This window comes from Monodelphis domestica, chromosome 5, assembly GCF_027887165.1.
Source record: "Monodelphis domestica isolate mMonDom1 chromosome 5, mMonDom1.pri, whole genome shotgun sequence".
Lineage (NCBI taxonomy): Eukaryota > Metazoa > Chordata > Mammalia > Didelphimorphia > Didelphidae > Monodelphis > Monodelphis domestica.
The window spans coordinates 128,408,896-128,480,984 of NC_077231.1; positions in this window are offsets into that span (position 1 = coordinate 128,408,896).

Below are 72,089 nucleotides of genomic sequence, written 5' to 3' on the forward strand. Positions count from 1 at the left end.
GAGGCATGAGACAGGCAGAGTAAAGATTCTGGAATTCTTCAGGAAGGGTTAAACTGTTACTAAGAGATAATTGGGTCTTGTAGTCTCTCTCTGGAGATATCTGGGAGTGTGGCTATTTGTCCTTAGTGGCTGATCCTATCTTGATACTATCCTAATTCCTATCCTGATTCCTATCCTCCCTGATGTCTGGTGTGCTGTTTTCCTTGGAGAAAAACCTGTTGATCCTAAACCACCTGTCTACAGTGATTTATAAGACCAGGTCCAAGTCATTTTGAATCTGGGACCTTCCCTGGTCCCTGCTAGGCTTATCACAGACAAATACCCTAATATCAGCCAAAGGGGGTTTTAGTGCAGCTAAGGAAGAGCAGGGACTGGGGATTTTCTAGGAAGTAAGGAGATGGATTAGTGTAGGTCAATAATTCTAAGAGTCTCTGAGAAAAGACATTAGATCCCTGGAACTTTTAGTTAGAGAGGTTTAGCTTTAGGGTTATCCCATACACTTCTAATCTATTCTCTTTAATTAAACCTATTTTCCCATTTTGCTGAGTGGTTTGTATGTCATCTCAGACCAGGCTCATCCTGGTCAGAGTGTCTATTAGTCATTCAATCCACAGTCAACCTACTGACACTGGCCCAATACAATTCATCTTTTCACATCCCCCAAACCCTCCCTTTTTACAGGATGCCATACTTAAATTTTTCCCTTTAATTCTAATTACTTCAGATAGTGCCTCATATATAGAAAGGTTTTAATAAATTCTTTTTGATTAAGTGACTTATAGTTTGGGCAGGTAATTGAACTCTGAGGAAAAGAGTTCCTGAGATTAGAGTAGAAGTTTCAATGAAATCACTATGTATTCTTTCTGAGACATGAATTAATGCTATTATGTAGACTCCATGGGTGTTTAAAGAAAAACTACTTTTTCACATTAATCTGTATTATAAAGTACCAAAAGATGGAGAAAATATGGATAAATGGCAAACATCTCATTGTTAGGAAAACAGTTGAAGAAGGCCTAATAGCTAGCTATACTCTCAGTTGAGAATAGTGTAGTAAGAAACAATGGTAAGATGTTCATTTTCATTGTTAGAATTGTTTCCAATACCTACAATCCTACTATCCAGTCTTTTTGTCCAGGGAAATACAAGACATTCCATATTAAAAAACTTGGAGATTAAATAACAGGTCTATCTCTAACATAAATACAGAGGGTGATTGAAACACTAAAGATGATGAATTGCTATTACCATTTCCAAAGCGGAGTATGTCAGACATTTTGGTAATGAAGAGAACAAGAATCATGGGGAATTGTGAAAATAAGCATAAAGATGGACTCATCTATTAATTGTGACTGACATTTGGCATGGTTTCCAATGAAATCTTTTTGGTAAATAAAATATGCTTGTAAATTGTTTTTTAATGATTGGTCACTTTATTATTTACATGAAATAGACATGGAGCAATATTCTGTTGAAGAGGTAAATCCATTTTGACACATCCTTTAGGATTGAGGAAGCCTGACAAGAGTGTACTTGCCTGATTGTGGGTACATCTGGCTGGATTAGGGTGGGAGGGTTGAGAGTTGAATGCAATGGTTTCTCCTTTCCTACATAATACTTTAATTCTGAATGGATTAAGGAAATAGAGGCTACCTAGTCAGTCTACTGAGTCTGAGTGTCCCAAGGATTTAGGAATAGGGAAACAAGTTAGTGAATGTGCTTATGGATACCAAAAGTACAGTAGTGACAAAGAGGTACTGATAAAGTGCCAGAATTGCCTGTGATAGTAATTAGGATGATGTTCTAGGGGTAACTGGTGAAATATTAACAAAAGAGGCAGTCAGTATCCACTATTATAGTATTGATTGCAATGTTCTTTGGATCAAACTGCAAGATATGATGCCATGTATTGCAAATGAAATTTGTGTTTTAGAGGTTGGCAGAGCCAAGGTGACAGGAATTACACAGACCCCAAAGATCTCTATCAAATTCTCCCCCCAAAACTGATATAACCTCAAAATAAATTCTGGAGCAGCATAAGCCACAAAATATGGGACAAAATAATTTTTCAGCTCAAACCAACTTAGGTAGCCAGCACAAAAGATCTATTGATTCAGAGTTGAAGTGAAGTGTAAAGCAGCATGCCAGAGAAGGTCTCACCAAGGCAACAGAACTTGGGGGGTAGCTGAATCAGAAAGAGAGTACAAGGGTCCCTTTGCTGGCTTTGGGTGCAAGACTCTTGTCACATTTCCTATTTGCAGAACCAGTTTGCAGTCCTGGGTCAGAGTCTCAGGGGAAGAAGCATTGGCAAACACCAGTGCCTGTGGTCATATAAAAGCAGGGAACCTTGGTTACAGTTTCAAGGCAGAAAAATAAAGTAATTGTATATACTAACAAACCAGAACACAGGCTGAAAGAATATTAAACACACCACCCCTTACATTATACCACCTTGGAGTAACTGAAAGCAAATAGATTCCCAGAGCCAGCTCTAAAGGCAATTACACAAAAATCCTGAAGCTTAGAAAAGTGCCCCCTTCAGCACAGTTTCAGAGCCCAGATGTAACAGGTTTTTTTAAAGTTAAAATAAAAGAAAAAGTCTGAAAAATGAGCAAATAACAAAAAAAAGAAAGAAAAATATATATAAAAGTTATTTTGGTGACAGGGAAGACCTAAAACAGGCTCACTATAGTCAATACTGATGCATTCAAAGCCTACAAGACAAATAGGAACTGGTCTCAGCCCCAAAAATAATTAATGGAGAAAGTAAAAATCAAATAAATAAGAGAGATAGAGTAAAATTGGAAAAATGAATGAGATTGATACAGGAAAATTGTGGGGAAAATAATCAACAGCTAGATGAAGGATTATAACCACAAAAAATACCAAACAAATTAAAAATTTTTAAAAGCATAATGGTTATTGGTTAAACATAATTAGTTAAACAGGTATAAAACTCCACTGACAAGAACTTCTTCTAAAGTAGAATTGGCAAAATGGAACAAAAAAGACATACAAAAAAATGAACTGAAGATAAAGTCTAAAAAGGGAGAATTGGCTATATTGAAAAAGAGGTACAAAAATCACTGAGGAAAAGAATATTTTAAAAATAGATTTGTTCAAACAGAAAAGGAGGTTCAAAACTCAAGAAAATAATTTCTCAAATTAAAAATTAGAATTGAGTAAATAGAAGACATCAATAAACAATAAAATAAAATCAAAAGAATGAAAAAAAATTGGAAGAAAAGGTGAAATATCTGATTGGGAAAAAAAACTGACCTAGTAAGTAAATCCAGGGGACTACCAGAAAACCACAATCAAAACAAAAACATAGTCATCACCTTTCAAGTAATTCACAAGGAAAAATACCTTAATATTCAAGAGACAGAGAGTAAAATAAAAAGGGAAAGAATCCATCAATCATCTTGTGAAAGACATCTCAAAAGAATTACTCCCAGATATTCCATTAGAGCCAAATTAATGAAATTCAAAGTCAATGGGAAAATATTACAAATAGTCAAAAAGAAATTATTTGAATTTTATGGAGCCACTTTCAGAATAACAGAAGATTTAGCAACTTCTACATTAAAGGATTTGAGGCCCTGGAATATAATTTTCCAGAAGGTAAAGAAACTAAGACTTTAAACAAGAATCACTTACCCAGCAAAACTGAGCATAATCCTTCAGGGAAAAAATGAGTATTCAGGGAAATGGAGGACTTTCAAATATTCTTGATGAAAAGGACAGATCTGAATTAAAAATTTTATTTTTATGTACAAGACTCAAGAGAAGCATAAAAAGGTAAACAAAAGACATCAAAAGACATTTAATAACGCTGAACTTTTCATATACCTATATGGGAAGATGATTCATGTAACTACTAAGAATTTCATCATTGCTAGAGCAGTTAAAAGGTTTATACAGAGACAGAGGACAAAGGTGTAAGTTAAATATGATGGAATTATATTTAAAAAATTAAGGAATGAGAAAGAGCAATACATTGGAGGAAGGAGTAAAGGAAAATAGAATGGGGCAAATTATCAAACATAAAAGAGGCATGAAAGCTTTTTCAATGAAGGCTGGGAAAAGATTACTTAACCCTTCCTATCATTATAATTGGTTCTATGAGAGAAGAACACAGTTAAGTGAGTATAGAAAGTTATATTACACTGCAGGAAATTAGATGGGGAAGGGGATAAGAGATAGGGGTAGGTAGAAAAGAGAGCAAATTATGGGAAGTTATGGTCAGAAACTAAATAAGGTGGGATAGGATGGAAAACAACACAGAGTAGTGATTATGGGGTAAAATCTTTTTACAAGTCTCTCTAAAAGAGACCTCATTCCTCAAATACATAGTGAATGAGTAGAATGTATAAGACTACAAGTAATTCCCCAATTGATAAATGGTCCAAAGATATGAATAAGAATTTCTCACATAAGTGATAAAAACTCTCTATACTGATATAAAAATACTCTAAATCATTAATAATTAAAGCAATGCAAATTAAAACAATCTTGAGGTACCAAAACATACTCATCAAATTGACTATTATGATAGAAAAGGAAAAGTATAAAGCTTGGAGGAGATATGGGAAAAAATGACACTAGCACTATTTGGGGAGTTGTGAACCTTTTCAACAATTCTGGAGAGCAATTTGGACCTATACTCAAAGGTCTATAAAATAGTACACAGTCTTTCACCCAACAATAACATTACTAGGTGTGTATGTAAAAAAAAGACAAGACATGTCTATATCTTGGAATCTACTTTTACATGTAATTGGGGAAAAACTTTAAAAAATTTAAATTTGCTTAGTAAACTGATAGGTCAGGAAGTGACATACATTTGAGATTTTAGCAAACAATTTGACAAAAGTTTCTTCTGCAAATCTTATTTTTAAGAAGGGATAACTTTTGGCAACATAGTGAATTAGGTAAATTTTGTAGTGGTTGTGATAGTGGTTGAATTGCTAGACCTAAAGAGTAGTTATTGATCGTTCCTTGTCAAGTTAAAAGGGGGTTCATGGTAAAGTGGCCTAGGATCATGAATGGTATAATATTTTTAGAATTATTTTAAAGATATAGATGACATAGTTATCAATTTTCCAAATAATACAAAGCTGAGACAGTCAGTTTAATATTGTAAAACAGAATGAAGATCCCCCAAACTTAAAACAACAGGTATTATGAAGTGATTGCTTTCTACCTGTCACTGTGCTAAACACTGGGAACACAAATATAAGCAAAAAGAAAGACAGTCCATGCCTCAAGGAGCTTAAATAATTATGGAGATAACACAATCATAAAAAGAAACTGAAAAGAGGAGGGAGGAAGGAAAATGTAGAAAAAGTCATTGGAATCTGGGGAGAAATGAATGAGTGAATATGGTTGGCTTCCTTTTATTTGGAAGTCTTAATGGGCTAGAAAATTAGAGAATCAAATAAGATGACATGGATAAACATAAAGTATTACACTTGAGTTCAAGTAATCAGTTTCATAATCTTACAAGTAACCTGGTATATTGGAGGAAAAAATGATGGATAGAGAATCAAAAGATGTGGTTTTGAATACAGTTTCTCCATCTTCTGTTACTGAGCAAATTATGTGTCTGTTCATTTTTTAAAAATCAATAAGTACTTATTAAGGACCTAATATGTGCCAGGCACTGTTATAAACTTTGGGAATTTTATAAAAGGTGAAAGGGAGGTGTTACCTCCCTACTTTGAGGGAGGTAACAATTAATGGTGGAAAAATTATACCAATAAATATACACAAAACAATTTATATTAGGATAAATAGAAAATAATTAAAAGAGAGTACTGGAATTAAGAAGGGTTAGAATAGGCTTCTTGTAGAAGGTGAGATTTAATTAAAGGAAGTCAGGTAGGCTACTAATCAAAGCAGAGGAGGGAGAGTATTCAGGGTATGGGGGAAAAGAAGTAAAAAATGCTACTCAGATGCTGGATTTCATAATAGACAAAATGAAAAAGTGAAATTAAATTGTCTCTGTGGTCCCATCCAGTTCAGAATTCATGACTTTATGAAATTAAGTATAAGGATCAGCATAATGAGACAACAATCCATCCAAAAATATCTGGATTTTTCTAGTAGACTTAATTCAATATGAATCAACAGTGTGATACAGCAACCAAAATATAAGAGAATCCCCTAACCTAATCTGGGGTTACAACTAGTGTGGAATTTGTTTTAAGATGTGAGAATGAATAATTCTACTGTATTCTACCTGGTCAGACTATATATCTATATAATACATTGATTTCCTCAAACTATCTTTCCATTATCATTATACATTATTCTCCTCTCATACTCTGCATGACAGTTAAACTTGCCTTCTCTTTGCTCTCTACCAATAACCCTACAGTTCTTTTCTCCTTACCACTTCACTAGGTGTCTTCTATATCTGAAAAACACTTTCTTATCAACTATACTTCACAGAATTCTTCACTTCTTTTTTTTTTAATTTTTATTTGGTCATTTCCAAACATTATTCATTGGAAACAAAGATCATATTCTTTTCTTCCCTCCCCCCCTCCCTCCACCTCTCCCACAGCCGACACGCAATTCCACTGGGTATTACATGTGTTCTTGATTCAAACCCATTTCCATGTTGTTGGTATTTGCATTAGAGTGTTCATTTAGAGTCTCTCCTCAGTCATATCCCCTCCACCCTTGTAGTCAAACAGTTGCTTTTCGTCGTGTTTTTACTCCCACAGTTTATCCTCTGCTTGTGGATAGTGTATTTTAGATCCCTGCAGATTGTTCAGGGACATTGCATTGACACTAATGGAGAAGTCCATTATGTTCTCTTGTACCACAGTGTATCTGTCTCTGTGTACAATGTTCTCCTGGTTCTGCTCCTCTCGCTCTGCATCACTTCCTGGAGGTTGTTCCAGTCTCCATGGAATTCCTCCACTTTATTATTTCTTTTAGCACAATAGTATTCCATCACCAACATATACCACAATTTGTTCAGCCATTCTCCAATTGAAGGGCATCCCCTCATTTTCCAATTTTTGGCCACCACAAAGAGTGCTGCTATGAATATTCTTGTACAAGTCTTTTTCCTTATTATCTCTTTGGGGTACAAGCCCAGTAGTGCTATGGCTGGATCAAAGGGCAGACAGTCTTTTATCACCCTTTGGGCATAGTTCCAAATTGCCCTCCAGAATGGTTGATTAATTCACAACTCCACCAGCAATGAATTAGTGTCCCTACTTTGCCACATCCCCTCCAGCATTCACTACTTTCCGTAGCTGCTATGTTAGCCAATCTGCTAGGTGTGAGGTGATACCTCAGAGTTGTTTTGATTTGCATCTCACTGATTATAAGAGATTTAGAACACTTTTTCATGTGCTTATTAATAGTTTTGATTTCTTTGACTGAGAATTGCCTGTTCATGTCCCTTGCCCATTTATCAATTGGAGAATGGCTTGGTTTTTTGTACAATTGATTTAGCTCTTTGTAAATTTGAGTAATTAAACCTTTGTCAGAGGTTTTTATGAAGATTGTTTCCCAATTTGTTGCTACCCTTCTGATTTTAGTTACATTGGTTTTGTTTGTACAAAAACTTTTTAATTTGATGTAGTCAAAATTATTTATTTTACATTTTGTGACTCTTTCTAAGTCTTGCTTGGTTTTAAAACCTTTCCCTTCCCAAAGGTCTAACAGGTATACTATTCTGTGTTCACCTAATTTATTTATAGTTTCCTTCTTTATGATCAAGTCATTCACCCATTCTGAATTTATCTTGGTGTAGGGTGTGAGGTATTGATCCAAACCTAGTCTCTCCCACACTGTCTTCCAATTTTCCCAGCAGTTTTTATTAAATAATGGATTTTTGTCCCAAAAGCTGGGATCTTATGGTTTGTCATAAACTGTCTTGCTGAGATCATTTATGCCAAGTCTATTCCACTGATCCTCCTTTCTTTCTCTTAGCCAGTACCAAATTGTTTTGATAACCACTGCTTTATAGTATAGTTTGAGATCTGGGACTGCAAGTCCTCCTTCCTTTGCATTTTTTTCATGATTTCCCTGGATATCCTTGATCTTTTGTTCTTCCAAATGAACTTAGTTATGTTTTTTTCTAATTCAGTAAAGAAGTTTTTTGGTAGTTCAATGGGTATGGCACTAAATAAGTAAATTAATTTGGTTAGGATTGTCATTTTTATTATGTTAGCTTGTCCTACCCATGAGCAATCAATGTTTTTCCAATTGTCTAGATCTAGTTTTAGCTGTGTGGAAAGTGTTTTCTAGTTGTGTTCATATAGTTCCTGTGTTTGTTTCGGCAGATAGATTCCTAAGTATTTTATATTGTCTAGGGTGATTTTAAATGGAATTTCTCTCTCTATTTCTTGCTGCTGAGATGTGTTGGAAATATATAGAAATGCTGATGACTTATGCGGGTTTATTTTGTATTCTGCAACTTTGCTAAAGTCGTTGATTATTTCGAGTAACTTTTTGGTTGATTCTCTAGGATTCCTTAAGTAAACCATCATATCATCTGCAAAGAGTGATAGCTTGGTCTCCTCATTGCCAATTTTAATACCTTCGATTTCTTTTTCTTCTCTAATTGCTACTGCTAGTGTTTCTAGTACAATATTAAATAATAGAGGTGATAATGGGCATCCTTGTTTTACTTCTGATCTTATTGGAAAGGCTTCTAGTTTGTCCCCATTGCAGATGATGTTTGCTGATGTTTTTAGATATATACTGTTTATTATTTTTAGGAAAGGCCCTTCTATTCCTATAGTTTCTAGTGTTTTCAATAGGAATGGGTGTTGTATTTTATCAAAGGCTTTTTCTGCATCTATTGAGATAATCATGTGATTTTTGTCAATTTGCTTCTTAATATGGTCAATTATGTGGATGGTTTTCCTAATATTGAACCATCCTTGCATTCCTGGTATGAATCCTGCCTGGTCATAGTGGATGACCCTTGTGATGACTTGCTGGAGTCTTTTTGCTAGTATCCTATTTAATATTTTTGCGTCTATATTCATTAGGGAGATTGGCCTATAGTTTTCTTTCTTGGTTTTTGACCTGCCTGGCTTTGGGATCAGTACCATGTTTGTGTCATAGAATGAATTTGGTAGAACTCCTTCTTGGCCTATTCTGTCAAATAGTTTGTTTAATATTGGGATTAGTTGTTCTTTGAATGTTTGATAGAATTCATTTGTGAATCCATCTGGACCTGGGGATTTTTTCTTAGGGAGTTCTTTGATGGCTTGTTCAATTTCTTTTTCTGAAATGGGGTTGTTAAGGTAATGTATTTCTTCCTCTTTTAGTCTAGGCAATTTATATTTTGGTAAGTATTCATCCATATTACCTAGATTGCCATATTTGTTGCCATATAATTGGGCATAGTAGTTTTTAATGATTGCCTTAATTTCCTCTTCATTAGAGGTGAGCTTTCCTTTTTCATTGTGGATACTGTCAATTTGGTTTATTTCTTTCCTTTTTTTAATTAGACTGACTAGTACTTTGTCTATTGTTTTTGTTTTTTCAAAGTACCAGCTTCTAGTCTTATTTATTAAATCAATAGTTCTTTGACTTTCAATTTTATTAATTTCTCCTTTGAGTTTTAGGATCTCTAATTTAGTCTTCATCTGAGGATTTTTAATTTGTTCTCTTTCTAGTTTTTTAATTTGCTTTCCCAATTCATTGACCTCTGCCCTTCTTAATTTGTTTATATATGAACTCAAGGATATAAATTTCCCCCTGAGTACTGCTTTGGCTGCATCCCATAGGTTTTGAAAAGATGTCTCACCATTGTCATTTTCTTCAATGAAGTTATTAATTGTTTCTATGATTTGTTCTTTAACTAACTGGTTTTGGAGAATCATATTATTTAATTTCAATTAATTTTCGATTTACCTCTCCAGGTTCCCTTACTAATTATTATTTTCATTGCATTGTGATCTGAGAAAGTTGAATTCATTATTTCTGCTCTTTTGCACTTGTTTGCAATGATTTTGTGCCCTAGAACATGGTCAATTTTTGTGAATGTACCATGTGCTGCAGAAAAGAAGGTATATTCCTTTTTGTCCCTATTTATTTTTCTCCACATGTCTACTAACGCTAATTTTTCTAAGATTTCATTCACTTCTCTTACCTCTTTCTTATTTATTTTTTGGTTTGATTTATCTAGTTCAGATAGGGGAAGGTTCAGATCTCCCACTAGTATAGTTTTTCTATCTATTTCATCCTTGAGCTCCTCTAGTTTCTCCTTTAAAAATTTGGATGCTCTGCCATTTGGTGCATATATATTGAGTACAGATATTTCCTCATTGTCTATACTGCCTTTTATCAGGATGTAATTACCTTCCCTATCTCTTTTAACTAGAATGATTTTTACTTTGGCTTTGTCGCATATCATGATTGCGACTCCTGCCTTCTTTTTGTCAGTTGATGCCCAATATATTTAGCTCTACCCTCTTACTTTCACCCTATGTATGTCTACCTTTCTCATATGTGTTTCTTGTAGACAGCATATGGTAGGGTTTTGGACTCTAATCCACTCTGTTATTCACTTGCGTTTTATGGGTGAGTTCATTCCATTCACATTCAGAGTTATGATTACTAGTAGTGTGTTTCCCAGCATTTTAATTTCTGCTCCTTTTCCTGCCTTTTCTTCTTTCCCTATTTCCTTCTACACCAATGTTTGCTTTTGAACAGACCCCCTTATTCCCACCCTTATTTTGCTTCCCTTTCTACCCCCTCCCTATTTATCCCACCCTTTATTTTCCTTATAGTCTTTCTAAAATTAATCCCCCACTCCCTCCCTCTCTTGTGCTACTTCCCTCCCCACCAGACCATTTCTTACCCTTCTACTCCCCTATAGGGTGCAAATCTATTCTCTGCCCCCAATGGATTGGATTGTTTTTCCCTCTTTGAGTCACTTTCAAATCACATAAAAGTTGAGTATTTCCTGTCTCTGACCTCTTTACCCTTCCAATGTATTGATGTTCTCCCCCTCCCACCATGAGCTTCTTTATGACATATAAATTTACCCCCATTTGTTTCTTTTCCCATTTCTTTTAATATTCACCTATTTTAAGCTCTAGTTTTATATATATATATATATATATGCATACTTATTCATATGTATTTTTGCATGCATATATCTATATACCTATTTATGTCTTGTCCTTTCATCCTATACAGTTTGTTGCTGTTCCCTCTAAGTATACTTCCTTTTGCTGCCCAGGTAATAACAACAGTTTTTAAGAATTACCAATGACCTCTTTTCTTATAGGGATACATATCATTTTAATTTATTGAGTCTCTTAAAATTTTTGTTTTTCTTTTTTCCCCTCTTTTTTTTTTAATTCCCTTTTGATGATTCTCTTGCTTGGACATCAAATTTTTTGTTCAGGTCTGGTCTTTTCTTTATGAATTCTTGGAATTCTTCTATTTTGTTGAATGACCATACTTTCCCCTATAAGAATATAGTCAGTTTTGCTGGGTAGTTGATTCTTGGTTGTAGACCTAGTTCCCTTGCTTTCCGGAATATCGTATTCCATGCCTTTCTTTTTTTTTAGTGTGGATGCAGCCAGATCCTGAGTTATCCTCACTGTGGTTCATTGGTATCTGAATGACTTCTTCTTGGCAGCTTGTAATATCTTTTCTTTGGTCTGATAGTCCTTGAATTTTACTCTAACATTCCTGGGTGTTGTCAGTTGGGGATTAAGTACAGGAGGTGATCTGTGGATTCTATCAGTCTCCACTTTTCCCTCTTGTTCAAGGATTTTGGGGCAGTTTTCTTTAATAATTTCCTGTAATATAATGTCCAGGCTTTTTCTTTTGTCATGGTCTTCTGGTAGGCCAATAATTCTTATATTGTCTCTCCTTGAACGATTTTCTAAATCCTCTCTTTTGTGGACGAGATGCTTCATATTTTCCTCAATTTTTTCATTCTTTTGGTTTTGTTTTATAGAGTCCTGGTGCCTTGTGAAGTCGCTGGATTCTAATTGTTGTATTCTGGTTCTTAAAGACTGGATTTCATCCTTAGTTTTTTGGTTGTCCTTTTCCTTTTGGTCAGATTTTCTTTGGAGGTCATCTTTCATCTCCTTTGCCTCATTTTCCAGCTGGTTGATTTTGGCTTTCAAGACGCTATTTTCTGTTTCTAGATGACTTATCTTAGTTTTTAAGTTCTTTTCCCAATTATCTTCAGCCTCTCTTAATTGTGTTTTGAATTGCATTTTGAGTTCTTCCAAAGCCTGTATCCAATTTGCTGGGATTTCTGATTTTTCCTTTGCTGTTCCCTCCCCCTCTGTTTCATTCACTCTTTGCTCATTACCTGTGCAGAAGCTGTCTATTGTAATTTCCTTCTTCTTTTTCTGTTGTTTGCTCGAGTTTACCCCTTCTTTGCTCCCCGTATTTGGCTGTGCTCTTGCTCCTCTCATTTTGTTTTGGTTTTGGGGCTGTCAGTCTCCCCTCTTGGAGCTTTGTCAGATCTCTTGGTACAGTCTCTAGGGGAGGAATGTTAGCTTCCCTGTCCTCTGCAGGCTTTTGCTTGGATTGAATTCAAGTGGGTTGCGCTGTATGCGGTATGAAACTGAGGCTCTGAAAACACCTGGAAGGCTGGGCTGCCCAGGCTCTCTCCAGTTCTCTCTAGCTGTTTCTCCACTGTCCACAAGTGACTTTGCCCTCCTCCCTAAACTCTGAGGAGTTCTGATTGAATTGGCTGGATTGATCTGGTTATGCCCCGAGGCAAAAGTGAGGCTGGAGCCCGATGGAGGGACCCAGCTGCAGCCCCCTCGTTCCCTGGCTTCCTCCCTGCTGCCCAAGCTGGATTCTCCGAGCCTGGCGCCCCGCTGCTCACAAGGTAGACCCTCCAAGCCAGCACCTTTGGCCGCTCAAAGGTTCCCGCTGCCTTTGCTGCAGGCTCAGCCCTCTGGGTTGTGGGGGAGCGGTCCTGGGACCTTCGTTCTGCCTTCCCCTTAGCCCTGAGTATTCTCGGATTCCGGCTTTTGGGGGGGGGCGTACCTTTTGATTTGAGTTCAGAAGGAGGGTTCCCCACTTCTGTCCTGTTGTTCAGGTTGGGTTTTGGCTCCCTAGGAGCATTCAGTCTGTATGGGTTAAGGAAGGGTCTTCCACGAGGTCTGAACTTTTGCTGCTTGCTAAGCCTCCATCTTGACTCCGCCCCTCTCTTCCCTTCTTTTAAGAAGAAACTCAAGCATCTACTACAAGAAGCCTTTTCTAATACACTTAGCTACTAGTGTCCCTCTTGTATAAACTATATGTGAACTTGTGTACTTATATGTAGACATCTGTCTATATGCTATATATATATATATATATACATGCATGTACATCTATATCTATATCTACATAATTATTTTTATTTCCACAATTTTAATGTAAGCCCCATGAGATTCATAATCGTTTCATTCTTTGTATTTATATCTCCAGTGTTTAAGATAGTGCTCATGTGGGCTAAACGGTCCCACAAACCTTGCCAAGTATCTGTAATCAATCAAAAGAAGATGGAAACAATAACTAGTTGATTAGTATGGGGCCACCCTTTGGATAAGACTTATTTATAATTATGAGAAAATAATTTATATGTGTAATTTAGATCTTTGTTTGGGGTTCTTGAAAGTTCCCCAGTCATGCAGTACTAGGTTCAAACAATGCTCAATTTCCACAATCACTTCCTTCCTTAGAGTCTGCACAGAAAGAAGAAAATGTGTCCAAAAGTTGTTCTTTGGTGTTTAACACATTGCTAGCATTCTATTTACATTGTCCTTTGCTCCCATGAATGGGCAAACAGCTTGTAACATGGATAAAGCAACACAGATCAAAGTGGATCATTGATAAAGTGGCATCATTTCCTTCGGAACAGAGCAATAACCACCCAAACAAATGACCCCTTCCTTAGTAAACAATGGAGATAAAAAGCATTCCTGAAAACCCCTACCCACTTTACCTTTTTCCTTTACCTTTACTTTACCTTACCTTATTTGCCTCCCTTAATTACTTGTTTGCTTCTTCTTCTACTAAATACTGTATTGTTATATTCTCTTATAATAAAGCTTGATCCCTCACCATGAAGTTAATGTGAACTGTCAATTCTTTTGGCAAGACCCTAATTTTACCTTGATTCCATCAGTACCAGGCATATAGAACAAAGAATAATAACTAATGGTCACATTGATAGCTTTCCTGGTGAGTAAACCCCCTCTACCAATGTAAAGAAGCCCCTTTTCTGAAATTTATAAACTTGAAGTATTGACAAGAACAGGCCAAATAGTTTGACTGTCCAAAATCATGTACCTAATATGTTTCAAAGGAAGAAATTGCAAACAAGTTTCCTTGAATTAATTTTTTCATGAATACCAGAGAAGTTAAACTCAGGGCCCAGGAGCCTAGAGGATTCACTAGTGTAATGGTAACTGAAATAAGAATTCAATACAAGATAATGTTGACCTATGATTTTCAAAGTCAGTAAATAATCAGAAAAGAAATATTTTATTTTTTTTGTTTGATTTCACTGCTCTCTTACCTAGCCCCTTAGAATACTTAATAATTTATTGTTAATTGATCAATTAATTGATCTCTCCATGCCACACTTTAGGAAGAGCATTGATAAAGTGGATAATGTCTAGAAGAAAATTGGTGGCCACCCTTTGAGGTCAAAGTAGACCAAAATTAAATCACTATTTTGGAGTCAATGTGCATTGTGTCTGATTCTAGTTGATCAGACCAACATGGCTTCAAAATGGTCTACCACAGGTTGGTCACAAATGGCTCATATGAATATTTGAGTTGGAGATTTCTCTAAATTTATGTATCTCAAATTTCTTTTGAGATATTGTAATTCTGTTTCTCTCATAGAACACAGCACCTTCTTTGACACTGGCATGCCATGATGGATGACCCTATCACAATTGAGACCAAAAATCTTTTGAAAGACTTTGAAAGTATCTTTGTTTTACTTCTCACCTCTATGTGAGTGCTCACCTTATATGAGTTCTTCATAAAATTGATTCTGTTATTGTGTTTGTATTCAAATAGCATGACCAGCCCATAAACATTTAGTTCTCAAAAGTAAATTTTGAATACCTGACATTTCAGTCAAAGAAAAGACTTTAGTGTCAGGTATTTTATCTTGTCAGGTGAACTTCACAATCTTCCTAAAACAATTCAAATGGAAGCAATTATATTTCCTGGTATAATGTTGGAATATTCTCCAAATTTCACAGGCATACAACAATGACATCAGCACAACAACTCTGTTGGCTTCCAGTTTAATAGACAGCCCCATACTGCTTCTCTGCCACTCCTACCTTTTGAGCCTTCCAAACACTGAACTAGCTATGGCAATGCATGTGTCAACCTCATTATTTATGTGGACACCTCTGGAAAGTGTATTGCCAAGATAAATCAACTTACAGCATTCAGAATTTCTTCATTTGCTCTAATTGAGTGTGCCATGTCTGGATGGTGCAGTGCTGGCTAGTGGAGAACCTCTGTTTTCTTGATGTTATTATGCCAAAATTAGCCCAAGTTGCAAAGGATCTATCCATGCTTTGGTGCATCCCAGTCTCAGAGACTGCACCAAATACATAATCATTTACATTGTATACCAACTTTCCTTCCACCTTAGTCTTGGCTTTTAGCCTTTTCAAATTAAATAATTTACCTTCAGTAAGGTAGCTAACCTTGATGCCATTTTTGTCCTTGTTGAAAGCATTAAGAATACCACTGAAAACATCATGCTAAAAAGCATAAGAGCAAGCACACAACTCTGCTTTACTCCACAGAAGACTGGTAAAATTGTCAGAGTATTGTCCATGCAAGCATGCCATCATGGACTGGCATAAAACACTGATGAACTTCTCTAGCCAAATAAATTCTGCCATAATCATTCAAACAAATATTGTTTACAGACTTCTGCTCTGTTCCTGGCATTTCTCCTAGAGTAGTTGAGAAATAGACATTCTTTTGACCATTCCTTGGCCCTTTCTGAAGCTACATTGACTTTAGGGTAAAGAGCCATTTTCCACTACAAGAAAAGCCTATTAAAGAGGTGTATGGTATAGATTTTGCCAACAATTATTAATAAAGAACCCCCCCCCCTCCATCCCAGACACACTGTTATTTTCAAAGATCCACTTATTTCCTTTTCCTTTATACATATGGACAATGGAGATATCCTTGTTCTGGGGGATTACCTCCCTTTGTCATAGAATTTAGAAAATTTCAGTCAGCTTTTGTATGGGCATTCTGCCTTTTAATTTTCTTTTGGAATGAAGTCATCATCAGGTACTTTGCCACAACAGAGGAGCCTGATGGCATTCAAAACATTTTATTCAGTTGGAAGTATGAATAGAAATGGAATGATTTCAACCTGATATATATATATATATATATATATATATATATATATATATATGGTCAATGGCTTTAATTTTGACTGATGATAGTCTGTTGAGAACATTATGAAAATGCTCTTCCTCTCTTCCTAGGATCATTTCCTTATCACAGATCGTGTGTCTCCATTAGATGTACCATTAGGTCTTTGAAAAATATGCTTCAAGGCATCATAGAAGTATTTTGGGATGTTACTGTTAGTGTAAAACTGAATTTCATTTGCTTTCTTACTGAGAAACAAATCCTGAACCTCTCTAAGCTTTGTTTGTATTTTACTTTTGATGAAGTTAAATGCAGCCTTCTTAGAGACAGATGAACTACATTTCTGGTAAACCTTATAAAATTCTTGTTTTACATTTTGTAGCTTCTGAAATTCCCTATCACTTTCATCAAACCAATCCTGTGTTTACGAGCATTCTGGTTCATACAAGTAAATGAGGTGCTATAAACTAAATCTCTGAAAGCTACCCACTCCTTTTCTGTTCCACTGTTGCCATCTTTGTTTTGACTTATCTTTTTTTTCCAAGTCAGCAACAAACTGTTCAAATAAACTCTAATATGTTGACATTAAGTCTTTTTGGCCACTACTTTTATTGAATACAAATGTTTAGCTTGGAGAGGATAAGTCTATGATTGATCCAGCACTCTATGCCACACATCCTCTTTTACATTTTCATGTCCTACCTGTCTTTTTTCCTCACAATGACATATTCTAATAAATGCCAATGTTTACTGAAAGGATCTAGGAAGTTTTATTGCATTTTGGAAAAGGAAGTCAATACCAGTGATGAGAAGATCACAAGAAGCCTAAATATTCAGTAAAAAGTGATGATTGCTGATGGTGTTTCTGACTCTATTCTTCCCAAAAGCTACTTACCATATCTGAGAGTCTGTGTCTACTCCAGCATTAAATCATCCAGAATTACAAGCTTATCTTCTTCTGACACACTGTTGATAAGGATCTCCAGGTCTTAACGAGATTTCTTTGACTTCATCAGATTTCATCATGGTAGAAGTATATGCACTGATGATTATGGTGTGACACTTTCTGCAAGTGCCAATCATATTTTCATGAGTCTGTCATTCATTCCTTTTGGGAAGCTTGTTGTCTAGATTAGAATTGATCCTGAAAATTATGCAAATTTCATGGCACTCTATATCACAGTGACAGTTCCAGAAAAATTTATATATAGCTCTGGTTTTGAATAGCTGACCTTTATTCACCAGTCCTGTTCACTCAGGACTACTCTTTATAGATTATACCTATCAAGTTCTCTCATAACAATAGTCGTTCATCTTTTAGGTATTCTACATTTCATATTGTACATAAGTATGTACACATTCTATTTAACACTGGTGAATGGAATTGTATTTGCATAAGATTTTGTACATTTTCTTGTGTCTTGACTGCAGAGTAAGATCCCTACCTGCTGATGTAAGCAGGTCAGGGTTAGATTGGGTAAAGCAGACAATTTTTAAGTACTTTTACCAGCTCTTCCTCATGCCAGAAGGAAATGAGTGCAATTCTTTAAAAAAGATGTTCAAAAACTCAGGAGGTTGCTAAATCCCACTGTTACTCTGTTCCAGTGAGAAGATGACCCTATCCCATGGACTGATGTGTAGGAATTTGGTTATAAATTCAAGTCTGCATACAAATTCTACTTTATCACTTGCTTCTTATTAGTGGACTTAGATGTTGTAGTAAAATAATAAAATGAGATAGTAAGATAGTAAAATGCAAAATGGTATGAATAATGTCTTTTGATCATGCATAAATTAGATTTAATTGAGGCAGAAATAATGGGAAGTCATCAGCTTCACACTTTCTTCCAGAGTCATTGGGGAAGGTGGCTTTGAGGCAGCAAAACTTCAGACCTTCATAGAACCCTTCCTCCCCAATCAAAAACACAATGCTTGAGGGGACTGAAAACCAAAACTAACAACAGGACAGAACTAGGAAACCCTTCTGCTGGAATCAAATTAAAAGGTATGCCTCTCACAAAAGCCTGAATTCTATAATTTGTGGGTTTAAGGGGAAGGTCCCAGGACACTCCTCCACCTACATTGCTGATACTCCAGTGGTGGCTGGAATCTCTGGGAGGGTAAGGATGCTAGTCAAGTGGGAGTACCTTGCTGGCACAGATGTGCCAGGCTCAGGGCATTGAACACAGGCAGTGGGGAGTCAGTTGGAGGAGAAGCACAGAGAAGGCAGCCTATTCTCAGGCAAGGCACTCCATCTTGGCCCATCCCACTTCTTGAGGTTTTGACCTCAGGGCACATCCAGCTCTGCAGATAAACTCTGCCCTGGTTTAATCTTATCAATATTTCCGTTAAGAAGCCTTCAGAGGGCAAGGAAACTCAAGCCCCAACACCTTTCCCCCATAGAGAGCTCTGAGAGCCTCTTTGACTAAGCTCCAAGGGTAAAGGCTGCAACCACTATAGGCAACAACCTTGATAACAGGGTGGGAAGTCCAGATCCTTTTCAGTTTCTGCTGCCAGCTGGGGAAGATCTGAAATCAGAGCTCATCAATAACATAAATCTAACCTGACCAATCAGCAGAGCAAAGAAGCCCCTTCAATACAGAATAGCCCAAACCCACATATCCAGCACATAATCAAAGGAGCAAGATTGCAGGCAATTACAGGAGGGAAAGAAGGTAAAAATATGAGTAAACAACAGAAAAAGGAAAAAGAAATTGCAATCAACAGCTTCTATCCAGGCAATGAAAAAGAGCAAATGGAACAGAGGAGGACCAAAGAACACCAAGGAAAAACACAGTTACTCCAGCAAATTGGACATAGGCTTTGGAAGAATGCAAAATGCAATTCAAAAAACAATTAAGAGATGCTAAAGACAACTGGGAAAAGAACTTAAAAGCAAGATAAGTCATCTGGAAACAGAAACATTTGAATTAAAATGAGAAAACAGTTTCATGAAAGCCAAAATTAACCAGCTTGAAAATGAGGCAAAGAAGATGAAAGATCAGAAGGAGGATGACCAAAAAGTCAGGGATGTAATTCAGTCTTTAAAAACTAGAATCCAAGGACTAAAAACAAATTACTTCACAAGACAGAAAGAATCTATTAAACAAAATCAAAAGAATAAAAAAAATTGAGGAAAATATGAAACACCTCAATCACAAAATGACAGACCTTGAAAACAGAGCCAGGATAGATGATTTTAGAATTATTGGACTCCTGGAAGAACATGACAAAAAAAAAAAAAAAAACTTGAATATCATTCTATAGGAAATTAGCCAAGAAAACTGCCCCAATATTCTAGAGCAAGAGGGAAAAGTGGTGATTGAAAGAATCCACAGATCACCTCCTATACTTAATAATCAATTGACAATGCCCAGGGCCAAATTCAAGGACTACCAGACCAAGGAAAAATATTACAAACTGCTAAGAAGAAATCATTCAGATACTATGAAACCAGTTAGATAACACAGGATCTGGCTACATCGAAGGACCAGAAGGCATCAAATATTCTGAAAAGGAAGAGAACTAGGTCTACATCCAAAAATCAACTACCCAGCAAAACTGACTATATTCTTATAGGGGAAAATATGATCATTCAATAAAATAGAAGATTTCTAAGCATTCATAAAAAAAACAGACTTAAACAGAAAATTTGATGCCCAAACACAGAACTCAAGAGATCACCAAAAGGTAATTAAGAAAGGGGAAAAAAACAAACAAAAAACCCCACTTTTTTTAAGGAAACCAATAAGTTCAAATTATTTGTGCTATTATAAGAAAAGATGATAGTGGTAACTCTTAAAAATTGTTATCACCTGGGTGGTTACAACAATTATACTTAGAGGGGACAGTGACAAACTGTGTAGGATGAAATGTCATATATATATATATATATATATATATATATATATAAATATATATATATAACCATTGATAAAAGAGGTTAATACTAAGAGAAATGAAAAAAAGAGTCAAAATGGGGTAAATTTATATTTCATAAAGAAGCATAAGACAGGATCAGGGGAGAACACCAATATACTTGAAGGGTAAAAATGTTGGAGATAGAAAATACTTAATTCTTACGTGCATTGAAATTGACTCTAAGAGGGAAGAACAACTAGATCTATTGGGGCAGAGAATTTATTCATGCCCTATAGAGATGTAGAAGGGTAAAAAATGGACTGGTGGGGAGGGGAGCAATACAAGGGAGGGAAAAGGTAGGGGGGTGGTTTAAAAAGACTGTAAAGAAAATAAGAGGGGAATAAGAAGGGAAGTCAGGGAGAAAGGGAAATAAAATAAAGGTGGGAATTAGGGGAACTGATTAAAAACAGTAACACTGATATAGAAGGAAATAGTGAAAGAAAAAAATGGCAGGATAGGAGGGGAAATCAGTCATTAGAGTCTATTACCAAAATAAAGGACAAGACAACTGGCAATAACTCAGTCATCTTGGATGTCGAACCAAATTCTTAATACTCCACAGCAAGGCCTGTTGGAACAAGTTTTCATATCCATTATGTTTGGGACATATTCACATGCTCAGGGTAGAAAATCCCTGACTCACCTTCAGATTTGAATTCTGTCAGTAACCCTCATCCTGGTTCAGCCCATTGCCCAGAGTTCTTTCATTTTGTAGCTACTTAGAGCTATAAGTAAGAGCTGGATGGAAGATGGATATGAAGGCAGAAGAGCAGCCTTAAAAAAAAGAGCAAGGCAAACCCTCACATCAGAGGTACTAATATTTAAACACCCAGTATACCTCAGAGGAGTATAGTAGGATGGTAAAAGATATAGAGTTGATTACATTTGATAAGGATAAGTTTAAGAAAATAGGATTTATTTCTTGAACTTATTTAGTAGAAAAAAAAAGACTTGGATGACATATGAGAGCTGTCTTCATGTGTCTAAAGTGATATCATGTAGTAGGAAGATATTTTCTTTAAAATATATTTTAATAATAAATTAAGATGCTCCACTTTCTAAAATGGTGAATATAGATAAATCCATATCATATATTAAAAGCTCTTTGGAGTTTTCAAAAATCTTTAAGAGTATAAAGAGATGAATAGAATATACTGTGATTACACAAGAAAAAAGTTCCTAAAGTGACATATAAGAGCCAAGCAAAGAACCTATGGCAGTAGATGACAGCTAAAGAGAGAATGGAATGGAAAGGCAGTAGTAAGAAAAATCATGATAAAGTCAAGGAGTTTGTAGAGGAGCTGAAAAAGACCAAAGTATTGTCAATAATGTGAAAAAGGAGCTATGCTAAATAACTTAATTTATTAAGGTTAAATTGCCAGAGAGATATATCATTCATCACTGGTATTGGCATCTATAAGATATTGTCCTCCTTTAAGTATGAGGGGGCGGGCAATAAGTATCTGAGATTGATGTTACTACATCTTTTTATCTCATTTCCTTTGCCATTCATAGAATAATGAATTTAGATCTAGAAGGGAACTTAAAAGTCAACAAATCCAAAACTTTTGTTTTGAAATGGAAGAAATTGAGGCACAGAAAACTTAGGATACATGGGAAATGTCACAAACCAGTATTTGACTTTGTTTGAGCTCAGCTTTTCTTGATATCAAATTCAGAACTAGATCTGTCGTGCTCCTTTGTACTCAATTTATGGCTCCTGCCTTGTCTGTTTATAGAGAATATACTAGACCATGTTTCTAAGTATGTTTTCCTCAGTATTACTCATTCCTATCCTCCGTATTAAACCTAGGGAAAGAAAGTAATTCTATGTTGAATGGTATCTATGTTACATTTGTAAGGCATGGGGGCTAATGAATTCAAGTATTCATTAAGTTTTAAATTTGTGTTTAAATTCTAAGGTTTTGTTTTAAATCTTTGAATTGGAACTGCTGAAAAGAAAAGGAAAAAAAAGTTCTTTAGTATAATGTTTTATTCTCCTTTATCAGCCTCTTGGCTAAGGAGAGTGTATAGATGTCCATCAATTGGGGAATTACTGAACAAATTGTGATATATAATTGCAATGAAATACTATTGTGTCATAGCAAATGATTAAAAAGATGATCATTGAAAAAAACATGGAAAGACATATGAATTAAGTGAAGTGACCCAAGGATCCAAGACAAGTTCAAGTGACTTATAATGAAAAATACTATCCACTGCCATTGAAGGAAATCATAGAATGTGAGTGCAGTCTAAAGCATTTTTCACTTTATCTGCTATATTAGTTTGTTTTTTCTTGTATAAGTTGATATGTATCTTTCACAACAGGACAAACATGTAAATACATAATGTATGATATCACATGTATAAGCTGTATCATATTACCTACCGTCTCAGGGAGGGAAGGAGAGGAAGAAGGGAGAGAACACAGATTACTAATGTCAGAAAATGATTATAAGAATTTGTGTTCTCCTATAAAATATAATATAAAATAAACAGAGGTCAGAGGCATGGAAAAATTCAGGATGATTGGGGCATTTTCAGTGTTTAGGTGGTCTCTATACTAAAGTAGTTTTAGAAAAAATGGTATAAAGAGAAAGAATCACAAACAAGGGATTTAGAAAGAGTGGCAGAGGTAGATTCATTTTCTTCTGAACTGCTTTGCACATTCCTAGTAGCATTCAGTTTCCTTGAGAATTAAAATTGTTTCAAAGAAACACCTTTATTGCTTTTTCTTGCAATTAGGAAAAAGAAAGGCAGTGGAGTTTAAATGATGCTTGACAGGCTGTGTGTACCAAGCACCAGCCATCTGTGCTATAGCAGCACTGTTTGTATTTTTAATGTTTACACATACAGCAAAGATAATTAAAAATAACTATAATTAAAATGATTACAACAAATTACTTTTCGCTCAAATGTAATATGCCTGTAACTTATAAGTTACTTGCTGAAGTAATCTGTTGGTGAGTCAAGCAAGGCAATATTTCCATTTTTAATTTATTTCTGAGAGTTTGTAAATTTCTATGGAAGAGTAAAATATTTTAAAATTTTAACTATTAGACTTTATGCAAATATTATATAGGAAGTATTTGTGAAATTAAAAAAAAGTTCATATCATGAAGTTAACATCTGTTTTTTCCTCTTAAGGAGAGATTAAATGTAGTTTATTTCAAAGAGTTAACATTGAAATGTCATATCAGAAGGCCAGAAAGAAGAGAAACTCCTTTTTTCCTACTTTTTCCCATATCCCATTCCAGAACCTAAGGTTTGTAATCTAGGTGTCATATTTGACTTCTTCCTATTTCTCCATAGCCAAATACAGTTTTTGGCCAAGATCTGCCATTTTCAATCTTTGTAATTTCTCTTAGAATTCTATCTTCTCTCTGTTATACAGGTATAGTCCCTAATCACCTTCCACCTCCCATTTCCAATCCATCCTCTATTCAGTTGCCAACATTATTTTCCTACCATATGAACCTCCTTTTCTTTCCATTCAATAAATTCCATTAGTTCTCAATATCCCCAGGATAAAAAACAAAATCTTCTGGCATTCAAAGCTCTACATTTTTTAGCTCCCTCCCTAGTCAAATACTGTTTCCATATCTTTTTCTTATCTTCTTATATCTAACATCCTCCATCCTCCATGCACATACTCTATCATCTAGAAACAAAGGTCTCCTTGCTATTACAGAAACAAAGACACTCTATGTCTTGTTGCCAGGTATTTTCTATGGAAGACTCTAACTAATGAAATATTCCTCCTACTCATTTCTCCTGGCTTCTCTGGCTTATTAGAAGTCACAAATTAAATCCTGCCTTCTGTAGAAAGCCTATCTTCATCTCTCTAATTTCAAGTAACTTCCCCTGTAAATTATTTTCTGTTCATCCTTTAGATAGCTTGTTTGTATATATTTGTTTGTTGTCTCTCTCATTAATTATGAGCTCCTCAAATACAGGAACAATATTTACCTCTTTGTATAGCCAGAAGTTATCACAGGGTCTGGATTGTAGGAGAGATTTAATAAATGCTTATTGACTCACCGACAACTTTTTTTTTAAGTAAATTTTGCTATTTTTATTCTCTCCTGGATCAGGTATAGAAGTGAAAAGAATCTTACTTTTCAAATTACTAGTCTTCTTCCCCACCCTTTCCTTTTCTTTTCAGCCTCTACTACATGAAAAACATTTCCTTAAACTTAAATATTACCATCAAGAAGTACATCTCTATTTCACATTCTCTTTGTGTATTTTTCCTCACTGGTTCTTTTTTAAAAATTAATTAAGAATATTTCCCCATGGTCATATGATTCAAGTTCTTTCCCTCCCCTCCTTCATGCTCCAGTTCCATTGGGTTACACATGTATCATTGTTCAAAACCCATTTCCATATTATTAATATTTGCAATAGAGTGATCATTTAAAGTCAACATCCTCAGTCATATATCCATCAAACCATGTGATTAATCATATGTGTTCTTCTGCATTTCTACTCCCACAGTTCTTTCTCTGGATGTGGATAGCATTCTTTCTCATAAGTCCCTTGGGATTATCCTGGATCATTGCATTGCAACAAGTGAAAAAGTTTATTACATTTGATTTTAACACAATATATCAGTCTCTGTGTACAATGTTCTCCTGGTTCTGCCCCTTTCACTCTGCATCAATTCCTGGTGGTCATTCCAGTTTACATAAAATTCCTCCAGATTATTCATTTCAGCACAATAGTGTTCCATCACTATCGTATACCACAATTTGTTCAGCCATTCCCCAATTGAATGGCATTCCCTTCATTTTACAATTTTTACCACTACAAAGAACACAGCTATAAATATTTCTGTACACATATTTTCCTTATTATATCTTTGGGATACAAACCCAGCAGTGGTATGGCTGGATCAAAGGGCAAACATTCTTTTAAAGCCCTTTGGACTGCTGGGAAAAGACAGTGTGGGAGAGACTAGGAATAGATTAACACCTCACACCCTACACCAAGATAAATTCAAAATGGGTGAGTGACTAAAACATAAAGAAGGAAACCATAAGTAAATTGGGTAAACACAGAATAGCATACATGTCAGACCTTTGGGAGGGGAAAGGCTTTAAAACCAAGCAAGATATAGAATCACAAAATGTAAAATAAATAATTTTGACTACATCAAACTAAAAAGCTTTTGTACAAACAAAACCAATATAACTAAAATCAGAAGGGAAACAACAAATTGGGGAAAAATCTTCATAGAAACCTCTGACAAAGGTTTAATTACTCATATTTGTAATGAGCTAAAACAATTGTACAAAAAATCAAGCCATTCTCCAATTGATAAATGGGCAAGGGAAATGGATAGGCAGTTCTCAGATAAAGAAATCAAAACTATTAACAAGCACATGAAGAAGTGTTCTAAATCTCTTATAATCAGAGAGATGCAAATAAAAACAACTCTGAGGTATCACCTCACACCTAGCAGATTGGCTAACATAACAGCAAAGGAAAGTAATGAATGCTGGAGGGGATGTGGCAAAGTAGGGACATTAATTCATTGCTGGTGGAGTTGTGAACTGATCCAACCATTCTGGAGGGCAATTTGGAACTATGCTCAAAGGGCGACAAAAGAATATCTACCCTTTGACCCAGCCATAGCACTGCTGGGTCTGTACCCCAAAGAGATAATGGACACAAAGACTTGTACAAAAATATTTATAGCTGCGCTCTTTGTGGTGGCCAAAAATTGGAAAACGAGGGGATGCCCATCAATTGGGGAATGGCTGAACAAACTGTGGTATATGTTGGTGATGGAATACTATTGTGCTAAAAGGAATAATAAAGTGGAGGAGTTCCATGGAGACTGGAACAACCTCCAGGAAGTGATGCAGAGCGAGAGGAGCAGAACCAGGAGAACATTGTACACAGAGACTAATACACTGTGGTATAATCGAACGTAATGGACTTCTCCATTAGTGGCGGTGTAATGTCCCTGAACAACTTACAGGGATCCAGGAGAAAAAAACACCATTCATAAGCAAAGGATAAACTATGGGAGTGGAAACACCGAGAAAAAGCAACTGCCTGAATACAGAGGTTGAGAGGACATGACAGAGGATAGACTCTAAATGAACACTCTATAATGCAAATACTATCAACAAAGCAATGGGTTCAAATCAAGAAAACATCTAATGCCCAGTGGACTTACGTGTCGGCTATGGGGGGTGGGGGGGGGAGGAAAAGAAAATGATCTATGTCTTTAACGAATAATGCTTGGAAATGATCAAATAAAATATATTAAAAAAAAAAAAAGCCCTTTGGACATAGTTCCAAATTGCCTTCCAGAATGGTTGGATCAATTCACAGCTCCAACAGCAGTGTATTAGTGTCCCTTCTTTGCCATATCCCTGCCAGCATTCATTCCTTTCCTTTGCTGTCATGTTGACCAATCTGCTAGGTATGAAGTGATACCTCAGAAATATAGAGAAATGCTGATGATTTGTGTGGGTTTATTTTGTATCCTTTAATTTCTTGATTATTTCCATTAGCTTTTTATTTTATTCTCCAGAAATCTTTAACTAGACCAAAATATCATCTGCAAAGAATGATAGTTTAGACTCTTCATTGCATAATTTAATCCCTTCAATTTCTTTTTCTTCTCTAATTGCTACTGCTAGTGTTTCTAGTACAGTGTTAAATAATAGAGGTGATACTGGAAATTCTTTTTTCACTCCTATTCTTATTGGGAAAGCATCTAACTTATCCCAATTGTAGATAAAGATTGCTAATGGTTTTAAATATATAGTGTTTAATAATTTCAGTAAAGGCCCCTCTTTTCCTATATTTTCTAGTGTTTTGAATAGGAATGATTGTTGTATTTTGTCAAAAACTTTTTCTGTATCTATTGAGATCATCAAGTGATTTCGGTTGGTTTGGTTATTGATATGGTCAATTATGAGACTGGTTTTCCTATATTAAATCATCCTTGCATTCCTGGTATGAACCCCACCTGATCATAGTGAATAACTCTCATAATAATTTGCTGTAGTCTTTGTGCTAGTACTCTATTTAAGGGTTTTGACTCTATGTTCATTAAGGAGAAACTAGTGGAACTCAAGGATGAAATAGACAGAAAAAGTATATTAGTGGGAGACCTGAAACTCCCTCTATCAGAACTAGATAAATCAAAACAAAAAAAAAAACAAGAAAGAGGTAAGGGAAATGAATGAAATCCTAGAAAAATTGGAGTTAGTAAACATGTGGAGAAAAATAAATAGGGACAAAAAGGAATACACTTTCTTTTCATCAGAACATGGTATATTCATAAAAATTGACCTTGTATTAGGGCATAAAAACATTGCAAACAAGTACAGAAGAGCAGAAATAATAAGTGCAGCCATCTAAGAACACAATGAAATGACAATAATAATTAGTAAAGGTATACATGGAGAGGTAAATAAAAATTAGCTGGAAATTAAACAATACAATTCTCCAAAATCAATTAGTTAAGGCACATATCATAGAAACAATAATTTCATTGAGGAAAATGACAATGATGAGACATCTTTCAAAACCTATGGGGTGCAGCCAAAGTAATACTTAGAGGAAAATTTATATAATTGAGTTCATATATTAAAAAACTAGAGAGGACAGAGGTCAATGAAATGGTCATGCAAATTAAAAAACTGAAAAGTGAACAAATTAAAAATCCTCAGATGAAGACTAAATTAGATATACTAAAAATCAAAGGACAAATTAATAAAATTGAAAGTCAAAGAACTATTGATTTAATAAATAAGACCAGAAGCTGGTACTTTGAAAAAAAACAAATAAAATAGACAAAGTACTGGTCAATCTAATTAAAATAAAAGGAAAGAAGAAAACCAAATTGACAGTAACCAAAATGAAAAGTTAGACCTCACCTTAATTAAGAGGAAATTAAGCAATCATTAAAAACTACTATACCCAATTAAATGGCAACCAATATGGCAAAGTGGGTGATATGGATGAATATTTACAAATTTCCTAGACTAACAGAGGAAGAAATAGATTACCTAAACAAGTCCATATCAGAAAAAGAAATTGAACAAGCCATCAAAGAACTCCCTAAGAAAAAATCTCAAGGTCTAGATGGATTCTCAAATGAATTCTATCAAACATTCAAAGAACAACTAATCCCAATATTACACAAACTAATTGACAGGATGAGCAAAGGAGTTCTACCAAATTCATTTTACGACACAAACATGGTACTGATTCCAAAGCTAAGCAGGTCAAAAACAGAGAAAGAAAACTATAGACCATTCTACCTAATGAATATAGATGCAAAAAACTTAAATAGGATACTAGCAAAAATACTCCAGCAAGTGATCACAAGGGTTATTCACTATGACCAGGTAGGATTCATACCAGAAATGAAAGGATGGTTCAATATTAGGAAAACCATCCACATAATTGACCATATTAACAAGCAAACTGACAAAAATCACATGATTATCTCAATAGATGCAGAAAAAGCCTTTGACAAAATACAACACCCATTCCTATTGAAAACACTGGAAAGCATAGGAATAGGAGGACCTTTCCTAAAAATAATAAAAAAATATGTAACTAAAACCATCAGAAAACATCATCTGCAATGGGGATAAACTAGAATTCTTTCCAATAAAATCAGAAGTAAACAAGGATGCCCGTTATCACCTCTATTATTTAACATTGTACTAGAAACAATAGCAGTAGCAATTAGAGAAGAAAAAGAAATTGAAGGTATTAAAATTGGCAATGAGGAGACTAAGCTATCATCATTCTTTGAAGATGATATGATGGTCTACTTAAAGAGTCCTAGAGAATCAACCAAAAAGCTGGTCAAAATAATCAACAACTTCAGCAAAGTCGCAGGATACAAAATAAACCCACACAATTCATCTGCATTTCTATATATCTACAACACATCTCAGCAGCAAGAATTAGAAAGAGAAATTCCTCTTAATATCACCATAGACAATATAAAATACATAGGAATCTATCTGCTGAGACAAACACAGGAACTATATGAACACAAATACAAAACACTCTCCACACAATTAAAACAAGATCTAAAAAAATTGAAAAACATTGATTGCTCATGGGTAGGATGAGTTAACATAATAAAAATGACAATCCTATCCAAATTAATTTACTTATCTAGTGTCATACCCATTGAACTACCAAAAACCTTTTTTACTGAATTAGAAAAAAAATGACAAGGTTCATTTGGAAGAACAAAAGATCAAGGATATCCAGGGAAATTATGGGAAAAAATGTGAAAGAAGGAAGCCTTGCAGTCCCAGATCTCAAAATATACTATAAAGCTGTGGTCATCAAAACAATTTGTTACTGGCTAAGAGACAGATAGGAGGACCTGTGAAATAGACTTAGGGTAAGTGACCTCAGCAAGACAATCTATGATAAGCCCAACTATCCCTGCTTTGGGGACCAAAACCCACTATTTGATAAAAACTGCTGAGAAAATTGGAAAACACTATGGGAGAGATTAGGTTTGGATCAACATCTCACACCCTACACGAAGATAAACACAGAATGGGTGAATGACCTAAATATAAAGAAGGAAACTATAAGCAAAGTAGGTGAACACAGAATAGTATACATGTCAGATCTTTGGGAAAGGAAAGAGTTTAAAACCAAGCAAGAGCTAGAAAAAAATCACAAAATGTAATATCAATAATTTTGATTACATCAAATTAAAAGTTTTTGTACAAACAAAACTAATGCAACCAAAATTAGAAGGGAAACAACAAATTTAGATACAATCTTCATAACAAAAACTTCTGACAAAGGTCTAATTACTCAAATTTATAAAGAGTTAAACCAATTTTACAAAAAATCTAGCCATTCTCCAACTGATAAATGGGCAAGGGGCATGAATAGGCAATTTTCAGTTAAAGAAATCAAAACTATTAATAAGCACATGAAAAATGTTCTAAATTTCTTATAATCAGAGAAATGTAAATCAAAACAACTCCTCAAATCTAGCAGATTGGCTAACATGACAGCAAAGGTAAATAATGAATGCTGGAGGAGATGTGGCAAAGTCGGGACATCAATGCATTGGTGGTGGAGTTATGAATTAATCCAACTATTCTGGAGGGCAATATGGAACTAAGGGCGCTAAAAGCCTGTCTGCCCTTTGATCCAGCCATAGCACTGCTGTTTTTGTACCCCAAAGAGATAATAAAGAAAAATACTTATACAAGAATATTCATAGCTACCCTCTTTGTGGTGGCAAAAAACTGTAAAATAAGGGGATGCCCTTCAATTTGGGAATGGCTGAAAATATTGTGGTACATGTTGGTGATGGAATACTATTATTCTCAAAGGTATAATAAAGTGGAGGAATTTCATGGGAACTGGAATGACTTCTAGGAATGGATGCAGAGTGAAGGGAGCAGAACCAGGAGAACATTGTACACAAAGACTCATACACTGTGGTACAATCAAATGTAATGTTTCCCCATTAGTGGCAATGCAGTGATCCTAAACATCCTGGAGGGATGTATGAGAAAGATCACTATCCACATTCAGAGGAAAAACTGTGTGAGTAGAAACACAGAAGAAAAAACAACTGCTTCAATACATGGGTCTAGGGGATATGATTAGGGATGTAGACCCTAAATGATCATCCTAGTGCAAACACCAACAACATGGAAATAGGTTTTCATCAAGGACACATGTAACACCCAATGAAATTCCGTGTTGGCTGTGGGAAGGTTGGGGGTAGGGGAGGTAGGGAAATAATATAATTCTTGTAACCAAGGAATAATGTTCTAAATTGACTAAATAAATTAACTTAAATAAAAAAAAAATAAAAAGAGAAACAATACTTTCAGAATAATGACCTTCATTACTCAAACAAAAAAAAAATATAATAGAAACTGATAAAACTCTTGTGATACTGACTATGTCTCTATATTGTTTGTATTATATTTTTCTGGCTTTATGAAATATTTTCTCCTTGATCTGGGAGCTCTGTATTTTGGCTATCTAATTTTGAGATCTCTTTCAGAAGTGATTGGTGTATTCTTTAAATTTCTACTTTACACTCTGGATCGAATATATTGAAGTGGAATGTTCCATTATAATTTCATGAAATCTTATGTCTTCATTCATTTTTTTGATTATAAATTTCAGGTAATATAATAAATATGTAGTCTGTGTCTTGTTTTTTTCAATGAGATATTTTAAATTTTTATTTTTTAAATCATTTTAACTATTTTATTGTTTCTTGATTTTTCATAGTCTTTATATTTTACTCTCTCAATTCTAATTTTTAAGAAATTATTTTTTTCTATGAGTTTCTATACCCCCTTTTTTATGTGGCCTATTCTACTTTTTAAGTAGTTATTTTCTTCTGTGAATTTATATTTACAAATTGGAAAATATAACTAAAGATTAGAAAGTCCAATATTAGACGAGTTGTGGGAACATAGGCATCAAAGTGTACTGTTTGAAGCTATGAATTTATGGACTTATTTTGGAAAATAATTTAGAATCACTGAAAACAAGGGGCTACAATTTTCACACTCTTTGACTCAGTCATTCAACTACTAGCCATATATACTGCAAGGAGACATCTCCTATATGAAGAAAATCTTTATACACATGAGATATTTAAAGACAATTTTGATAGGAAAAAATGAAAACAAATGTCTATTGATTAAGAATGGAAAAATATTTCTTTCCATGGATGTATGGGACTGTGTTGAAGAAATTATGAAAGTAATGAATAGAAGGAAAGATGGAAAAACTCTATACGTATTGATCCAGAATAAGCAGTGAAAAACTAATATAAACACATTACAAAAATGTAAGCAGAAAAAAATTGCCACACAAAAACAAAATTTAATATAAAGTCAAGCATGAATAAAAAAGCAAAATGACAAGATATCCTCACCCCACCTTTTTGATGATGTGAGTTGTCCATTAATGTTAAACATTGATTATTTTTTAAGACTTTTCCACTTCATTGAATAGCTGTATTTGGCATTTTTGTGTGTCTTTCAAATATGTTATAAGGGATGTGTCTCTAGAAAGGGGATGGAAAAATATCTTGGTGTAAATTGCAGTGATTTTTAGTGGGGTAGTTACATGTGTCATTGTTCAAAACTTATTTCCAAATTATTAATATTTGCAATAGAGTGATCATTTAAAGTAAAGGTCCCCAATAATATATCCATCAAATCATGTGATTAATCCCACATTTTTCTTCTGCATTTCTGTTCCCATAGTTCTTTTGCTGGATATGGATAGCATTCTTTCTCATAAGTTCCTTGTGATTGTCCTGAATCATTGCATTGCTACTAGTAGAATAGTTCATTACATTTGATTGTGCCACAATCAGTCTGTATGTACAGTATTCTACTGACTCTGCTCCTTTAACTCTGCTTCATTCCTGCAGGTCTTTCCAGTTCTCATGGAATTCCTCCAATTCATCATTCCTTTCAGCACAATAGTATTCCATCACCATCAGATACCACAATTTATTCAACCATTCCCCAGTTGATAAACACCTCATTTTCTAGTTTTTTGCCACTACAAAAAGTGTAGCTATAAATACTTTTGTACACATATTTTTCCTCATTATTTCTTTGGGGTACAAACCCAGCAGTGGTATGGCTGGGTCCAAGGATAGGCATTCTTTTAAAGCTCTTTGAGCATAGTTCCAAATTGCCTTTCAGAATGGTATGGTCAATTCACAACTCCACCAGCAATACATTAGAATCCCAATTTTGCCACATCTCTTCCAACATTTATCATTTCCTTTACTGTCATATTAGCTAATCTGCTAGGTGTGAGATGGTACCTCAGAATTGTTTTGATTTAATTGCAATGATTTGTAATGATATGAAGATAAGCTTATTCTAAAAACAGAAAAAGAAACAGAACATAGTATTCCTATAGAAAGGCTGTTGATATCAACCTCTAGGCAAGTGTTGTTGAAGGTCTTCAAATTTGTATGCTCAAACAGCAACTTCAAGTTGCCTGTGAGCTCTGGCATTATCCCAGAGAGAGGAGAGAGGAAGTGTTCACTTTGGGCGCCTGGGCAGAGGAATGCAAAACTGCCCTTGGGCACTGGGAAGATGGGGACCAGAGCAGTTCCCCCATGCTGACTGGGCATGTGTGCCAATACTGCACCAACACTGCTGTTTTCTATAAAGGTAGGCAGTTGACTTTGTTATTTGTATAGATCACAGGAAAGGTAATATAGTCAATGCTCTAGCCAGATAAGAACAGAAGAATAGCAAATTGGTTCATTTCAAATTAGAAGTCCTTTGTATCTTTTGTCACATAACTACAGAATTTTTCTCCTAGAATGCCTTAGCAATTGAGGTTTTACTTGTTATCAAGCATCTTTCTTGATATGGGCTGTTATATCCTTCTCTGTTATACTTTTATGACTTGAGTTGCACACATAATGGAGTTTTCATGGATTTCCTTTAAAGTATGTGAAGGGTTTTTTTTAATTACCTTAGTTTCTCACAAATGATTATCACTAGGGTACTGACAACTTTGTCATGGGTCTCAGCAAAATGTCTCTCTGGTATACTCACTGGGCAAGTAATCTTCCTTTAGAGGTCATTGTTCATCTCTGTTCCAAAAATAGCACAGTCATAAGGTTGCTCTTCCATATAATAAAATTAAATTAAAAATTAAAAAATGTTCTTATTTTGTCTTTGTATTCTCAATGCTTAATATAGTGTAGAGTAACCACTTTATAAATAATAATTGAATTATTAGCAAATTATTATAATTAGATAGAAATATACTTCACAGCTTGTTATTTTTCATTATTGTGATTAGTTTGTCTCTGTAATTTCCTGAGTTTATTGAAGAATCAAGAGATACAATAAGCAAAACACTCCAATCTTTCTGTCAGTCATATAGGGTGCAATGAAGTAACACTTATTGTCCATAATGCATCTTCAGCCTTGAATTGTCCTTTAATTCCAAAGCATTATGTGTATTTTTGGGGGAGACAAATCTAAATTCCTTGTTATGGACTAATCCCGTTTTTAATCACATATTTATTAAATATAATTGTACAAAAGGTAGATGATATGATCAAATACATATATGTAGATGAATAAAAGTGGTCTGTATTATGCTAGTAATCATGATCAATATCATAAAGACCAGATTTTTGTGTTCTTTGTTTCCCTGGTGCTTAAAGCAATGTCCAGAACTTAGTTAATACTTAATAAATGTTTATTAACTGAATGAAAAAGAAGGAAGAAAGAAGGAATTTTTTTAAAAGAAAGAAGGAAGGCAGGGAAGAAGGAAGTAAAAATTCTCCTCATTAACCCTGGATTGATTTCAGTGGTGGGCAGGGAAGGGTTGTAGCCAAGATAGTAGAAAAGGTAACCAGCTCCACATGATCTCTAGAATGGTTTAGTATAAAAAGCACTTCTTATATCATACCACACTGAAAAAAATGAAGCTCATATGTCATCACAGCTAGATCTGAAGGCAGCTACACAAAGAACCTGAAGATTAGAATAGCACTTCCTTCATCACAGTAATAGAGCCCAACTTTAGCAGTTTTTTTTTTTATTTAAAAGAAAAGAAAAAGGCTGGAAAATGAGCAAAGACAACAAAAGAAACTCAACAAAGAAAGTTATTTTGGTGATAGGAAAGAACAAAACACAAACTCAGCACAAGATAACCAAGTCAATATTTCTACATTCAAAGCCTCCAAGAAAAATAGGAATTAGTATTAAGATGAAAAATAATTAATGGAGGTACTCAAAAAGAATTTTAAAAATTCAAAGAAGAGAGGGAGAAGCAAAATTAGGGAAAGAAATGAGACTGATACATGAAAATCATAAAAAGGAATCAATAACTTGGTAAAGGAGGTGTAAAAAAGACTTAAGTTAGTACCTTAAAAAACAGAATACAATCAAATTGTGGCACTCAGTGGTTTCAGAACTGGTTGAATTTGGTATTTATGCATTTTGATGAGAAAAAATTGGCATCATATTTGATGTTTGGCATTCCATGTACTTGCTAGAACTTGGCATCATAATCATGAGAAGCATATGCCTATTTCAGCTGAAACAAAGGATCACATGTTAATTCGAGAGCATAAAGAAGAGATCAATACTGAGGAGCTACAGGAATTTTAAAGGGAGAAGCAAGAACTGGTGTCAAGACAAATTTTCCTTAGGTGAAGAGGGTTAAAGGAGGATGTCTCCTTTTCATTAATCAAGGAAATGTGTATGAAATGGGTGGAAACAAAAAACATTGTTGAACAATATCACTCTGAAAAAGCTTTAAGAAGAATTGTAAATTTGTTTAGTGACCAGACTGTTTCCCCCTTTAGAGGAATTTTGAAATGTAGACAAAAACAAATATCTTTGAATGGGTTTCTTCAGAAATTTAAACCTGGTGGATCTCAAGCAGGGTTCAGTGCTGATAAGGGATAGATAGGATAAAGCGAAAGTTTTCCGGAAGAGCAGTTGCCCTTAGATATTATAGAAGGGGTATTCTCTTCCAGCTAATAACATTCCTCCTCCTTGCCATCTCCTTAGGCCATGAAATACTCACAATACAGGTAAAGCTAAATTAAAATTATTTTATTAAATCTATTATCTTTATTTATATCTATATATTACTAATGTTTACTTAGTAAAATACCACTTAATTTATGTTTATAAAGCTATATAAAATCTGGGATTTTGGTGTGTCATGAATGGGTTAAATTAATTTACATTATTCCTTATGGGAAAAATTCATTTGGTACATGACCTTTTTGGTATTTGATCTGTTTTCTGGAATGAATTAATGATTAGTACCAAGATACTGATTCTTAAGGGTTGGTATGAGCTGGCTCTAGGGTGCCTTGGATGTGGTTCTATTATCTGCCCTACTGTGTACATAATTTTATTCTAGGCTCTTGGATATATGCAAAGAAGCATATTTTGCTTGATGCTTCCAGCAAAAATTCCTGTTATGGAATTCTGGATATATCACATAAGTGCTTTAATCTATAGGATTTCAATGCAATTCTTATGTGACACAATCATGCCATTTATTGGTCATTTTTAAAGTAACAGCTTTGAATCAAAATGTTAATGTCAGTATAAAGAGCAACTTTGGTATAATGGGAAAAATACTGCATTTTGGAGTCATTAGAGCCTGATTTCAAATGACCCCTCCATCACTTAGAAGTCAAGATACCTTGTAAAGACCAATTAATCCCTTTCACCCTCAGTTTCTTTATCTGGAAAATGGAGGTAATAAAGTCTATATTACACATTATGAAAGGGTTGTTTTGAGCATCAAATGAGTTAATATATGTAAAGTGCTTTGTAAATGTTAAAGCACCATATAAATGTCAGTTATTAACAAAGATTTTTAATACTAGAAACCTGGAGGGGACCTTAGAGAATTAATCTAATTTTCTCATTTTACAGATGAGAAATCTGAGGTCTATAGAAATTATGGCTTTCTCAATATCACATAATCCATGCTTCTGGGTTACCTCTTTGACATTTGGAAGACTGGGAGAGGGAGAAAATTTGTGATTCCTTCATAATATGGCATACATATATATATATATATATATATATATATATATACATATGTGTGTATATCTGTGGAGAGACAGGGAGAGAGAGAGAAGGTGAGGATAAGTTCTCTTCAGGTCAATTAAGTTAAAAAATTGTATACTAGATGCTTTTAAAAATGGCTTTAGGAGAGTTTAAGGGAAATGATCTTACTATCTAGCATATGATAAATTTGTGAAAAGAGAGAATTTTTTTCTTAAAATATCTTTTCATTGGGCATTTTATCAAGTTATATTTTCTAGTATTAAACTCTAGAATGGAAGATAGTGGATTTCTAGAGCATTGCTCAAAATACCTTGACAAGATAGATTACGTAGAATGTAGTTCAGCTATGTTTGAAGGTTGATTGACTTATTCCATTAGCATTTACCTTTATAGTCCTACGAAAAGTATGTGTTCCAATCTTGATATTAAGATTATTAACATATTTAATTTCTCTTGATGCTATTCCTTTCAAATAGCAATATTTATTATTTTACTAATCAATTGAACAATCATGCTTCTGAGATGGGAAATTTTCTTTGAAATATCTACTTATGAATTATCCTATTCTCTTTTTCTAGTTTCTACACAAGGTGATCCTCCCTATTCACTGGAAATCTTTCAAAGAGTACCAAATACCCTATCTGAGAACATACCTTTGAGTTTTTATTACTTTAATTTCTGATACTTCTTCTTTATGACCTTACTTTCCTGAATGCTTCTAACAACATGCTACTCTGTTTTAGTCTCACTCCATCTGAGATAATTTGTCTGATTATTCCCCACCTATCACAATGCATATAATTGTTTCAAATTAATAATCAAACAGTAGACTCAATTAATTCTTAGAAAATACTCTTATTGAAATTCCATAAGAACAGCAGTTACAAAATATTTTTCCCTAAAACCTGGAGAGTACTTTCCAACAAACAAATATTAATTACAGGGCTTCTGGTGGTATCATGAACAATATAGAAAATCATGTCATATTGTTAGAAAGTCACATTCTTTAGTTGGCCAAAGCAATTTACAAGACCAGAACTGAATGGCCCCTATGCCCTTTTTTCTCTAGAGAATCCTTGTGACATCCACTATAGGGCAGGACATCAATGTTTGAGAAGAATGGATCACCCAATTTCAAGGTTAGATTGGCTCCTTATATAGTAGACCTAGACAGGACAGATGACTTGGACACAGGGTTTTCTCCTCCCAGGGTGAGATATCTGTGCTATAGGTGGATCAGTTAGAGTCCCAGAACATATTCTTCAATAGGTAGCTATGATCTCTATTATAATTATCCATAGGGTAAGCTGAGTATTATCTGGATTTTTTTTTACTTTTTATAGAAACTTTATTTTCCAAATGAAGTATTACAATTATCTTTTCTGAATTTTTTTCCTCAAATAAGTATAAGCTCTTAGCCTAGGATTTGGAAAAGTCTATTAAATTTCATTTTTAGGGACTCTGTTTTTATTTGATAATTCTTGCTAGTGAGTGACTCCATTCTAATTTATGGTGATATTTTCCAGATTCCTATTTGAAATTCTTCAAAATCAGTGCCTAGAAAAACATTAGAACAATTTGTATTTGATGGTCCTTTTATAAGACAATCAAGCTATTCAAAGTCTCATAGTCTAGGGGGTCTGAAATAATTTGCCTTTATATCTCATTCTGTCATTTCCTCTTCTAGTCTTCTACTTTGCTAAAGTCTAAAGAGATATACCTTTATGCAGAGAATGCTGATGCATTTTCACTTCACTCCACATTGTCTAAATCTTTAACAATCCCTGAAATCAATTTGCCACCTTATGGACAAACTTTTCCTCTGCAACAACTTGTGTTTAAATCATGGTCAAATCAGAAATGCCATTGATTCTGAATGGTTTGTCTAAATGTCTTTTCCTTAAGCCTCCCATGCTGTCACTCTTTTTATAACTTTCAAGACTTTCCCATCATGTAAACCTTCTTACACTTCTATAGTAAGAGTTATTTAAAATTTTTCTTCAGTAATATTTTATTGCATTTCCCAAATTACATGTGTTAAATATTAATAATCCATACTCTGCTAAAATCATAAGCCTACAAATAAAATATCACAGTACATCTGAACAGACATTTAAGATAGTTCATAGTGAGAAGATGTGATTCTAAGTACAAAGAACTTCCTTTAATACAGGATCAGCTTGAGATGGTCAACAGAATTTGGCCCAGATCTTGTCCAAATATTCAGCAGAGGAGATGTGGGGAGCTGAGATTAGGAAGTATTAAAAGAATGTTTGATTCAGAGGTTGTTTAATCAAGATATCTTGGTTAGGCTCTGTTGGTAACAAGTTTATATCAGAGTCTTTGGCTTCCCTACAAAAACCATTGTCCTGCATCCCTAGAATTTTGCAGGGATGTTATACATTCCTTGAGAGTCACATTCTATTTCATTGCAATTTCATTTCATTATATTACCTTATATGATTATGTATACCATATATGTTTAAATAACAAAATTCTTATATAGAAATAATTTTTAACATTTGCTTTCTTACAGTTTATGATTCAAATTCTCTCTCTTCCTCTCTCCTCTTCAATTCTCAAAATGTTAATTGATCTGATATAAATTATAAATCTGTGATCATGCAATATACATATATGTATACATTTCCATGCTTGTTATGTTGTTAAAGACATATAATTAATTGCTTATGGGTAGGATAAGCTAACATAATAAAAATTACAATTTAACCAAATTAATTTAGTTATTCAGTGCCATACCTATCAAACTATCAAGAAACATTTTTATTGAATTAGAAAAAATATAACAAAATTCATTTGGAAGAAGAAAAGTTCAAGAATATCAAGGGAAATAATAAAAAAACAATATGAATGATGGGGACCTAGTAATACCAGATCTTAAACTGTACTATAAAGTAGTGGTCATCCAAACAATATGGTACTGGCTAAGAGACAGAAGGGGGAATCAGTAGAATAGACTTGGTGTAAGTGACCTCAGCAAGACAATCTATGATAAACCCAAACTTCCCAGCTTTGGGGACAAAAATCCACTATTTGACAAAAAGTGCTGGGAAAATTGGAAAACAGTATGGGACATATTAGGTTTAGATCAACATCTAACACACTACACCAAGATAAATTCAGCATGAGTGAATGACAAATATAAAGAAGGAAACTATAAGTAAATTAGGTGAACATAGAACAATATATTTGTCAGATCTATGGGAAAAGAGAGACTTTATGACCAAGCAAGAGATAGAATATATTACAAAAAGTAAAATGAATAATTTTGATTGCATTAAAACAGAAAAGGTTTTGTACAAACAAAACCAATGCAACCAGAATTAAAAGGGAAGCAACAAGTTGGGAAAAACTCTTTATATCAAAAAACTCTGACAAAGATCTAAATACACAAATTTATAAGGAGCTAAATCAATTGTACAAAAAATCAAGCCTTTCCCCAATTGATAAATAGGCAAGAGACACGGATAGGCAATTTTCAGATAATGAAATCAAAACTATCAATAAACACATGAAAAAGTGTTCTAAATCTCTTACAATAAGAGAAATGCAAATCAAAACAAATCTGATATACCACCTCATATCTAGCAGATTGGCTAACATGACAGCAAAGGAAAGTAATACATGATGGAGGGGATGTGGCAAAATTGGGACACTTATGAATTGCTGGTGGAGTTGTGAATTGATCCAAACATTCTGGAAGATAATTTGGAACTATTCACAAAGGGCTTTAAAAGACTGCCATCTCTTTGATCCAACCATACCACTGCTGGATTTATACCCCAAAGAAATAATAAGGAAAAAGACCTGTACAAAAATATTTATAGCTCTTTGTGGTGGCAAAAATTGGAAAATGAGAAAACTGTGGTATCTGTTGGTGATGGAATTCTATTGTGCTAAAAGGAATAATGAATTGGAGGATTTCCATGTGAACTGGAACAACCTTCAGGAATTGATGCAGAGTAAAAAGAGCAGAACCAGGAAAACTTTATACATAGAGACTGACACACTTTGTCACAATCAAATGTAATGGACCTTTTTACTATCTGCTGTGAAATGATCCAGGACAATTCTGTAGGACTTCTGAGAGAGAATACTATCCACATAGAACTGTGGGAGTAGAAACACAGAAGAAAAATCTACTGCTTTATCACATGTTTGGATGGGGATATGATTGAGGATGTAGATTCTAATTTATCACTCTAGTGCAAATATTAATAATATGGAAATAGGTCTTGATCAATGACACATGAAGTGGGTAGGAGGAGGATAAAAAAGGAACATGAATCATGTAACCATGGAAAATATTCTAAATTAATTAATTAAATAAACCAACTTAATAAAAAAAGAAAAAATAAAGACATATCACAAATACAGGGGAAAAAAACTAGTCAATGAAATAAAGTAAAAATGGCATGCTTTTATATGTATTCAGATTCCATCAGTTCTTTCTGTAGTGGTAAATACCATTTTTCGCCATGAGTTCTTTGGAGTATGCTTAGATCCTCATAGCAAGAGTTGTTAACCCTTATTTTTCCTATCATGTTCTTCTTGGCAATCTGTTAAAGCCTATGGCACCTTTCTTAGAAAAAAAAATTATTTTAAGTGTGTAAAATAAAATACAAAAAGTTATAAAGGAAACCAGCTACATTGAAATATTTTTTCTATATTATTTTAAAGTACCTTTGTGTTCAAAGTATGTTACCTTTAAGATTTCCTCCCTTCCCTTCCCTTCCTTTCCATGCCCTTCTTTTGAATCTGCCAATAAGTTAAAGATTCCTTTTTTTTTTTTTAATCCAAAGATGACAATCAGTGCTTAGGAAAAGCCAGCTATTAACAACCTGCTGAGTTTGTTTTTATATGTCCTTCTGAATTATATTAAGGCATCTAAAATTAATTTGTTGCAAAATTACATTTGTGCATCTATGTCCATCATAAATAATATAACTTTTTGATTAAAACAATGGAACAATTCTAAAGGCTTCTTTTAGGTCATTCAGGCTCTAATCATTTCTAGGGCTCTTTTGCGTGTAAAGTGACTTTTTATGAAGTTTTGAAATGGGAACATATCTTCTAGTTTCTAAAAGTAATTATTTTGTCTGTATAGTAGAGGTATTTATGCTTTTTCCTTTTTCTATTATGCTTTTTTCATATTAGTACACTGACAGCTCTATGCCCTATCTAAAATGCTGTCTGCTATTTAGATCTTGCTTTATGTTTTTTATTTTATCATTTTCTCAGGTATTTATGTTCTGATATGACAATATTGATTTGCAACTTCAGTTATATTTCCTCTAGTGAATGTATGTGAAAATAGTACTTTTCATTGAAGAAAAGTACATAGAAAAATTAAAATATATACAGTGTTACTATATTAAATTATTTTACTTTTTTACATTTTATTGCATATTTCTATCATTTAAACATTGTTATTGTTAAGATATGTTACATTTTGCTTGGATACAATGAATGACAAACAAAATTTGATTCATATAGAGGCAAAAAAAGACACAATGGACACAGTCTTGGGATTGCAGTCAGAAAGACCTGAGTTCAAATCCATTCTCAGATATGACTTGACTGTGTCTCTGGATGAGTTGTTTAACATCTGCCTACATTAGTTCCCTGAACCATTAGTAATAACATTTACCTCATAGGGTTTTTGTGGGAATCAAATTATATATATATATATATATATATATATATATATATATATGTAAAACATTTGGCAGAGTGCCTTGCATGTTAATATTTTTAAATGTTTATTTCTTCTCTTTCCTTAACTTTGAATCATATAAGTTAATGTTATTGTACACTAGTTTGGTAGTCAGGATCCTTGTGCTTCAGCTTAAATTTGTCAAATCAGTGCCTAAGTTGGTGCCTATGACCATGGCATCTAACTTTTATGTGTCCTTTTGAATTATTTAAAATATTTCCCATATCTATATCCCACTCAACATACTTCCTGTCATATAATAGTTCAAATCCTTATGATCTCATATATGGGTACATTGCAAAAGAAAAAAAAAAGCTTATAAATGTTTCACATTCAAATTTTCCCTCTATTACAGTACACTCTATTAATCATTGTCAGACTGCTCTTGCTAAAATGTCTCCATGTCTCTGCATAGCTTAGGCACTGTCAATGTTTCCTTATTTTCTATTTGCAGGGAGCCATCAAGTTTGTGCTGGATAGTCAACAAAAAAAGGTCAGTATTTTTTGTTGTCTGGTATATATAATAAAAGAAAGTGTATTTCACCTAATCTTTTATCTTTACCTATCTTAATTAGCATTCTCATGAAAAAAAAAGATCTTGAAAGTGATAATGATTTTAATGCTATATAATAAATCTAGTGGGGGTTTTTGGGGGGGAGTGATGGAAAAGGATCCCAGTGAATGAAATTAACTGGATTTAAATGTGTCTGCTAATTCCAAATCATGAAGTTATTTTGGAGCAAGAACTACCCGTATGTTGTTGTTTTGTCTATCATTTTTTAAAAATATCAATTCCATCATGGGGTGATGTTTTTACTTGTGCATGAATTGGATTTGAGTTATGCAGGGTTATACAAAGTTGTCAGTCTCATTCCCTCTTCTGTATTAATTAAAGTGAATTGGCAAGAAAAATATCAAAATGACTGGCAATGCTTTGGGATAAGGTGGATGACTTTGCATCTTCGATATCTGATCTAGCTGTAAGTGCTCCAAAATGCCTACTTCAGTTTCCTTCATTGCCATTCAAAAAATTATTTTCATTTCCTCATTCCACTGGGGGAAATCTTCATATGTTTGCTATAGATAACACCACCCTCCCAACGCACCAATGGTTTTGTGGACCATTAGTTAACTTCAAGTTAGTCTAGCCCATTTGCAGAGATGGTCTATCAGGGTGTGGCTATTGTGCATGCTACCGATTGTTGGAACCACAAGTAAGAATTGAGTTCCAGGTGGATGCCTAGTGTGGATTTATGAGCAGTCTTTTCTTTTTAACCATTACCTCCCATCTTAAAATCCATAGTGTATATGCCTTGTTTCCAAGGCAGAAGAGTGGTAAGAGATGGGCAACTGGGGTTAAATGACTTCCTTAGGATAACACAGCTGGGAAATGTCTGAGGCCTGATTTTAATCCAAATCCTCCCATCTCAAAGCCTTACTCTTAGTTCACTGAGATACCTAGCTGCTTGTAAGTGTACAGTCTTCAAAAGGGCTATTCAGGTCCTTATACTAAAAATGCTAGTCCTCCTTGAACATTCATATATCCTACATGTATGTAACCAGGTTAGGAGGTGGGAGGGTAGGCAAGGAAGGTAGTTTAAAGAAAAGTTTTAATATTATTACCTTGGAGGACTAAGTTGGCCTAGCTAAGAACAACTTTATTGCCAGAGAGGGGTTTTCTCTGCCCAATAGATGGCCCTGAAAATCTGAATGCCTATAGATAATAGCAAAGCACTTGATGACCATTTGACCTTAGAATACATAGTGTGATGGGCAGGGGAATACAAAAGAAGATGCAATCTGAAGCTGAATGATATATACCAGGGAATGCTGGAAGCTCTTCAATATAGGAGGTGTGAGTTTTTCTTCACATAGATGCACCCTAGTTACATAGATTCTTAAGTTTAGGCTCTTCAACATATATTCTCTAGTTACATATTTTCCTACATATGTCTTCCATCACATATTCCCTAATAATATATATTTTTAAAATATATACATTTAAATATATACTTTTCTCTAGTAGCACTACAGTGACTTGTGGAAAAGAATAAGCAATCTATGAATAGTGATATATATTTTCTTTTTACTTTACTTTTTATACTACTTAGCTAAACATTTTATTTTTTGACATATATTCTTTTGGTGAGTAAAAATAAACCATCAATGAGAACTTATGGGCTATGATTTTATTTGTTATTTAAAATTAATTTTATATGTTAATTATTTGTGCTTTAATCTTTCTTAAAATATATTAATTTATTTATTTTATTGTATTTCATAAAAATAAAGAACAAAAATATTTAAATGAATAAATACAAAAAAAATTATGTGCTAAAACCCAAACTCCATGGTGTTTACACTTATCTTCTCTTTTCATTTCTTCATATATTTCCATTCATTTTCTTTATATTTCCAATATTTTTCATTTCTAATGAGAATGTTATTCATTACATTCAAATATTACAATCTATTAAGCCATTTCTCTCAATGATTGCATTTATGTTTCCAGTTATTTTCTCATTACTGTTCCTCAGTTAACATGAATTCAGGACAATATTTTGTTAGACTGATCCTTAAGCAGCAGCCAAAATCTCTTGCCAGACCAAACTTTTTCTAAAACCAAGTCTTTCCAGCTTTGTTATATCCAGTGGAAATTTTGTTCCATTGAAACATCCTCCCAGAAGTACAGGATTACCTCCATAGTTTACAGCTAGTAATTTTCTGAGGTTTGATTAGAACTAATGAAGATGTGTCTTCCTGAATCCAGGCCTCATACTTTATCCATTGGGCCACCTAGCTGCCCCCACCTTCAGGCTACTTTGATGCTTTTCCTATTATTATTATTATTAAACTATTATGCCCAATTATATGGCAACAAATATAGAAATATGGATGATTTGGATGAATACTTACAAAAACATAAACTGCCTAGATGAACACAGGAAGAAATAAATTACCTAAACAACCCCATATCAGAAAGAGAAATTGAACCAGTCATCAAAGAACTCCCTAAGAAAAAAATCCCCAGGTCCAGATGGATTCACAAATGAATTCTATCAAATATTCAAAGAACAACTAATCCCAATATTATACAAACTATTTCACAGAATAAGCAAAGAAGGAGTTCTACCAAATTCATTTTACAACACAAACATGGTACTGATCCCAAAGCCAGGCAGGTCAAAAATAGAAAAAGGAAAGAAAACTATAGACCAATCTCCCTAATGAATATAGATGCAAAAATCTTAAATAGGATACTAGCAAAAAGACTCCAGCAAGTCATCACAAGGGTTATCCACAATGACCAGGTAGGATTCATACCAGGAATGCAAGGATGGTTCAATATTAGGAAAACCATCCACATAATTGATCATATTAACAAGCAAACCAACAAAAATCACATGATTATCTCAATAGATGCAGAAAAAGCCTTCGATAAAATATAACACCCATTCCTATAGAAAACACTAGAAAGTATACGAATAGAAGGGGCTTTCCTAAAAACAATAAACCGTATATATCTAAAACCATCAGGAAACATCATCTGCAAAGGGGATAAACTAGAAGCCTTCCCAATAACATCAGGAGTGAAACAAGGATGCCAATGATCACATCTATTATTTAACATTGTACTAAAAACATTAGAAGTAGCAATTAGAGAAGGAAAAGAAATTGGCAATGAGGAGACTAAGCAATCACTCTTTGTGGATGATATGATGGTTTACTTAAAGAATACTAGATAATCAACAAAAAAGCTAGTTGAAACAATCAATAATTTTAGCAAAGTTGTAGGAGAAAAAATGAATCCGCATAAGTCATCAGCATTTCTATATATCTCCAACACAACTAGATCTAAATAATTGAAAAAACATTGATTGCTCATGGGTGGGATGAGATAACATAAAAAAAAAAACAATCCTACCCAAATTAATTTACTTATTTAGTGCCATAGGCATTGAACTACCAAGAAACTTTTTTACTGAATTAGAAAAATCCATAACAAAGTTCATTTGGAAGAACAAAAGATCAAGGATATCCAGGGAAATCATGAAAAAAATGCAAAGGAAGGAGGAGTTGCAGTCCCAGATCTCAATTTTTACTATAAAGCAGTGGTTATCAAAACAATTTGGTACTGGCTAAGAGACAGAAAGGAGGATCAGAGGAATAGACTTGGGTTAAGTGACCTCAGCAAGACAGTCTATGATAAACCCAAAGATCCCAGTTTGTGGGACCATAACCCACTATTTGATATAAACTGCTGGGAAAATTGGAAGATAGTATGGGAGAGATTAGGTTTGGATCAACATCTCACACCCTACACCAAGAGAAACCCAGAATGGGTGAATTACCTGAATATAAAGAAGGAAACTATAAACAAGTTAGGGGAATATAGAACAGTATACTTGTCAAATCTTTGGGAAAGGAAAGAATTTAAAACCAAGTAAGAGCTAGAAAAAAAATTACAAAATGAAAAATCAATAATTTTGATTACATTCAATTAAAAAGTTTTTGTGCAAACAAAATTAATCCATCCAAAGTAAGAAGGGAAGGAACGAATTGGGAAACAATCTTGACTACAAAAACCTCTGATAAAGGTCTAATTACTCAAATTTATAAAGAGCTAAACCAATTGTACAAAAAAATCAAGCCATTCTCCAATTGATAAATGGGCAAGAGACATGAATAGGCAATTTTCAGTTAAAGAAATCAAAACTATTAATAAGCACATTAATAAGTGTTCTAAATTCTAAATTCTAAGTTCTAAAAGTTCTCTTATAATCAGAAAAATGTAAATCAAAACAACTCTGAGGGATCACCTCACAATTAGCACATTGGCTAACATGACAGCAAAGCAAAGTAATGAATGCTGGAGGGGATGTGTCAAAGTCAAGACATTAATGCATTGCTGGTGGAGTTGTGAATTGATCCAACCATTCTGGAGGGTAATTTGGAGCTATGCCCAAAGAGTGCTAAAAGACTGTCTGCCCTTTGATCCAACCATAGCACTGGTTTGTACCCGAAAGAGATAATAAGGGAAAAGACATGTACAAAAAATATTTATAGCTGCTCTCTTTGTGGTGGCAAAAAAAACTGGAAACTGAGGGGATGCCCTTCAATTTTGGAATGGGAATGGCTGAACAAATTTTGGTATGTGTTGGTGATGGAATACTATTGCACTCAAAGGAATAATAAAGTGGAGGAATTCCATGGGAACTGGAACAATCTCCAGGAAGTGATGCAGATTGAGAGGTGCAAAACCAGGAAAACACTGTACACAAAGACTGATACACTGTGATACAATCAAATGTAATGAACTTCTCCATTTGTGGGAATGCAATGACCCTGGACAACCTGGAAGAATCTACGAGAAAAACCATTATCCACATCCAGAGGAAAATCTGTTTGAGTAAAAACACCAAAGAAAAACAAATGCTTGAATAAATGGGTCGAAGGGATGTAGTTGAGGATTTAGACTCTAAATGAACATTCTTGTGCAAACAACAACATGGAAATAAGTTCTGATCAAGGACACAAGTAACACCCAAAGAAATAGTGTGTTGGCTGTGTCAAAGGTGGGTGGAGGGGAGGGAGGGAAACAATGTTATTATTGTAACCAAGAAATAATGTTCTAAATTAACTAAATAAATGAATTTAAATTGGGGGGGGGAAGATTTTTCCATCTATGTTTATTAAGGAGATTGGTCTGTAGTTTTCTTTCTCTGTTTTTGACTTGTCTGGCTTTGGAATCAGTATCATATTTGTTTCATAAAAGGAATTTGGTAGAACTGCTTTTTTGCTTATTCTGTGAAATACTTTATATAATATTGGGGTTGGTTGTTGTTTGAATGTTGTGATATGGAAATCACTTTAAAAGACTGATATATATTAATTTAAGGTCGCCAAGGAATTTAGCTACGTAATTCCTAAATGAAAACTCAAGTCAGCAGTCGACCTTTAATTACAAACAGGAGGAAGAAAGGTATGAGAGAGAGAGAGAGAGAGAGAGAGAGAGAGAGAGAGAGAGAGAGAGAGAGAGAGAGAGAGGGGAGAGAAGGGAATAGGGCTTACATAGCCACTCTGCTTAGGCTGGGCCAAAGGCCCAAGGCCTTGGATAGCCAAGGCAAAGAAAAGAGATCAGTCCCTATCACTCATGTGACCAAAATAGAGAAACAGTCTGAGGGCCTCCACTCCAAGCACCAGGCTCCAACCACCATACCTTTCTCCACCCAGGAAGTCCCAGCACTCCTGAGCTTTCCTCTACCTCACTTCCTGTGTCTCCCCTGTGCCAATGGTGGCTCTAGCTTAACCCAGGACCGCCCAGAGGTCTGTCCCTTTTGCAAATGTCTGTTGAAGGCCATATTCTCAAATAATTAAATCTTGAGCTTTGCTGCAGCCCTTTCTAAATCCTGTTACCTTGAGTAGGGTGGAGATTGTAGTTTCCAAGACCCGATTCTGTCATTCCAAGTATCTCTATTGTTATTGATCAGGAAATAGCCAAATCCCATCCTCTAAAGAATGGTTTGAACAGGGTTGAGTAGTATTGAAATTCATAATGTAAGAATTATTTTGTGAATCCATTTGGACCAGGGGATTTTTTCTTAGGGGGTTCTTGGCTTGTTCAAATTATTTTTCTGATATGGGGTTGTTTAGGTATTCTATTTCTTCTTCTGTTAATCTAGGCAATTTATATTTTTGTAGATATTCATCCATATTACCTTGGTTTCCTTATTTATTGCAATATAATTGGGCAAAATAGTTTTTAATAATTATCTTAATTTCCTCTTCATTAGAGGTGAAGTCTTCCTTTTCATCTTGGATACTGTCAATTTGCTTTTCTCCTTTCCTTTTTTTAATTAGACTGACCAGTACTTTGTCTATTTTATTTGTTTTTTCAAAGTACCAGCTTCTAGTCTTATTTATTAAATCAATAGTTCTTTGACTTTCAATTTTATTAATTTCTCCTTTGGTTTTTAGGATCTCTAATTTAATTTCCATCTGAGGATTTTAAAATTGTGCACATTTTAGTCTTTTTAATTTGCATGCCCAATTAATAGACCTCTGCCCTCCCTAACTTGTTAACATATAAACTCAAAGGTACAAATTTCCTCCTAAGTAGTGCTTTGACTGTATCCCATGGAATTTGGAAGGATATCTCATAATTGTTATTTTCTTCAACAAAATCATTAATTTTTTCTGTGATTTGTTCTTCAACCAATTTCAGAGAATTGTATTATTTAATTTCCAATTAAATTTTGATTTACCTCTTCATGTACCTTTACTAATTATCATTTTCATTGCATTGTGATCTGAGCAGTTTGCATTTAGTATTTATACTCTTTTGCACTTGTTTACAATGTTTTTATGCCCTAGTACATGATCAATCTTTGTGAATGTACCATGAGCTGCTGAAAAGAAGGTGTATTCCTTTGTGTCCCTATTTATTTTTCTCCACATATCTACTAACTCTTAATTTTCTAAGATTTAATTCATTTCTCTTACCTCTTTGTTATTTATTTTTTAATTTAATTTATCTAGTTCTGATAGAGGAAGTTTCAGGTCCCCACTAGTATAGTTTTTCTATCTATTTCATCCTTGAGCTCCACTAGTTTCTCCTTTAGAAATTTAGATTCTATGCCATCTGGTGCATACATGTTGAGTACTGATATTTCCTCACTGTCTATACGGCCTTTTATCAGGATGTAATTACCTTCTGTATCTCTTTTGACTAGATATATATTTTACTTTGGCTTTGTCATATATCATGATTGTGACTTTTACCTTCTTTTACTCAGTTGATGCCCAATAGATTTGGTGCCATCCACTTACTTTTACACTATGTGTGTTTACCTTCCTCATGTTTATTTCTTGTAGAAAACATATGGTAGGATTTTGGTTTCTAATCCACTCTACTATTTGCTTGTGTTTTATGGGTGAGTTCATTACATTCATATTCAGTTATGATTACCAGCTGTGTATTTACCAACATTTTGATTTCTACTCCTAATCATGCCCTTTATTTTTTCACTATTTCCTTCAACTCCATTGTTTCCTTTTTAATCAGTTCCCCTAATTCCCACCCTTATTTTACTTCCCTTTCTATCCCCCCCCCCCCCGTTCTTATTCCTCTCTTGTTTTCTTTATGGTCATTTTAAACTACCCCCCACCCTCTCCATCCCTTTTACTTCTCTATAGGGCACAATTCAATTCTCTGCCCCACTAGATTGGATTGGATTGGATTGTTCTCCCCTCTTTGAGTAAATTTCAATTTATGTAAGAATTGAGTATTTCCTGTCTCCAACATCTTTACCCTTCAAATGTATTGGTGTTCTTCCCCACTCCCACCATTTGCTTTTTTGTGACATATAAATTTACCACATTTTGTTTTTTCCCATTTTTCTTAGTATTAACTTCTTTTTTAAACTCTAGTTATATATATATATATATATGTTTATGCTTACATATCTCTTTATACTTATCTATGTCTTCACATTTCATCCTATACAGTTTGTTGCTGTTCCCTCTAAGTATAATTCTTCTAGACACCCAGGTGATGATAACAACTTTTAAGAGTTACCAATAACCCCTTTTCTTATAGGGATACATATCCTTTTAACTTATTGAGTCCCCTTAAAAAGTTTTTTTTGTTTGTTTTCCCCCCTTTCTTAATTATCTTTTGATGATTCCCTTGAGTTCTATATTTGGACATCAAAATTTCTGCTCAGGTCTGGCCTTTTCTTTATGAATTCTTGGGAATCTTCTATTTTATTAAATGACCATACTTTTGTCTGTATGGATATAGTCAGTTTTGCTGAGTAATTGATTTTTGGTTGTAGACTTTGTTCCCTTGCATTCTGGAATATCATATTCCACACCTTTTGGTCCTTCAGTGTAGATGCAGCCAGATCCTGTGTTTTCCTAACTGTAGTTTGATGGAATCTGAATGACTTCTTCTTAGCAGCTTGTAATATGTTTTCCTTGGTCTGGTAGTTCTTGAATATGTCTACAACATTCTTGGGTGTTGTCGGTTGGGGATTAAGTGCAGGAGGTGATCTGTGGATTCTTTTAATCTCCACTTTTCCCTATTGTTCTAGAATATCAGGTCAGTTTTCTGGGATAATTTCCTGTAATATGATGTCCAGGCTTTTTCTTTTGTCATGGTCTTCTGGTAGACTAATGATTCTTAAGTGGTCTCTCCTGGACCTGTTTTCTAAATCTTCTGTTTTGTGGATGAGGTGTTTCATACTTTCCTCAATTTTTTCATTCTTTTGATTTTATTTTATAGTTTTCTGCTGCCTTGTGAGGTCACTTGATTGTAGTTTTTGTATTATAGTTTTTAACAACTGAATTTAATCCCTGGCTTTTTGGTCATCCTTCTCCTTCTGGTTTCATTTTCTTTGGAGTTCATCTTTCATCTCCTTTGTCTCATTTTCAAGCTGGTTAAGTTTGGCTCTCAAGGCCCTAATTGTCTCATTTTACTCAAATGCCTCTGTTTTCAGATGGCATATCTTGCTTTTTAAGTTCTTTTGTCAGTTGTCTTCAGCCTTAATTGTTTTTTGAATTGTTTCAAGTTCTTCCAAAGACTTTGTTCAAATTGCTAGAATTTCTATATTTTTGTTTGGTCTTCCTTGATCTTCCTCTGTTTCATTTCCTCTTTGTTAATTGCCTGGATAGAAGCCGTCGATAGTAATTTATTTTTTCCCTATTGTTTGCTCATATTTTCTTCTTGTTTCCCCCATGTAGTTGCCTGTAGTATTTGTCCTCTAATTATGTGCTGGAACTGAGGACTTGGACCTTTCTGTCCTGATCAAGCTTCTTTTCTGCTCTGCTGATTGGTCAGGTTGAGCCCTGATGTCATATTTTCCTCAGCTGTCAGGAGAAGCTGAAAAGGAGCTAGGCTTCCCACCTTGTTATTAAGGTGTTCTATAGTAGTTGCAGTTTTCACCCTTGGAGCTTAGTCAGCAAGGTTCTCAGAGCAGTATGTTGGGGAGGGATGTTGGAACTTGAGATTCCCTGACCTCTGAAGGCTTGATAAGATTAAGCCAGGGCAGAGTTTTTCTTGCAGAGCTGGATGTGCCCTGAGTCCAAAATCTCAGGAAGGAGAAGCAATATGAAGTGTCTCGGGTGCTGATACTAGACTGCTTTCTCTGTGCTTCTCCTCCAGCTGCCTCCCCGCTGCCTGTATTCAAAGCCCTCAGCCTGGCACAGCTCTGCCCTCAAGGTATTCCCTCCAGACTAGTGCCCTTGCCTGCCCAGAGATTTTAGCCACTGCTTGAGGCTTAGTACTGCGAGTGGGGGAGGGATCCTGGGACCTTCCTTCTTCCTTCCCCTTAAACTCAAGTGTTCTAGAATTCTGCCTTTTTGTAGGGTGTACCTTTTCAATTGAGTCCAGCAGGAGGGTTCCTTAGCTTTGTCCTGTTGTTAGATTTGATTATCAGTCCCCTAGAAACATTTTATTTTTAATCTGTGAGGAAGGGTTTTCAGAGGTCTGAACTTTTACTGCCTCTACGCTGCTATCTTGACTTTGCCCCATTCATCAAGATTTTTTGTCAGAATTCTCTGTAAGAGACTGATCATCACCTGGAAGATGGTTCTTTACTTTAGATCCAGTGTGGCTTTAGGGAGGACTGATTTAGTGGTTGAGAATAGGTTTATTTCCTGACAACTCCAAAATAAATGCCAGAAACAGAAAAAGAGGTCTTAACAAATGTTCATCCATATGCCCAAGGCCTTTAATATCATCACTCATGGGGACCTGTGGAAATTCATGGCAAAATTCAGTTTCCTATTTGGATTGTGTGCTGGCTGTATGATAGCCTGCATGCATGGGTTCTGGATATTGGAGAACATGCTTTGGTGCTTTTCCAATTACAAGGGAATAACACAGGGCTATGTACTCAGTTTCATTTTTTCAGCAACAATCTTGAATGACTTCAAAAGGATAAAAATGACATCAAGGTCAGATACTGTACTGATGATAAGGTCAAGGTAGAGTTGGTGAATGACTTTCTGTTCTGAGATAATTATTCTCTTAAGGTAGACTCTGAATCTGAGATGTAGCAGAATATGGATATATTCTCTGATACTTGTATGAATTATGGTTTGAAAATCAACAGGAAACAGTTCCTCTACCAAAGAACACCAGACTATACATATGTGAACCATCTATAACAGAAAATGGTGAAATTTGAAGGTTAAATTCACTTATCTAAATAGTATGCTTTCCATGGCTGTCTATATATATATATATATATATATATATATATATATATATATATATATATATATATATATATATATATATATATATGATGAAGTTGATGAATGTATTGCCAGTGCTATCTCAGTGTTTGGGAGGCTCTAAAGAAAAGTGTGGGAGAGAAAAGATATGAGATTGTCAACAAACTGAAGGCCTACAGAGCCATTGTGCTGAACTTATTGTTGCATGTCTTTGAAACCTGGACAGTATACCACTCCAATGACCCATACTGAATTGTTTCATGTTGAATTGTTTTAGGAAGATCCTAAAGATCACCTCTCAAGATTAGATACTTGACAATGAGGTCCTTTCTCAAGCTGAATGGCTAAGCACTTGGACACTGCTGTAGAGAGCTCAATTGTGATGGGCTTGCTGCATTGTTTAAATCGCAAACGCATATTTTCCCAAAAAAAAACTATTTTGCAGAGAACTAACACAAGGCAAACATTCACATTTAGGCCAGAAGTGACATAAGGACAATCTCAAAATGTATTTTAAAAAATAAACAGTAGAGGAAAAGGGCTGGAGGAGCATCTATTATGTTTCAGCTACGGTTATAAAAGTCAGGGGTAACAATTATGATCTCAGAGAAAGCAAAAGTGAAAAGTAATCAAATTAAAAGAGACAAAGAAGGTAATTATATTTTGATAAACTAAATGAAGATGTTGAAATAACCTCAATATTAGACACATACCAAATATTATAATATTCAAATTCCTAAAGGAGATGTTACACAAGTTAAAAGAAGAAATAGGACCTAAAACTTTATTAGTAGGGGACATTAACTTTCCCTTCTTCAACTTAAATAATTCAAACTAAAAAACAAACAAGAAAGAAATAAGGAGATTGATACATTTTTAGAAAAGTAAAATTTGAAAGACTATTAGCAAAAACAGAATGGGAATCAAAGGAATATGCCTATTTCTCTGCAATGTGAAGATTTGATTTAGCTACCTCCTGATTGTAACAATGGAGATACTTGGTCTAACAGAATCAGGAATGTCTTGAGAACTTTTGCTCCACCCTACTTAGTCTAACAAGGTCAGGAATGTCTGCATCCATACTTAAGGATTAAGTATCTAGGAGGATGGCCTTTGATAGACATGTGCAGAAACAGCTGACAGACCCCTGGCTGTCCTAAGTCAAGTTAAGCTACCATTGGTATAGATAAGATGCAGGAAAGTGACATAAAACCATCTATATAGGGTACATCACTTCCTCTCTTTGGGCTCTTTCCCCAGAGAGGTGGATCTGGCTGGTGACTTCCTGTGACCTGCCAGGGTGCCAGTTCAATCCTGGAACTTGAACCTGGAGGACCTCCCTCAGACAGTTTCCTTGCGATGGTCTCGTGGTGAGTAATAAGATAGACTTCCTTTTCCCTTGGTGCTCAGGGGAGGCCCCCTTGGCCAAGGGCTTGAACTCCTGCCTGTCTCAGCCTGAGCCAGAGCAGTTTAAATTAACTATTTCCTTTCTCTCTTCTCCTGAATTCCTTCTCTCTATATTAATTAAAAACACCATAATTTATAGCTGACTTGGGTATTTTATTTGGGATATCCCATGGCAACCAATAATTAAATATAGTTTAGGTCACAACGCTAAAATTATCTTTACAGCAATATATGGCACCTTCATAAAAATTGTCTTATAATAAGACATAAAAGCCTAGCAACCAAATGAAGAAAAGTAGAAATATTAAGTGGATTCTTTTCAGACTGTTATAGAATAACAATTATACTCAACAAAGGGCTGATGAATAAAACGTAATTGGAAAGTAAATAATGTTATGCCAAAGAGCAAGTGGGTCAAAGAACATATCATAGAAATAATCAACAATTTCAATAAAGAGAATAACAAAAATGATACTGAAATTTTTGGTATACAGACAAAACTATACCATGGGGAAAATTTATATTTAGTAAATCAATGTATTGGGCATGTAACTAAAAACCTAAGGGGGAAAATAAAAACCCCAATAAAACAACAAATTAGAAATTCTGAAATTCAAAGGAGAGATTAATAAAATTGAAAGTAAGCCAACCATTGAACTAATGAATAAGACAACAATCTGAATTTATGAAAAAATAATAAAACAGATAAATCATTGGTCAATTGGATCAAAAAAATAGGAAAGAAAAAACCAAATCACCAGTATCAGAAAATTAAAAGAGTAAATTTGCAAATAATGAAGAGGAAATCAAAACCATTATTGAATTATCTTGCCCAATTACATGCCAATAAATCTGGCAATCTAAGGGATTTAGATATTTTTTAAAGAATATATATAAATTGTTCAGATTAAAAGAAGAGGAAAGAGGATACTTAAACATCTTCATCTCAGAACAAGAAATTGTTTCAAAGCAGTTGGGGCTCTAGGGGTGGCAAAGGGCCCAGACTCTGTCAGAAGAAGTTCCAAAGTAAATTTCAACTAGCACATTATCTGACCTTTGAGATGTGTCCAGAGGTCTCTCAGAGGGTGAGGGCATACTCCATCTAGATGTGATGATCCAGTTGAGTAATGGAGATGAGACACTATGTGCTCAGTCCCACATGCATAGGTGTCACATAGCATTCTGCCATCGCATGGAATCTCATTTATTATAAAGGTTTGTGATTACATACTTCTTTGGCACACAATCAATATTCTACATATGCGTTTCCATAGTACTTAACAACAGATTCATAGCCTAAGGAGATAGTCAATTGGGAAACCAATTGTGGGGCATACATGCCTAAATATTGTTCAACAGCAAATATAGTGAAGATATTAGGACAATTGGTTAAAATACATGCTGAACAAGAAATTCCAAGAGTCAGGGGGGTTAACATATACATCTGTAGGACCACCGAGAAAGTCAGAGTCATTTGATGGCAGCAGTACTATCAAGAAGTGAAAATTCCTGCTTGTACTTGGGCTGCAGGTGTCTTGATTTGTTTCCATTTTGGTAGAGCACTCTATGCTGTTGTCTTGACATAGACTCTCTGTATCTGTATTCTCTTCATCAACTTCCTGCTGGGGTGTGTCATGTAGCTTGTTGTTGGAGTGAGAGTCATGATAAGGATGTTTCCTAACGGTCCCAACCTTTAACTTAAACATTTAGATAATACCACCCTAGTAAATAGCTAAATTATACTCCTGACATTTAATTGTAGGCTAATCAGAATCTCAGAAATGCAGGGGAAAAGATCTTATTTAGAGATATACATGTACAGACTAAACATCAGCTATCAATTGTAAATCTTGAAATCTCTCAAACTTGTGAATGTTAAAAATTTCCACATTGAGGAATCCTCCATTGGAACAAATTCCCTACTGGGAAACATTCCCCATTTTGATGTGAGAACTCCCCAGGATCAGAAATGGGAGGACCTCTACTCCACCCGTACTTAAGACTGCTTTAGGGGAGAAAACTCTTTGCTATGGGAGGACCTCTACTCCACCCATACTTAAGACTGCTTTAGGGGAGAAAACTACTTGCTAAAAAAAAGAAAGTACTTGGACCCATGCTTATAATAAGGCAAGGAGTTCTTTAAGCCTGGCCTGTTTTTAGAATTGATACAATGGGATGCTAGGTACCTAAAAGGGGCGGGTAAGTTTTCTCTTGATGAGATTAGTTGACTCAGCTGTGTTTTCTCTCGTTCAGACTTACTGAGGAGATTGGTCTACACAGCAGCATTTTTTTCTGATTCAGACTTACTGAGGAGATTGGTCGACTTAGCAGGAATTTAGATGGGCAGTCCTTTGGAAAGCATCTACAGTGATTGGTAGATGTAGGGACTTAGGGGAGGTGACATGGGAGAAAAAACCCCTATATAAGAAAAAGCAGAATCTCTTGAGGATATATATTCTCTTGGAGGAATTCCTTTTGGAGGATCTCTGATGAGGATCGCTTGGGAAGAATCTCTTGAGAGAGGCTCTGGAGAAGGGAAGCTCTTGGAGGACAATCTCTAAGGAGGTCTTGCTGGAGCTCCTCTGAGGGGACTCTGTCCCTCTGGAGGCTCTGGAGAGAGGCCTTTTGGAACAGTCTCTGGCTGGAAGGCTCTCTGGTGAAGTCAGCTGAGATGGAGCTGGCCTGGTGTCACTTGAATCCTTGCTTAGTCAGACCTTGTGATGAATGTTAAAAGACTGACTGACTGATTCTCTCTCTTAAGACTCAGGTCTAGGCCATATTGGCTTGAGGCCCTTCATAATTATTCCTTTCCTACTCTTTCTCTCTTTCTCTAATTCCTCATTATATTATTAATTAAAAATCTCTATAAAACCCAGTTGACTTGGGTATTTGAATAATTGGGAATATTTCCCTGGTGACCACCTTATATTTGATTTAAAAACCAAGACACTGTAGTGAAACATATTTTCTGCGGTCAAATTTACTCACCCTCTCTTATATCTATCACAATTTATATCTTCCACCATTTTAACTCACTACAGTTTAAGAACTCAACCATTTTAAATCTCACACAATAAAGTAAAGGTATAATAGATGTGGTTACTTTCATCTCAAAGAACAAACATTTCACCCATAATCAATAATATTCCAATTTCAATCATTATCATAATTTGGAAACAGGTTGCTTGCATGTTCACATATTTACCTCAAATAAATGTAAAGTTCTTATTAACTTTGATGCATAGAAGCTTCACTTATTTACATATCACTATAGTGGTGAAAAATTACCCCATCCTATCTTAAGCATGTTTAAATTTAGTATAATCCTACTCATGATAGAATGTTTTCATGTTCTCTAAGGATCCTTTTTACTGCAGTAGAAAAAGAGAGGAGTAACAGGTAACTTGCTGTAATGGAGGAAAAGGGTGTGTGTGATGAGACAGGTTAACTCAAAAAGCAAATTAAAATTTTTGATAGTAGTGTTTTAAAATTATAGGCTACTTGTTTTCAAAATTATATGTGGATTCCCATACATAAAGGTGAATGATGTGATCCTTTTTCCAGTAACCAATCAAATTATTTGTAATCAAAAAACCTGTTTTTGGTTGTTAACCAGTGTATTTGATTAACTCTAGCTGGGAGGAGAAATAAAAGAAGGGGGAACTAGAGAATGATTTCCTCAAGTTTGTATCCTAGCAACTCCAAACAATCTCCTTTGAGGAGTTAACACAGTCAACTTCTCAAAGTGCGATCCCAAATCCACACTATGTACTCACCATGGCCCACACAGAAGCATCCACAGGAAAGACTGATATGTAGATATACAAAGGTAATCTAGATATTTTCTCAAAAATTTTTATCCTAACCACCTGAACGATGAATCTTTCAATTCTGATATATTCTCATTAGCATCTTAAATAGTTGATCCAATTATTTGTAAGTTATTGTATTATTAATTTGGTTTAACTAACTTTAGCATATCAATTGCTGTGATTAAGGGGGAACTCTGTTCTTTAATCTGAGCTTCTTTAGAATTCAGAATTTGTAGTTTGGACTTTGCACTTTTATCACTTAGCCAAATTATACAGTTTCAACTGAAAGTCCCTTTTTGTTTGTTTGTTTGTTTGTTTGTTGTTTCAAGAAAAGCTCATATTGTTACTTAATAGTAGTATATAGATATTATGGTATTTGGGCATACTCAAATAAGCTCTTAAAATTCCTGTTAATATATCTTATTGTCAGATAAAAATCTATTCCAGCTGTCAATAATTTCTTAGGGCATTCAAATTGTATCTCTAAAATCTAGATAAGGTAACTGAGAATTTTTACCTGTTTAAAATGTTTTGCTATTTTGGTCCTTTATATAAATGTTAGATAATTGCAAGCACTTTGATCTCCTTCATGTGCTTGAGAAAGGGGTTAATTTCCTTTTGGAAAAGGTCCAAGACAGTGGCCGCATGGCTGCACTTGGCTATTTTCCCAGTCAAGGTACTTTGCTGAAGGAAAAACTTTATTCCTTTCTTTCCAATTTAGCACTTAAGTTACATGTTTTTTAAAACCTTGATATTAAATCACTCCCATTATATATTTATTAAAAACTTAACAACTTCCAAATTGACTTTGATTAAAATTCCCTAAGAATGTTTCCTTAAGATTCCAATTTTCCTTTCAAACTTCTGCTCCAAGCAGAATAAAATTTTCATTTTTTATCTCTATTACTCTTACTATAAATAGGGGAGAGGTGACTACCTTTTACATATATTTTATAGCTGAATAATGAATCTTATTTATTTTCTGAATAGGTCAAATTTCCTTTGCCAATAGCATTATACATAGTTTGTATAAAAATTAATTTTCTCCACAGCACAACTTTATACAAATTTTGTGTATATCCATTATCACATGATAACAGATTATATTTGAATAGGTAGAAACAATTTCTCAGTACAATCAAGCACAACATTGATTAAAAATCCCAATTTAAGCCATATACCAAATTCTTAATACCTATACAAATATACATGTTGATTAAGAAATTAAACTTCTAAAATCTCAATGCTATCATGTAAATCACCTGTTGCAATTTTTTCTTTAGCAGTACATGTAATTAAAAGATATCCCATATAAAACCCAAATTTTAAATTGTAGAAAAGATTCTTCGCAATACACTGAAAACTGTTGTCTGACTGAATTTTGCACATAAATATTATCCCATATGATTTTTTTTTTTGCTTTGAAAAGGAAAAATTCCCTCTTGGTGTCAAGCTGGTTATTAATTACAATGAAACAGTTCTGACATTTCTTAGTGACAATAAACAATTCTCTAGTGTAGGTACTGTGTAGAATCAAATTTTGCTAGCATTTCACCTTTGATTGATATACAATTATCAACATAAAAATCACACTATATCATGGTACATTTTCAGAATAACTAGTAATTTTCCAAAGTTATATATATAAGTTTTTAATATTAAATCTTAGCGAATAGTCAATTTATGGGATAAAATTTCCATTTGTGTGTTCCAAATCAATCCCTTTTTCTTTTCCTGGAGGGCCCATCCAAAAAAAGAAAGAAGACTTATGGAATACTCTGTCAATTTTAAAGGCCAAAATTAATTACCTGCTTTTGGGAGGACTTTGATCATAATTTGTGAATGCCCAATTGGTGAGACACTGAGACAAGGACTTGTAGTACAGACACACATAGAGATGTATAAAACAAATATTAAACACAGACTAGGAGTCAGATCCTAATAAGCCTACCACTTTTCTCTTGAAAAGTCAGGCTCAGCTCCAGCAGACCTTCCCCAAGACTCTGCCTCCACATGGATTTGGTGGTGTCTTCAGCCAGGGTTCTACCAATGCAGTCTCCTACAAAGCTAAGGCAGGAATCTCCAAAACCAACCTCTCCAAAAACCAGGAAAGGAAGGCCAGCTATTCAGCCAGTATGCTGACAAAAGATCCAGAAAAAGAGTCTCCTCCTTCAGTACAGCTCACTGAAGCAGTGTGAATCCAAAGACAAACTTGAAAGGAGAAGAAGTTCAAAGAAGTCCCTTGGACAGGAAGTTCAGGACCTTTTATAGTCATTTCCCCACATCACTTCCTATCTCTTCCCCACTTTATAGGAACCAATCTCAATCTTTCAATTTGCCTACCACTACCCAATGGATGAGGCAGTGGCCTCTGGAGTTGTCACCAACTTTAGCAAGTGACTTACTAACTCTCTTACTTATTGTCAAGTAGGGATACTTTAAGTTCTTGATTTGATTAGTGAGGGAGAGTTAATCCTATCTTCACAATGCTTGTGACATTGTGAAAGAGCTTTTGAAAACAGTGAATATTTCTAAAATTTTTCAAGGGGTAACCCTAGGTTTCATCAATGAAACCCTCCTCTCTGCTATTACCATTGTTCTGAATACTATCACAATGCCTATCTGGCACCTTTAAGTAGCTCTGGAGAAGAATTCATGATGACTGATGAGGACATAAGGGAAGAGGAAGAATTGGTACAGCCTGTGAGAAAGAGGCTAGAGGAAGTACTTGATGGTCAACATACTCACTCAGGTGGAAAAGATATCAGGAATAGGGATGCTCCTGAAGAAAAGAGGACTGAAGAAAAGGAGAAAGAGGTTCATGAGGAAGAGGAAAAGCAGGACCAAGACCATTAGAGAGAGAAGGTACAGTCCAATAGATCCAGCCAAGATTTATATGAAAAGCAACAGGAGGACCACCACAACCAAAGCCAGTAGTATCCAAGAACTTAAGTGTATCTACCATACTTATAAGCAAGTCCCCTAAAGGGAAAAGTTGGGCATCAGAGAGTACATACTTACACTTTTGAAAGACATTTCCCTTTCTTCTTCCTTCCTGCATCAAAGGAAGGGAGGAACTAAGTAGATTAAAGCTAGACATACAACCTTCCCTTCTTATGTAGGGATCACATGTCCAGTATGATAAATTTTCTTAGAACTTTGACATCTTTAGCTCTTTGACATAGGTTCAGCATTTTCTTTCTCCTTCTGAGTTTTTTAAAGTAAGAGAGGTGCTTCTTCACTACATGATCTTTCCCCAGTAACCTGCTTGATAATATCCAACTCTTAAGAAATTGTTTTTTCATTTTGGATTGTTGCTCCACATGTGAATTCAGGTTACTGAATTGTTATGCCCAGGCTGATCCTGAGATGAAGAAGAGTGAGTAAAATAAGGGTGTGTCACTCAATCTGTTATTTCTAAACCCAATGTCAGAATTCCTTTATGAAATATTTAGAACTAAAGCTGGTATAAACTGGGAATACCCTCAGGAATCCAATTCACCTTCATATAGTTTCCTTAAAAGTTAAATATAAGTTTTATTGTTCTTACTTTATTCTGGATTGTGAAATGAGGCTTCCAGAAAGAGACACTCACAGATTGGCTTAAGTCAAGGATCTTCAGCACCCCTTAAGTGGGTGAGCAAACGAAAGTAGTGGTTTGTGAAATTTTCTGTGTGGTGTTCCAAGTAAGGTTGGAGTGATACTTCCAAGCAAGACTGAAGTTCCATTGGTAAGAAAAGAAGACTTGATACTGGCACCTGGACTTCCACACATGCAGGAGAGTGGATATGGAAGCTGTTGCCTTTTATTTGTTTGCAAGACTACATGGTGCCTGAATCTGTGATAGCCTCATTCTTGTTTTTAAAAAGATAAAAAAAAGAAATTGACTAAGTCATCAATGAATTCTCTATGAAAAATTCCCCAGGACGAGGTGGATTTACAAGATGAATTCTACAAAACATTTAAAGAACAATTAATTCCAAGATTATATAAACTATTTTAGAAAATATTTGAGCAAGGAACTCTTCCAAATTCTTTTTTCTGACAAAAATATGAATGAAAAAGAAAGTGACCTAAAAATAATCTTCCTAATGAATATTGATACCAACATTTTAAATAAAATCCTAGCAAAGCAATTGTAACAAAGAGCATACAGTATAACCATGTGGATTTCATGCCAGTGTTAGGGGTAAAACTTAGGGGTTATTGACTGAATATATTATACTTGTGGTCAGCAGAGATTAATTCAATCCCAATAAAATACTCAAGTCAGTTTGGGACTTTTGTGGAAGTTTAATTGCAATAGAGGGAAGAAATTAAGAAGAGAAAGAAAGGAAAGAGAATTTAAACTGCTCCAGCCCAGACTGAGCCAGTCAGGAGTTCAGAGGCCTTGGCCAAGGGGCCTTCTTAATCTAGCTTGGCTTCCAGCCACAAGGCTTCCCCCAAGATGAGGGGTCTCCTAGGAGGATAGCATTTTAGGAGGTAAAGGAAAAAAGGAATCAGCCTAAACTCCTCATCCAGGTTGCTCAGGGAAGATGCCTCACCTAACTGCCAAGACACCCAGCACACTTCCACGAGCCACACAAGCCAGAGAGAGAGCCATGTCTCTGTGAAAGAGAGACCAGAGAGAGGAAGTTATGTGAAATATATAGACCATCCTTTACATCACTTCCTGCATCTCACATGTACCAATGGTAGCTTAAGCTTTACTTAGGACAGCCCAAGGAGTCTGTCAGTTGTTTCTGATTTGTCATGTTCTAGCACATTTGGTCATATGCCATCCTCCTCACAGTTAATCCTTAAGTGGGGGTGTATACATTCCTTGGTTGCTAAATTTCTAAGACTAATCAAAATGGAGAAAATCTAAAATTCACACCAGAAATGTAGGGATGATTCTAAATTAGGAAAACTACAGCACAATTGATGACATAAAAAAACAAAACCAACAGAATCCCTATAAGTATCTCAATAGATGCAGAAAAAGCTTTTGACAAAATAGACCTGTTTTTATTAAAAACACTTGTCAATATTGGAATAAATGATTTTGCTTATTTTGCATATATCTTTCCAAGGTTTTTTTTTTCTTTTATGATCATCTTGCTTATCATTACTTTTGGTGCAGTCATATTCCATTAAAATAATATATCAGAATTTGTTCAGCCATTTGCTAATTGACAAACATGTGGTATTGAACCACATAATCAATCATGTTTTTCTTCTGCCTTTCTACTCCCATAGTTCTTTCTCTCAAAGTGGGTAGAATTCTTTTTCATAAGTCCCTTGGGATTGTCTTGGGTCTTTGCATTGCTACTAGAAAGAAGTCCATTACTTTTTATTCTTCCACAGTGTTTCAGTTTCTGTGCCACAATGTTCTCCAGGTTGTGCTCATTTTGCTCTGCATCAATTCCTGAAGGTCTTTCCTTTTCACACAGAAATTCTCCAATTCATTATTCCTATAAAACAATAGTATTACATCACCATCAGACACCACAATTTTTCCAGCCATTCCCCAATACAGGGACACTCCCTCATTTTCCAATTTTTTTTTTTTTTGCCACTAGCAAGCTTGGCAATAAATACTTGTGTACAAATATTTTCCTTATCTCTTTAGGGTACAAAACCAATAGTAGTATGGCTGGATCAAAGGGTATATATTCTTTTTTAAAATTTAGAATATTTTCCCATGGTTACATGATTCATGATCCATCCCACCTTGTTCTTTCCTCTCCCCTCCTGAATCTGACAAGCAGTTGCACTTGATGTGGATAGCATTCCTTCTCCTAAGTTCCTCTGGATTGTCCTGGGTCATTGCAATCCTGCTAGTAAAAATTAGATTTGATAGTGCCACAATGCATCAGTCTCTGTGTACAATGTTTTCCTGGTTTTGATCCTTTAACTCCACATCAATTCCTAGAGGCCATTCCAGTACACATGGAATTCCTCCAGTACTTTATTCATTTCAGCAAAATAATATTCCACCAAAAGGGTATGCGATCTTTTAAGGTCCTTTGGGCATAATTTCAAAATAGCTTCCAGAATGATTGGATCAATTCATAACTCCACCAGTCGAGCATTAACATCCCAATTTTGCCACATTCCCTCCAACATTTATTATTTTCCTTTGCTGTCATATTGACCAATCTGCTCTGTGTGAGATGGTGACTCAGACATGTTTTTAAAATTGCATTTCTCTAGTCAGGAGGGATTTAGAATACTTTTTCAGGTGATTATTGATAGTTTGGATTTGACTTAGTTTCTTATATATTTGAGAAATTAAACCTTTGTCAAAGAATTTTGTTATAAAAATGTTTTCCCAGTTTGTTACTTTTGTTCTAATTTTGGATGCAATTGTTCTATTTGTACCAAACTTTTAAAAAAACTTAATATAATCAAAATAATTCATTTTATATTTTGTAATGTTCTATATCTCTTGTTTGTTCTTAAATTTCTTCCTTTCCCACAGATATGAAAGGTATATTATCCTATGTCCATCTAATTTATTTATGACTTCACTCTAATTCATTTATCCATTTTGAATTTATCTTGGTATAGGGTGTGTGATGCTGATCTAAACAAAATTTTTCCCATACTCTTTTCCAACTTTCCCAGCAATTTTTGTCAAATAATGATTTCTTGTCCCAGAAGCTGGGATCTGTGGATTTATCATACACTATCTTGCTACTGGAATTTACCCATAGTCTATTCTATTGATTTACCTTCTGTCTCTTAGTATCATATTGTTTTGATGGCCACTGCTTTAGAGTACAATTTAAAAGCTGGTACTTCTAGGCTACCAACTGTGAAAGGGAATTTTTTGTTCTCTTTGTCTATTATGAGTTTATACTTATAAAAAGAATCCTTTAATCTCTTTGCCTAGTTGGAGTTCACACTTTGGTTAACATTAACTTAAGTACCCCTACTTAGTACCTTACTAGACTTAAGACAGTATTAAATTTCCTTTATCTATCTTTAAAATTGAATAAAAAAAAAAAAGATTGAACACCCTATTTACTGCTAGGTGAGAAGCCAGCAAGATACTTATAGAGCTCCGCACTTTTTCTAACTCAATTTATCAGAAACTTTTGAATTCTTTTAATAGTTCATACTCTCAGAAACTATTCAGTCAGGAAACTGTGAACTTTTGATGAGAAATTGACCTTCAGAAGGTGAGAAGTCAATCGCACAGACACTGCTCCATGGACAGTGCTAGACAATTTGGAAACTATGATTGGCCCCTGTGAAGAGGGAAGGAGACAAAAAGTCACCATAAAAGCAAGCCTGAACTCCCTTAGAGCAGATGGTCTTTGAGAAAATGGTCTGAAGAGATCTTCTTCTTGAGAGAGTCTTCTGACTGTTGAGAGTCTTCAAGGGACCTTTGTTGGAGACCAAGGTTTGGATTGTGGGCTTGGAACTCAGCTTCAACTTAGACTCTGACAACTGGACTACTCTATTGAGATATTCTTGATCTCTTGTTCTTCCAGATAAACTTTGTTATAGTTTTTTTTTTCTATTTCTATAAAAACGTTTTTGGTAATTTGATAGGTATGGCACTGAATAAGTAGATTAATTTGGGTAGGATTGTTATTTTTATTATGTTAGTTTGTCCTACCCATGAGCAATTAATGTTTTTCTAATTATTTAGATCTAGTTTTAATTGTGTGAAAAGTGTTTTGTAGTTGTATTCATATAGTTCCTATGTTTGTCTTGGCAAATATATTCCTAAATATTGTATACTATCTAAAGTGAGTTTAAATGGAGTTTCTCTTTCTAACTTTTGCTTTTGAGTTTTGTTGGAAATTTACAGAAATGTTGATGATTTATGTGGGTTTATTTTGTACCCCTCAACTTTACTAAAATTGTTAATAATTTCCACTAGCTTTTTAGTTAATTTTCTAAGTATTCTTTAAGTATATAATCATATCAGTGCAAAGAGTGATAGTTTAGTTTCCTCATTGCCTACTTTAATTCCTTCAAATTCTTTTTCTTCTCTATTTACTACTGCAAGCATTTCTAGTACAACATTAAATAACAGAGGTGATGATGGGTATCCTTGCTTCACTCCTGATCTCATTGGGAAGGCTTTTAACTTCTCCCCATGACAAATTATGCTTATTAATGGTTATATATATATACATATATATGTATATGTATATATATATATATATATATATTTAGTTTTTTGAGGAAAGGCCCTTCTATCCCTAAACTTTCTAGTATTTTCAACAGAAATGGGTATTGTATGTTATCAAAGCCTTTTTCATCTATTGAGATAATCATGTGATTTTGGTTGGTTTGGTTGTTAATGGGGCCAATTATTTGGATGGTTTCCCTAATTTTAAACCACCTTTGCATTCCTGGTATAAATCCTACCTGGTCATAGTAAATAACTTTAAGATAACTTGCTGGAGTCCTTTTGCTAGTATTTTATTTAACATTTTTGCATCTGTGTTCATTAGGGAGACTGGTTTATAGTTTTCCTTCTCTGTATTTGATCTTCCTGGTTTGAGAATCAAAACCATATTTCTGTCATAAAAGGGATTTGGTAAGACTCATACTTTGCTTATTTTGTCAAACAGGTTGTATAGCATTGGAATTAGTTATTCTTTAAATGTTTCATAGAATTCACTTGTGAATCCATCTGGCCTATGGATTTTTTTTCTTAGGGAGTTCATTAATGACCTGCTCAGTTTCTTTTTCTGATATGGAATTATTTAAGTATCTTATTTTCTCTTTTGTTATTCTGAAGATTTTATATTTGTGTAACTATTCATCTGCTTCATCTAGATTGTCATATTTCTTGTAATATAATTGAGCAAAATAGTTCTTAATAATTGCCCTAAAATCAATGAGATATAGAGGCAGAGTCAAGATGGTGGTGTAGAAACAGCAAAATTTCAGACCTCTGAATACCGCTCCTTACCAATTACAAACTAAATGCTTCCAGGCGTCTGAAAATCAAACCTAACAACAAGACAGAGCCAAGGAACTCTCCTGCTGGACTCAATCCAAAAAGTATGCCCTTCAAAAGCTGGAATTCAAGAACACTAGGGTTTAAGGGGAAGGAAGAAGGAAAATCCAAGGGCCCCTCCCCAACCACCTAGAGTGCTAAGCCTCCAACAGCAGTGGGAACCTCTGTGCAGACAAAAGCTCTGGCCTGGAGGGTGTACCTTGTAGGCAGGGCTGTGCCAGGTTCAAAGTGTCGAACACAAGGTGTGGGGAAGGAGTTGGAGAGGGAGCTAAGAGCGGGCAGCCTGGTCACAGAGGTTGAAACCCTCCATAGTGTTCCAGCCTTCCAGGAGGTGTTAGCTTCAGGGCATATCCAGGACAAACCAGCTGAACTTAATACCATCAAAAGCCTTCAGTGGTCAGGGAAGTCAAAGCTCCAATACCCCTCCCCCCATAGACTTCTGGACTTTAATACAATCAAAAGCCTCCAGAGGACAGGGAAGCTCAAACTCCAATACCCGTCTTCCACAGACTGCACAGAGATATCTTCTGTCAAAGCTCCAAGAAGGAAGACTGACAGAAAACCCCAAAACCAAAAAAAATGGAGAGGAACAAGAGCACAGACAAATATGGGGAATAAAGAAGGGGTAAATATGAACAAATAACAGAAAAAGAAGAAAGAAATCAAAATTGATAGCTTCTGTACAGGCAAAGAGCAAAGAGCAAAGGGAACAGTGGAGGAGGGATCATCAAATGATAAATCAGAAATCCCAGTGAATTGGATACAGGCTTTGGAAGAACTCAAAATGAAATTCAAAACACAATTAAGAGAGGCTGAAGACAACTGAGAAAAGAAAGATTTTAAAACCAAGTAAGAGCTATAAAACATCACAAAATGTAAAATCAATAATTTTGATTACATCAAATTAAAAAGGTTTTGTTCAAACAAAACCAATGCATCCAAAATTAGACTGGAAGCAACAAATTGGGAAACAATCTTGATTGCAAAAACCTCTGACAAAGGTCTAATTACTCAAATTTATAAAGAGCTAAACCAATTGTACAAAAAAATCAAGCCATTCAGCAATTGATAAATGGGCTAGGGACATGAACAGGCAATTTTCAGTTAAAGAAATCAAAACTATTAATAAGCACATGAAAAATTGTTCTAAATCTCCTATAATCAGAGAAATGCAAATCAAAACAACTCTGAGGTATCACCTCACACCTAGCAGATTGGCTAACATGACAGCAAAAGAAAGTAATGAATTCTGGAGGGGGTGTGGCAATGTTTGGACATTAATGCATTGCTGGTGGAGTTGTGAATTGATCCAACCATTCTGGAGGGCAATTTGGAACTACACCCAAAGGGTGCTAAAAGACTGTCTGACCTTTGATCCAGCCATAGTGCTTCTGGGTTTATACCCCAAGGATATAATAAGGAAAAAGATATGTACAAAAATATTCATAGCTGTGCTCTTTGTGGTGGCAAAAAATTGGAAAATGAGAGGATGCCCTTCAATTGGGGAATGGCTGAACAAATGTTGGTATATGTTGGTGATGGAATACTATTGTGCTCAAAGGAATAATAAAGTGGAGGAATTCCATGGGGACTGGAACAACCTCCAAGAATTGATACAGAGTGAAAGGAGCAGAACCAGGAGAACATTGTACACAGAGACCAATACACTGTGGTACAATTGAATGTAATGGACTTCTCCATTAGTGGCAATGCAGTGATCCTGAACAACTTTTCTTTCTGAGAAAAACCACTATCCACATTCAGAGGAAACACTGTGTGAGTAAAAACACCTAAGAAATCAACTGCTTGAATACACGGGTTGAAGTGATATGGTTGGGGGTGTTGACTCTAAATGAATATCCCAGTGCAAACAACAGCATTGAAATACGTTTTGATCAGGAACACAAGTAATACCCAATGAAATTGCACTTCGGCTGTGTAAAGGGTGGGTGGAGGGGAAGGAGGGAAATAAAGTGATTTTTGTAACCCCCCCCAAAATAAAATAATATATATTAAAAAATAATTGTTTTAATTTCCTGTTTCTTAGAGGTGAGATTACCCTTTTCATTTTTGTAACTGTTAATTTGATTCTCCTCTTTCTTTTTTAAATGATGTTAATCAAAGCTTTATCTATTTTGTTTTTCAATGAACCAGCTACTACTCTTCTTTATTAGCCAATGGTTCTTTTATTTTCAATTTTATTGATTTATCATTTAATTTTTATGATTTTCCATTTTGTTTTTTATCTGGGTTTTAAAAATTTGTTCTTTTTCTAGTTATTTTTATGTTGCATGCCCAATTCATTAATCTCCTCCCTTTCTAATTTTGTTGATATAGAAATTCCAGGATATGATTTTTTCACAGAGTACTTCTTTAGCTTTGTCCTTTGGATTTTGATATGTCATCTCCTCACTGGCATTCTCTTCAATGAAGTCCATAATTGTTTCTTTGATTTGTTCTTTGACCCACTAGTTTTGAAGAATTATATTATTTAATTTCCAATTGCTTTTAAATTTGACTCTCCATGAACTCTTATTGATTTTTAGAGCATTCTACTCTGAGAAAGTTGTGTTTATTAGTTCTGCTTTTCTGCATTTGTTTGCCATGTTTTTAAGCTCTAGTACCTGATCAATCTTTGTATATGTACCATGTGCTGCAGAAAGGAAGACATTCTTTTTATCCCTATTCAGTTTTCCATATACATCTATTACTTCTAATTTTTCTAACATTTCATTCAATTCTTTCAATTTTTTATTTATATTTTGGTTAAGTTTTCTAGTTCTGAAGGGAAAGGTTATGGTCACCCACTAGAATGGTTTTATTATATATTTTCTTCTTGAGCTCCTTCAATTTCTGCTTTAAAAACCCAGAGGCTCTACTATTTGGTGCATATATGTTGAGTACAGATATTTCTTCATTATTTATGTTACTTTTTATCAAGAAGTAGTTTCCTTCCTTGTCTCTTTTAATTGAATCTATTTTTAATTTAGCTTTATCTGATATGATGATCTTAGTTTCATCCCAATAGATTCTCTTCCACTCCCTTACCCTGTGTATCTCTACCTGCCTCAAGTATTTAATCTATTCTGATATCTACTTGTGTTTTAGGAATGAGTTCATCCCATTCACATTCACAGTAATGATTACCATCTCTGTATTCCCCTCAATTTTAACTTTCTTCTTTAATCCTAACCTTACTCCTTCTATTCTTTCCCTTCCCCCCTCCCAGTGTTTTTCTTTTAGTCAGTTTCCCACCTTTTTCCTTCCATTATTTTGTTCCCTTTAACACCCCTTCCCTTCTTACTTCTCTCTTTGAATATGACTTTTTTAATTCCCCCCACAACTTCTCTCTCCCTTGTATTTCTCCCCTCCCCACCACCCTTTTTCTTATTCCCCTTCTTATTATAGGGTATGATACAATTCTATAACCCCATTGAGTCTGGCTGTTCTCTCTCTGAGTCAATTCCAGGGAGTACATTTAAAGTATTACTCCTCACTAACCTCTACCTCCCTTCCATTTTATTGTTTTTCCCTACCTCCCATCCCTAGCACTTCATGTGATATATTTTGTCCCATTTTAACTACTGACAATGATAACAATTTTTAGTTGCATATATCTTGATTCCATATATGATTATAAGGCCTTTAACTTTATTGAAGTCATAAAATTTTTTCTATTCTTTGTTTACCTCTTCAATCTTCCCATGGATTTTATATTTTGTCCTCATATTTTCTGTTTAAATCTGTTCTTTTCTCAAGAATGCTTGGAAGTTTACAATTTTATTAAAGGACTGTACTTTCCCCTGAAAGAGTATATTCAGTTTTGCTAGGTATTTGATTCTTAGTTGTAGACCCTGTTCCCTTGCCTTCAGAAATATTATATTCTAAGCCCCCAGTCCTTTATTATGGAGGCTTCCGGGTCCTTTGTGATCCTGACTGGGGCTCCTTGATATCTGAATTGTTTCTTTATAGCTCTTTATGGTATTTTCTCCTTGATCTGGGATCTTTTCAACCTGGTTATAGCATTCCTGGGC